A 72089-nucleotide genomic window follows, 5' to 3' on the forward strand; every position below is an offset into this window, starting at 1 on the left:
AGCATTTTTGTGTGACCGGGAAAACCACAGTCACAAGCCGAGCTGCAGTTCCATAGAAATTTCAGTTTTACGCTGAACTAAAAATGGGTAGAAAGTACTTTTTCTCCCTTCCTGTTAATGCCACAGACTTCCCCTTTACAGTGCACACTTTGTCTAATCCTCCCCGCTTCAGCCCAGAAATATTGAGCTTCAGATGTGATGTTAACGTTGAGTAAAAAAGTTGCTCGCAGCTGTTCTAGGAACACATTCTGAAATCGCGTATATCTTTGCTTCTACACATAGCAGTGTATTGTGCTTTGCTTTACACACTATTCTACCGTCAAGAGGAGAGAATTCATCAAGTTTAATAAGCACAAACACTGTATAAGTCGAATTTCAGCATTTTTGTTTGACCGGGAAAACCACAGTCACAAGCCGAGCTGCAGTTCCATAGAAATTTCAGTTTTACCGCTGAACTAAAAATGTGTAGAAAGTACTTTTTCTCCCTTCCTGTTAATGCCACAGACTTCCCCTTTACAGTGCACACTTTGTCTAATCTTCCCCGCTGCAGCCCAGAAATATTGAGCTTCAGATGTGTTGTTAACGTTGAGTAAAAAAGTTGCTCGCAGCTGTTCTAGGAACACATTCTGAAATCGCGTATATCTTTGCTTCTACACATAGCAATGTATTGTGCTTTGCTTTACACACTATTCTACCGTCAAGAGGAGAGAATTCATCAAGTTTAATAAGCACAAACACTGTATAAGTCGAATTGCAGCATTTTTGTGTGACCGGGAAAACCACAGTCACAAGCCGAGCTGCAGTTCCATAGAAATTTCAGTTTTACCGCTGAACTAGAAATGGGTAGAAAGTACTTTTTCTCCATTCCTGTTAATGCCACAGACTTCCCCTTTACAGTGCACACTTTGTCTAATCCTCCCCGCTTCAGCCCAGAAATATTAAGCTTCAGATGTGTTGTTAACGTTGAGTAAAAAAGTTGCTCGCAGCTGTTCTAGGAACACATTCTGAAATCGCGTATATCTTTGCTTCTACACATAGCAATGTATTGTGCTTTGCTTTACACACTATTCTACCGTCAAGAGGAGAGAATTCATCAAGTTTAATAAGCACAAACACTGTATAAGTCGAATTTCAGCATTTTTGTGTGACCGGGAAAACCACAGTCACAAGCCGAGCTGCAGTTCCATAGAAATTTCAGTTTTACCGCTGAACTAGAAATGGGTAGAAAGTACTTTTTCTCCATTCCTGTTAATGCCACAGACTTCCCCTTTACATTGCACACTTTGTCTAATCCTCCCCGCTTCAGCCCAGAAAAATTAAGCTTCAGATGTGTTGTTAACGTTGAGTAAAAAAGTTGCTCGCAGCTGTTCTAGGAACACATTCTGAAATCGCGTATATCTTTGCTTCTACACATAGCAATGTATTGTGCTTTGCTTTACACACTATTCTACCGTCAAGAGGAGAGAATTCATCAAGTTTAATAAGCACAAACACTGTATAAGTCGAATTTCAGCATTTTTGTGTGACCGGGAAAACCACAGTCACAAGCCGAGCTGCAGTTCCATAGAAATTTCAGTTTTACCGCTGAACTAGAAATGGGTAGAAAGTACTATTTCTCCCTTCCTGTTAATGCCACAGACTTCCCCTTTACAGTGCACACTTTGTCTAATCCTCCCCGCTTCAGCCCAGAAATATTGAGCTTCAGATGTGTTGTTAACGTTGAGTAAAAAAGTTGCTCGCAGCTGTTCTAGGAACACATTATGAAATCGTGTATATCTTTGCTTCTACACATAGCAATGTATTGTGCTTTGCTTTACACACTATTCTACCGTCAAGAGGAGAGAATTCATCAAGTTTAATAAGCACAAACACTGTATAAGTCGAATTTCAGCATTTTTGTTTGACCGGGAAAACCACAGTCACAAGCCGAGCTGCAGTTCCATAGAAATTTCAGTTTTACCGCTGAACTAAAAATGGGTAGAAAGTACTTTTTCTCCCTTCCTGTTAATGCCACAGACTTCCCCTTTACAGTGCACACTTTGTCTAATCTTCCCCGCTGCAGCCCAGAAATATTGAGCTTCAGATGTGTTGTTAACGTTGAGTAAAAAAGTTGCTCGCAGCTGTTCTAGGAACACATTCTGAAATCGCGTATATCTTTGCTTCTACACATAGCAATGTATTGTGCTTTGCTTTACACACTATTCTACCGTCAAGAGGAGAGAATTCATCAAGTTTAATAAGCACAAACACTGTATAAGTCGAATTGCAGCATTTTTGTGTGACCAGGAAAACCACAGTCACAAGCCGAGCTGCAGTTCCATAGAAATTTCAGTTTTACCGCTGAACTAGAAATGGGTAGAAAGTACTTTTTCTCCATTCCTGTTAATGCCACAGACTTCCCCTTTACAGTGCACACTTTGTCTAATCCTCCCCGCTTCAGCCCAGAAATATTAAGCTTCAGATGTGTTGTTAACGTTGAGTAAAAAAGTTGCTCGCAGCTGTTCTAGGAACACATTCTGAAATCGCGTATATCTTTGCTTCTACACATAGCAATGTATTGTGCTTTGCTTTACACACTATTCTACCGTCAAGAGGAGAGAATTCATCAAGTTTAATAAGCACAAACACTGTATAAGTCGAATTTCAGCATTTTTGTGTGACCGGGAAAACCACAGTCACAAGCCGAGCTGCAGTTCCATAGAAATTTCAGTTTTACCGCTGAACTAGAAATGGGTAGAAAGTACTATTTCTCCCTTCCTGTTAATGCCACAGACTTCCCCTTTACAGTGCACACTTTGTCTAATCCTCCCCGCTTCAGCCCAGAAATATTGAGCTTCAGATGTGTTGTTAACGTTGAGTAAAAAAGTTGCTCGCAGCTGTTCTAGGAACACATTATGAAATCGTGTATATCTTTGCTTCTACACATAGCAATGTATTGTGCTTTGCTTTACACACTATTCTACCGTCAAGAGGAGAGAATTCATCAAGTTTAATAAGCACAAACACTGTATAAGTCGAATTTCAGCATTTTTGTGTGACCGGGAAAACCACAGTCACAAGCCGAGCTGCAGTTCCATAGAAATTTCAATTTTACCGCTGAACTAAAAATGGGTAGAAAGTACTATTTCTCTCTTCCTGTTAATGCCACAGACTTCCCCTTTACAGTGCACACTTTGTCTAATCCTCCCCGCTTCAGCCCAGAAATATTGAGCTTCAGATGTGTTGTTAACGTTGAGTAAAAAAGTTGCTCGCAGCTGTTCTAGGAACACATTATGAAATCGTGTATATCTTTGCTTCTACACATAGCAATGTATTGTGCTTTGCTTTACACACTATTCTACCGTCAAGAGGAGAGAATTCATCAAGTTTAATAAGCACAAACACTGTATAAGTCGAATTTCAGCATTTTTGTTTGACCGGGAAAACCACAGTCACAAGCCGAGCTGCAGTTCCATAGAAATTTCAGTTTTACCGCTGAACTAAAAATGGGTAGAAAGTACTTTTTCTCCCTTCCTGTTAATGCCACAGACTTCCCCTTTACAGTGCACACTTTGTCTAATCTTCCCCGCTTCAGCCCAGAAATATTGAGCTTCAGATGTGTTGTTAACGTTGAGTAAAAAAGTTGCTCGCAGCTGTTCTAGGAACACATTCTGAAATCGCGTATATCTTTGCTTCTACACATAGCAATGTATTGTGCTTTGCTTTACACACTATTCTACCGTCAAGAGGAGAGAATTCATCAAGTTTAATAAGCACAAACACTGTATAAGTCGAATTTCAGCATTTTTGTTTGACCGGGAAAACCACAGTCACAAGCCGAGCTGCAGTTCCATAGAAATTTCAGTTTTACCGCTGAACTAGAAATGGGTAGAAAGTACTTTTTCTCCCTTCCTGTTAATGCCACAGACTTCCCCTTTACAGTGCACACTTTGTCTAATCCTCCCCGCTTCAGCCCAGAAATATTAAGCTTCAGATGTGTTGTTAACGTTGAGTAAAAAAGTTGCTCGCAGCTGTTCTAGGAACACATTCTGAAATCGCGTATATCTTTGCTTCTACACATAGCAATGTATTGTGCTTTGCTTTACACACTATTCTACCGTCAAGAGGAGAGAATTCATCAAGTTTAATAAGCACAAACACTGTATAAGTCGAATTTCAGCATTTTTGTGTGACCGGGAAAACCACAGTCACAAGCCGAGCTGCAGTTCCATAGAAATTTCATTTTTACCGCTGAACTAAAAATGGGTAGAAAGTACTTTTTCTCCCTTCCTGTTAATGCCACAGACTTCCCCTTTACAGTGCACACTTTGTCTAATCCTCCCCGCTTCAGGCCAGAAATATTGAGCTTCAGATGTGTTGTTAACGTTGAGTAAAAAAGTTGCTCGCAGCTGTTCTAGGAACACATTATGAAATCGCGTATATCTTTGCTTCTACACATAGCAATGTATTGTGCTTTGCTTTACACACTATTCTACCGTCAAGAGGAGAGAATTCATCAAGTTTAATAAGCACAAACACTGTATAAGTCGAATTTCAGCATTTTTGTGTGACCGGGAAAACCACAGTCACAAGCCGAGCTGCAGTTCCATAGAAATTTCAGTTTTACCGCTGAACTAGAAATGGGTAGAAAGTACTTTTTCTCCCTTCCTGTTAATGCCACAGACTTCCCCTTTACAGTGCACACTTTGTCTAATCCTCCCCGCTTCAGCCCAGAAATATTGAGCTTCAGATGTGTTGTTAACGTTGAGTAAAAAAGTTGCTCGCAGCTGTTCTAGGAACACATTCTGAAATCGCGTATATCTTTGCTTCTACACATAGCAATGTATTGTGCTTTGCTTTACACACTATTCTACCGTCAAGAGGAGAGAATTCATCAAGTTTAATAAGCACAAACACTGTATAAGTCGAATTTCAGCATTTTTGTGTGACCGGGAAAACCACAGTCACAAGCCGAGCTGCAGTTCCATAGAAATTTCAGTTTTACCGCTGAACTAGAAATGGGTAGAAAGTACTTTTTCTCCCTTCCTGTTAATGCCACAGACTTCCCCTTTACAGTGCACACTTTGACTAATCCTCCCCGCTTCAGCCCAGAAATATTAAGCTTCAGATGTGTTGTTAACGTTGAGTAAAAAAGTTGCTCGCAGCTGTTCTAGGAACACATTCTGAAATCGCGTATATCTTTGCTTCTACACATAGCAATGTATTGTGCTTTGCTTTACACACTATTCTACCGTCAAGAGGAGAGAATTCATCAAGTTTAATAAGCACAAACACGGTATAAGTCGAATTTCAGCATTTTTGTGTGACCGGGAAAACCACAGTCACAAGCCGAGCTGCAGTTCCATAGAAATTTCATTTTTACCGCTGAACTAAAAATGGGTAGAAAGTACTTTTTCTCCCTTCCTGTTAATGCCACAGACTTCCCCTTTACAGTGCACACTTTGTCTAATCCTCCCCGCTTCAGGCCAGAAATATTGAGCTTCAGATGTGTTGTTAACGTTGAGTAAAAAAGTTGCTCGCAGCTGTTCTAGGAACACATTCTGAAATCGCGTATATCTTTGCTTCTACACATAGCAATGTATTGTGCTTTGCTTTACACACTATTCTACCGTCAAGAGGAGAGAATTCATCAAGTTTAATAAGCACAAACACTGTATAAGTCGAATTTCAGCATTTTTGTGTGACCGGGAAAACCACAGTCACAAGCCGAGCTGCAGTTCCATAGAAATTTCAGTTTTACCGCTGAACTAAAAATGGGTAGAAAGTACTATTTCTCCCTTCCTGTTAATGCCACAGACTTCCCCTTTACAGTGCACACTTTGTCTAATCCTCCCCGCTTCAGCCCAGAAATATTGAGCTTCAGATGTGTTGTTAACGTTGAGTAAAAAAGTTGCTCGCAGCTGTTCTAGGAACACATTCTGAAATCGCGTATATCTTTGCTTCTACACATAGCAATGTATTGTGCTTTGCTTTACACACTATTCTACCGTCAAGAGGAGAGAATTCATCAAGTTTAATAAGCACAAACACTGTATAAGTCGAATTTCAGCATTTTTGTGTGACCGGGAAAACCACAGTCACAAGCCGAGCTGCAGTACCATAGAAATTTCAGTTTTACCGCTGAACTAGAAATGGGTAGAAAGTACTTTTTCTCCCTTCCTGTTAATGCCACAGACTTCCCCTTTACAGTGCACACTTTGTCTAATCCTCCCCGCTTCAGCCCAGAAATATTGAGCTTCAGATGTGTTGTTAACGTTGAGTAAAAAAGTTGCTCGCAGCTGTTCAAGGAACACATTCTGAAATCGCGTATATCTTTGCTTCTACACATAGCAATGTATTGTGCTTTGCTTTACACACTATTCTACCGTCAAGAGGAGAGAATTCATCAAGTTTAATAAGCACAAACACTGTATAAGTCGAATTTCAGCATTTTTGTGTGACCGGGAAAACCAGAGTCACAAGCCGAGCTGCAGTTCCATAGAAACTTCAGTTTTACCGCTGAACTAAAAATGGGTAGAAAGTACTTTTTCTCCCTTCCTGTTAATGCCACAGACTTCCCCTTTACAGTGCACACTTTGTCTAATCCTCCCCGCTTCAGCCCAGAAATATTGAGCTTCAGATGTGTTGTTAACGTTGAGTAAAAAAGTTGCTCGCAGCTGTTCTAGGAACACATTCTGAAATCGCGTATATCTTTGCTTCTACACATAGCAATGTATTGTGCTTTGCTTTACACACTATTCTACCGTGAAGAGGAGAGAATTCATCAAGTTTAATAAGCACAAACACTGTATAAGTCGAATTTCAGCATTTTTGTGTGACCGGGAAAACCACAGTCACAAGCCGAGCTGCAGTTCCATAGAAATTTCAGTTTTACCGCTGAACTAAAAATGGTTAGAAAGTACCTTTTCTCCCTTCCTGTTAATGCCACAGACTTCCCCTTTACAGTGCACACTTTGTCTAATCCTCCCCGCTTCAGCCCAGAAATATTGAGCTTCAGATGTGTTGTTAACGTTGAGTAAAAAAGTTGCTCGCAGCTGTTCTAGGAACACATTATGAAATCGCGTATATCTTTGCTTCTACACATAGCAATGTATTGTGCTTTGCTTTACACACTATTCTACCGTCAAGAGGAGAGAATTCATCAAGTTTAATAAGCACAAACACTGTATAAGTCGAATTTCAGCATTTTTGTGTGACCGGGAAAACCACAGTCACAAGCCGAGCTGCAGTTCCATAGAAATTTCAGTTTTACCGCTGAACTAAAAATGGGTAGAAAGTACTTTTTCTCCCTTCCTGTTAATGCCACAGACTTCCCCTTTACAGTAAAAAGCAGGATTTTCAGCGCTCGTGCTGCAGTTGTTTCGTTAGGAATAATCCCTGTGCTGCTCGTGCATGGAGCGTCTCCCCAGAGGCTCCCACTTCAGAGGTGATCCCCCCACGAAGGGGGGGAGGACACCCTGAGAAACAGAGAAGAAATAAATGCACAAAAGCGCACAAGGGACAGGATTAGTATTAATTTATTAAAACAAACACATAAACAGCTGAGGGGATCCAACCCCTCCTCAGCTCAATGAATTAACTGCCCAGAAATGTAAACCATATATATGGTCTCTAAACATAGAAAGCTCTAACACAGTAAAACATACACAACAAAAACACAATCAATGTAAAAATAATAAACAGAGAGAGTACTAACAGCCCAAGGGAGTTAAGATAAAAACCGCCATAGAGAGCTATAATACTGCTGACAGGGGGAAGCGAACACTCACACTGAGGCAGAGAAGGGGGACCTCTGATGACCGTACAGGATCCGGATCACGGCATCAAAGGAAGATGGAAACAACCGCCTCTGGAGCCTCAGGCAAGCTCCGTTTCAGCCTCTCAGCAAACACGCGCAGGATGACCTGTCGTGACCTCTACGCGTTTCGCACCACGTGCTTCGTCAGGAGGTCACGTACAGCGTCATCTGCGCATATTTGTAGGGAGAAGGGAATCAGTTAGGACGGCCCCCTTCCGACGCCAGACCCAATGCCCTTTGAATGCCAGTAGTATGTTTAAAGTGATGCTACCTCTTTCCCTTGAAATGTCACGTATTGCAGCGGTCACGTGTTGCCGGTTTAACAGACATAGATACGAATCCAAACCTGCAATACTTACATATAACATAACTTGAGATCATCAACTTATATACATACACTGAATTAGAGCAGAAACAGATATACATTTTACATATTAATTACACATGATGAGACTGTAATTCATCTTTAAAATACCCAGTTAAAACTAAATACATATAGTGCTTTAATAAAAACATATAATGCTAATACATATACCATAAAAATGAGAGACAAATATAGTATTAAATAATTAATGAAAGTAAAAATAAATATAAATAAAAATAAAATTTAAACAGACATTGAGCCAAATATATTATCTCAAAAATGGAGTGAGCTCAATAAGTTCATTAAAACCAGTCGGATGTCTAGTTTGCATTTCATATATCCAATACTGTTCACATTTTAATAAATGATTATCTCTATTGCCTTGTCTGCTGTTCATTTGGATATGTTCAAGCCCTTTAAATGTGATGCATGTGGGGTCATTGTTATGGATCTCTTTAAAGTGTTTTAGTAGTGGTGTAAGCGGCATACCTTTAGCAATAAATTTCGGTATGTTTTTTACGTTTCTCAAATGTTCTAACATACGCATTTTTAGTGGCCTTTTTGTCTTGCCTATGTACTGTAAATTACAGTTACACTGCAAGACATAAACCACATGCGTAGTCTGACAGTTAATGAAACTTTTTGTGTTGTAACTCCGCTTAGTGGCACAAGACGTGACTGTAGTTCCTTTACAAATATGTTTGCACGCCTTGCACCTCCCACATTTATATGTGCCTTTAATGCCCAAGCGATCTTTAATGTCACCAGATGCAATGACTTTTCTGGTGATTTGGCTAGGGGCCAGCATGTTTTTTATATTTGGCGCACGTTTAAACACTATCCCAGGTTGTGAATTTAACTGAGGGCCCAATATAGGGTCCATTTTCAGTATTCCCCAGTGTTTTTTTAAGATTTTCCTGACCCCATTATGCATATCACTGAACTGAGTTATAAAAGCAGGGATTTTTGTATTTTTACTTTTGTCCCTCTTATTTTTATTATATTTCATCAGTGATTTCCTTTCTATTTTTTCCAGTTTCTTTATTGAGGAATCTATCAGTTCCTCATTATAATTCTTATCGAGAAATCTTGTTTTGAGGAACTTAGATTGTATATCGAATTCCTCGACCTTAGAATCATTTCTCTTTAGTCTTAGAAACTGGTTAAAGGGAATATTTTGAACCCATCTTTTGTCATGACAGCTAAGAGGGTCAAGATAAGAATTAACGTTAGTAGCTTTAAAGTGTGTTTTGGTCTGAACTGTATTGGATTCAATATATATTTCCAAATCGAGGAAATTAATGCTAACTGAACTGTTAACACCACTAAATTTTAGATTGAATTGATTTGCATTTAGTTGATCAACAAATCCAAGATAGGATTCCTCAGTTCCCTCCCACACAATGATGATGTCATCGATATATCTCCTCCACAGCCTAAGCTGTGGAGGAGAACATCGAAATACCTCAAGCGACTCCCACAGTCCCATATATAAATTGGCGAACGATGGGGCAAACGTAGTCCCCATCGCCGTCCCCAGTATTTGTTAAAAATAAAGAGAATCAAACATAAAATAATTGTGACCCAAAATGAATTCAATTGATGTGAGAATAAAATCAATTTGGGTTATAGGTAATAATTGTGGGTTCATAAGAAAATACCTAGTAGCCTCTATGCCTTTTTGGTGGGGGATACTCGTGTATAGTGCTTGCACATCTAAAGTGGCTAATCTACAACTATCATTCCAGACAAAATTATCCAAAACCTGTAAAACCATAGTGGTGTCTTTAAGGTGAGACGGAAGTGATGTGACAAGTGATTGCAGGTAAAAATCAATATATGTAGACAAATTAGAAGTGATAGAATCGATTCCTGAAATAATAGGGCGTCCAGGTGGGGAAGTGAGGGATTTGTGAATCTTGGGGATGTAGTAAAAAATAGGGACTGTGGGTGTCTCAACGAGTATATATTCATATTCTGGTTTAGACAAAATCCCAATTGCAAGAGCATCAGTCAAATGCTTTTTGATGAGTCCCAAATATTCTCGAGTTGGATCTCTCCCCAAAGGAACATAAGTGGTTTTGTCCTCCAAAATGCGATAAGCCTCTTTAAAATAGTCCTCTTTATCCAAGAGGACTATTCCACCCCCTTTGTCAGCTGACCTCAAGACAATATCTGGGTTGGCTTTCAAGGTGTTTATACTTTTACGTTCCTCCCAAGTGAGGTTGGAATGATATTTAGAGGATCTTTTTAGACACATTTCTTTAAAGTCTCTCTCCACCATTTTACCAAATAGGTCAATATTATGTCCTCTAGAGGCATATGGGTAGAAGACTGAATTGGGCTTAAATCCTGAGTGAAGGTAACTACCAAAATTGACAAAATCTGGGTCACTTTCTCTTAAAAGGGCTTCAAGGTCCTCAATTAATGCTATATCTTCAATATCATGCTCTATAGGTTTTTTAATTTGAGTGTTAGCTAGTTTGTCACTAGAGCTACTAAAATGACGCTGTAATGTCATTTTCCTCAAATATTTTTGAAGGTCAATGTATAGATCAAACTCTTTCGCATCCCTTGTAGGTGCAAAGGTGAGCCCCTTCTTTAGCACCTGAAAGAGATGGTGATCTATAGTAAGCGAAGATAAATTAAATATCCCGCTAGAGATTAATGTTAGTGACTCAGGGATCCCCTCTTTGTAGGCGGGCTTTCTCCCTCCTCTCTTACCTCGTCTGAGTATCCCCTTTTGCGATTCACTTTTGTCAGGGGATTTGAGGGAGGGTTGTCTAGATCCCAGCTCGGTCTTTTGAGCTTGTTTTTTGTTGTTTTCTGAAAAAAACAGTCATTACTATCATCATTTTCACTGACACTTCCTTTGCCTCTTAGTTTTGAGAATTTGTTAGAAACCGGGATATCAAATTCTAAACGTTTGTCTTCCTTAGGAGTATATTGTTCTCTCCTTGGGTGTTTATATTTATGTTTGATATCATTTGGCTTCCCATTTTTGCCCACTGTTGACCAATTATCACTATGGCTTCTCTCTCTATATTTATATTGTTGGTAAGGCCTTTCCTTAGAGTGATCTTTCTTATTCTCATAGTGTGGTCTCTTTGAATTTTTATTCATTTGGTTGGCTTTCTCATTTTTCTGAGGATTTTTTAGAGATTTATTGATTTTTGGAATGGCACCGGACAAATTTTGATCCTTTTTCATTGGTTCTTTTTTAGATGGATTAGTGCTTACTGACTTTTGTGGAGTCTGATCATGTAAGGTTATATCTTTATTAACACTTTTGACTGTTTTGTCTTTCCAATCTTTTTGCCTATTCTCTAGATAATCAATTTTATCTATTAGGAATTTTTTATTTTTCCTCAACATGATCCCTTTCTCATGTTTTTTCAGTTTCCCCACCATATCTTCTACCAATTTTGGCAGCCCCTCTAGTGTTGGCAAACTGATAATGTCCGTCTTAACCTTGTCAATTTTGACGGACAGTTCTTGTAGTTCCTTTTTCCTCTCTCCCATAAGGAGTTTAACGAGGTTAATGGAACTTATTTCAAGAATTTCTTCCCAAATGGCTAAAAAAGCTGGATTTTCATTGCCATACGTGGGTTTAATTAACAGTCGCAGCCCTCTAGGGATCCTTTTATGCTTAATATATTCTTCAAAGGATACAAGTTCCCAAAATGCCTTAGTTTCTTGCTCCAACAATTTAGTAAGGGCAAGTACTAATGAGGGTAAATCGGTGGAATCATCTTCCAAATTGACATCATCACAAAACATTTGACCTACTAACGCACTTCTATTGTTCCTATTATTCAAACTAGACAAAAATAGGGTGGTGAAATCAAGTGGTGCAGCCATCCTAATGTCTAAATAATATCAAAATACAGTTGATAAAAAAGCCCCTCAGTAAAAAGTCTCTCAATTGTAATTTAAAATAAATGCACTTATACACAATTAATTAATAATTATTATAGCGCAGAAAACAGTCTTATCTATGCAGCTAAAAATCCAGGGGAGAAATAAGGTAACCAATGTCCCAAGTCCAACTAATTGAATCTGGAAACAGTTCTTTATCTTGAAAGCAAAAAGCAGGATTTTCAGCGCTCGTGCTGCAGTTGTTTCGTTAGGAATAATCCCTGTGCTGCTCGTGCATGGAGCGTCTCCCCAGAGGCTCCCACTTCAGAGGTGATCCCCCCTCGAAGGGGGGGAGGACACCCTGAGAAACAGAGAAGAAATAAATGCACAAAAGCGCACAAGGGACAGGATTAGTATTAATTTATTAAAACAAACACATAAACAGCTGAGGGGATCCAACCCCTCCTCAGCTCAATGAATTAACTGCCCAGAAATGTAAACCATATATATGGTCTCTAAACATAGAAAGCTCTAACACAGTAAAACATACACAACAAAAACACAATCAATGTAAAAATAATAAACAGAGAGAGTACTAACAGCCCAAGGGAGTTAAGATAAAAACCGCCATAGAGAGCTATAATACTGCTGACAGGGGGAAGCGAACACTCACACTGAGGCAGAGAAGGGGGACCTCTGATGACCGTACAGGATCCGGATCACGGCATCAAAGGAAGATGGAAACAACCGCCTCTGGAGCCTCAGGCAAGCTCCGTTTCAGCCTCTCAGCAAACACGCGCAGGATGACCTGTCGTGACCTCTACGCGTTTCGCACCACGTGCTTCATCAGGAGGTCACGTACAGCGTCATCTGCGCATATTTGTAGGGAGAAGGGAATCAGTTAGGACGGCCCCCTTCCGACGCCAGACCCAATGCCCTTTGAATGCCAGTAGTATGTTTAAAGTGATGCTACCTCTTTCCCTTGAAATGTCACGTATTGCAGCGGTCACGTGTTGCCGGTTTAACAGACATAGATACGAATCCAAACCTGCAATACTTACATATAACATAACTTGAGATCATCAACTTATATACATACACTGAATTAGAGCAGAAACAGATATACATTTTACATATTAATTACACATGATGAGACTGTAATTCATCTTTACAATACCCAGTTAAAACTAAATACATATAGTGCTTTAATAAAAACATATAATGCTAATACATATACCATAAAAATGAGAGACAAATATAGTATTAAATAATTAATGAAAGTAAAAATAAATATAAATAAAAATAAAATTTAAACAGACATTGAGCCAAATATATTATCTCAAAAATGGAGTGAGCTCAATAAGTTCATTAAAACCTGTCGGATGTCTAGTTTGCATTTCATATATCCAATACTGTTCACGTTTTAATAAATGATTATCTCTATTGCCTTGTCTGCTGTTCATTTGGATATGTTCAAGCCCTTTAAATGTGATGCATGTGGGGTCATTGTTATGGATCTCTTTAAAGTGTTTTAGTAGTGGTGTAAGCGGCATACCTTTAGCAATAAATTTCGGTATGTTTTTTACGTTTCTCAAATGTTCTAACATACGCATTTTTAGTGGCCTTTTTGTCTTGCCTATGTACTGTAAATTACAGTTACACTGCAAGACATAAACCACATGCGTAGTCTGACAGTTAATGAAACTTTTTGTGTTGTAACTCCGCTTAGTGGCACAAGACGTGACTGTAGTTCCTTTACAAATATGTTTGCACGCCTTGCACCTCCCACATTTATATGTGCCTTTAATGCCCAAGCGATCTTTAATGTCACCAGATGCAATGACTTTTCTGGTGATTTGGCTAGGGGCCAGCATGTGCATTTATTATTTTTGTGCATTTATTATTATTGTGCATTTATTTCTTCTTTGTTTCTCAGGGTGTCCTCCCCCCCTTCGAGGGGGGATCACCTCTGAAGTGGGAGCCTCTGGGGAGACGCTCCATGCACGAGCAGCACAGGGATTATTCCTAACGAAACAACTGCAGCACGAGCGCTGAAAATCCTGCTTTTTGCTTTCAAGATAAAGAACTGTTTCTAGATTCAATTAGTTGGACTTGGGACATTGGTTACCTTATTTCTCCCCTGGATTTTTAGCTGCATAGATAAGACTGTTTTCTGCGCTATAATAATTATTAATTAATTGTGTATAAGTGCATTTATTTTAAATTACAATTGAGAGACTTTTTACTGAGGGGCTTTTTTATCAACTGTATTTTGATATTATTTAGACAATAGGATGGCTGCACCACTTGATTTCACCACCCTATTTTTGTCTAGTTTGAATAATAGGAACAATAGAAGTGCGTTAGTAGGTCTAATGTTTTGTGATGATGTCAATTTGGAAGATGATTCCACCGATTTACCCTCATTAGTACTTGCCCTTACTAAATTGTTGGAGCAAGAAACTAAGGCATTTTGGGAACTTGTATCCTTTGAAGAATATATTAAGCATAAAAGGATCCCTAGAGGGCTGCGACTGTTAATTAAACCCACGTATGGCAATGAAAATCCAGCTTTTTTAGCCATTTGGGAAGAAATTCTTGAAATAAGTTCCATTAACCTCGTTAAACTCCTTATGGGAGAGAGGAAAAAGGAACTACAAGAACTGTCCGTCAAAATTGACAAGGTTAAGACGGACATTATCAGTTTGCCAACACTAGAGGGGCTGCCAAAATTGGTAGAAGATATGGTGGGGAAACTGAAAAAACATGAGAAAGGGATCATGTTGAGGAAAAATAAAAAATTCCTAAGAGATAAAATTGATTATCTAGAGAATAGGCAAAAAGATTGGAAAGACAAAACAGTCAAAAGTGTTAATAAAGATATAACCTTACATGATCAGACTCCACAAAAGTCAGTAAGCACTAATCCATCTAAAAAAGAACCAATGAAAAAGGATCAAAATTTGTCCGGTGCCATTCCAAAAATCAATAAATCTCTAAAAAATCCTCAGAAAAATGAGAAAGCCAACCAAATGAATAAAAATTCAAAGAGACCACACTATGAGAATAAGAAAGATCACTCTAAGGAAAGGCCTTACCAACAATATAAATATAGAGAGAGAAGCCATAGTGATAATTGGTCAACAGTGGGCAAAAATGGGAAGCCAAATGATATCAAACATAAATATAAACACCCAAGGAGAGAACAATATACTCCTAAGGAAGACAAACGTTTAGAATTTGATATCCCGGTTTCTAACAAATTCTCAAAACTAAGAGGCAAAGGAAGTGTCAGTGAAAATGATGATAGTAATGACTGTTTTTTTCAGAAAACAACAAAAAACAAGCTCAAAAGACCGAGCTGGGATCTAGACAACCCTCCCTCAAATCCCCTGACAAAAGTGAATCGCAAAAGGGGATACTCAGACGAGGTAAGAGAGGAGGGAGAAAGCCCGCCTACAAAGAGGGGATCCCTGAGTCACTAACATTAATCTCTAGCGGGATATTTAATTTATCTTCGCTTACTATAGATCACCATCTCTTTCAGGTGCTAAAGAAGGGGCTCACCTTTGCACCTACAAGGGATGCGAAAGAGTTTGATCTATACATTGACCTTCAAAAATATTTGAGGAAAATGACATTACAGCGTCATTTTAGTAGCTCTAGTGACAAACTAGCTAACACTCAAATTAAAAAACCTATAGAGCATGATATTGAAGATATAGCATTAATTGAGGACCTTGAAGCCCTTTTAAGAGAAAGTGACCCAGATTTTGTCAATTTTGGTAGTTACCTTCACTCAGGATTTAAGCCCAATTCAGTCTTCTACCCATATGCCTCTAGAGGACATAATATTGACCTATTTGGTAAAATGGTGGAGAGAGACTTTAAAGAAATGTGTCTAAAAAGATCCTCTAAATATCATTCCAACCTCACTTGGGAGGAACGTAAAAGTATAAACACCTTGAAAGCCAACCCAGATATTGTCTTGAGGTCAGCTGACAAAGGGGGTGGAATAGTCCTCTTGGATAAAGAGGACTATTTTAAAGAGGCTTATCGCATTTTGGAGGACAAAACCACTTATGTTCCTTTGGGGAGAGATCCAACTCGAGAATATTTGGGACTCATCAAAAAGCATTTGACTGATGCTCTTGCAATTGGGATTTTGTCTAAGCCAGAATATGAATATATACTCGTTGAGACACCCACAGTCCCTATTTTTTACTACATCCCCAAGATTCACAAATCCCTCACTTCCCCACCTGGACGCCCTATTATTTCAGGAATCGATTCTATCACTTCTAATTTGTCTACATATATTGATTTTTACCTGCAATCACTTGTCACATCACTTCCGTCTCACCTTAAAGACACCACTATGGTTTTACAGGTTTTGGATAATTTTGTCTGGAATGATAGTTGTAGATTAGCCACTTTAGATGTGCAAGCACTATACACGAGTATCCCCCACCAAAAAGGCATAGAGGCTACTAGGTATTTTCTTATGAACCCACAATTATTACCTATAACCCAAATTGATTTTATTCTCACATCAATTGAATTCATTTTGGGTCACAATTATTTTATGTTTGATTCTCTTTATTTTTAACAAATACTGGGGACGGCGATGGGGACTACGTTTGCCCCATCGTTCGCCAATTTATATATGGGACTGTGGGAGTCGCTTGAGGTATTTCGATGTTCTCCTCCACAGCTTAGGCTGTGGAGGAGATATATCGATGACATCATCATTGTGTGGGAGGGAACTGAGGAATCCTATCTTGGATTTGTTGATCAACTAAATGCAAATCAATTCAATCTAAAATTTAGTGGTGTTAACAGTTCAGTTAGCATTAATTTCCTCGATTTGGAAATATATATTGAATCCAATACAGTTCAGACCAAAACACACTTTAAAGCTACTAACGTTAATTCTTATCTTGACCCTCTTAGCTGTCATGACAAAAGATGGGTTCAAAATATTCCCTTTAACCAGTTTCTAAGACTAAAGAGAAATGATTCTAAGGTCGAGGAATTCGATATACAATCTAAGTTCCTCAAAACAAGATTTCTCGATAAGAATTATAATGAGGAACTGATAGATTCCTCAATAAAGAAACTGGAAAAAATAGAAAGGAAATCACTGATGAAATATAATAAAAATAAGAGGGACAAAAGTAAAAATACAAAAATCCCTGCTTTTATAACTCAGTTCAGTGATATGCATAATGGGGTCAGGAAAATCTTAAAAAAACACTGGGGAATACTGAAAATGGACCCTATATTGGGCCCTCAGTTAAATTCACAACCTGGGATAGTGTTTAAACGTGCGCCAAATATAAAAAACATGCTGGCCCCTAGCCAAATCACCAGAAAAGTCATTGCATCTGGTGACATTAAAGATCGCTTGGGCATTAAAGGCACATATAAATGTGGGAGGTGCAAGGCGTGCAAACATATTTGTAAAGGAACTACAGTCACGTCTTGTGCCACTAAGCGGAGTTACAACACAAAAAGTTTCATTAACTGTCAGACTACGCATGTGGTTTATGTCTTGCAGTGTAACTGTAATTTACAGTACATAGGCAAGACAAAAAGGCCACTAAAAATGCGTATGTTAGAACATTTGAGAAACGTAAAAAACATACCGAAATTTATTGCTAAAGGTATGCCGCTTACACCACTACTAAAACACTTTAAAGAGATCCATAACAATGACCCCACATGCATCACATTTAAAGGGCTTGAACATATCCAAATGAACAGCAGACAAGGCAATAGAGATAATCATTTATTAAAACGTGAACAGTATTGGATATATGAAATGCAAACTAGACATCCGACAGGTTTTAATGAACTTATTGAGCTCACTCCATTTTTGAGATAATATATTTGGCTCAATGTCTGTTTAAATTTTATTTTTATTTATATTTATTTTTACTTTCATTAATTATTTAATACTATATTTGTCTCTCATTTTTATGGTATATGTATTAGCATTATATGTTTTTATTAAAGCACTATATGTATTTAGTTTTAACTGGGTATTTTAAAGATGAATTACAGTCTCATCATGTGTAATTAATATGTAAAATGTATATCTGTTTCTGCTCTAATTCAGTGTATGTATATAAGTTGATGATCTCAAGTTATGTTATATGTAAGTATTGCAGGTTTGGATTCGTATCTATGTCTGTTAAACCGGCAACACGTGACCGCTGCAATACGTGACATTTCAAGGGAAAGAGGTAGCATCACTTTAAACATACTACTGGCATTCAAAGGGCATTGGGTCTGGCGTCGGAAGGGGGCCGTCCTAACTGATTCCCTTCTCCCTACAAATATGCGCAGATGACGCTGTACGTGACCTCCTGACGAAGCACGTGGTGCGAAACGCGTAGAGGTCACGACAGGTCATCCTGCGCGTGTTTGCTGAGAGGCTGAAACGGAGCTTGCCTGAGGCTCCAGAGGCGGTTGTTTCCATCTTCCTTTGATGCCGTGATCCGGATCCTGTACGGTCATCAGAGGTCCCCCTTCTCTGCCTCAGTGTGAGTGTTCGCTTCCCCCTGTCAGCAGTATTATAGCTCTCTATGGCGGTTTTTATCTTAACTCCCTTGGGCTGTTAGTACTCTCTCTGTTTATTATTTTTACATTGATTGTGTTTTTGTTGTGTATGTTTTACTGTGTTAGAGCTTTCTATGTTTAGAGACCATATATATGGTTTACATTTCTGGGCAGTTAATTCATTGAGCTGAGGAGGGGTTGGATCCCCTCAGCTGTTTATGTGTTTGTTTTAATAAATTAATACTAATCCTGTCCCTTGTGCGCTTTTGTGCATTTATTTCTTCTCTGTTTCTCAGGGTGTCCTCCCCCCCTTCGAGGGGGGATCACCTCTGAAGTGGGAGCCTCTGGGGAGACGCTCCATGCACGAGCAGCACAGGGATTATTCCTAACGAAACAACTGCAGCACGAGCGCTGAAAATCCTGCTTTTTGCTTTCAAGATAAAGAACTGTTTCCAGATTCAATTAGTTGGACTTGGGACATTGGTTACCTTATTTCTCCCCTGGATTTTTAGCTGCATAGATAAGACTGTTTTCTGCGCTATAATAATTATTAATTAATTGTGTATAAGTGCATTTATTTTAAATTACAATTGAGAGACTTTTTACTGAGGGGCTTTTTTATCAACTGTATTTTGATATTATTTAGACATTAGGATGGCTGCACCACTTGATTTCACCACCCTATTTTTGTCTAGTTTGAATAATAGGAACAATAGAAGTGCGTTAGTAGGTCAAATGTTTTGTGATGATGTCAATTTGGAAGATGATTCCACCGATTTACCCTCATTAGTACTTGCCCTTACTAAATTGTTGGAGCAAGAAACTAAGGCATTTTGGGAACTTGTATCCTTTGAAGAATATATTAAGCATAAAAGGATCCCTAGAGGGCTGCGACTGTTAATTAAACCCACGTATGGCAATGAAAATCCAGCTTTTTTAGCCATTTGGGAAGAAATTCTTGAAATAAGTTCCATTAACCTCGTTAAACTCCTTATGGGAGAGAGGAAAAAGGAACTACAAGAACTGTCCGTCAAAATTGACAAGGTTAAGACGGACATTATCAGTTTGCCAACACTAGAGGGGCTACCAAAATTGGTAGAAGATATGGTGGGGAAACTGAAAAAACATGAGAAAGGGATCATGTTGAGGAAAAATAAAAAATTCCTAAGAGATAAAATTGATTATCTAGAGAATAGGCAAAAAGATTGGAAAGACAAAACAGTCAAAAGTGTTAATAAAGATATAACCTTACATGATCAGACTCCACAAAAGTCAGTAAGCACTAATCCATCTAAAAAAGAACCAATGAAAAAGGATCAAAATTTGTCCGGTGCCATTCCAAAAATCAATAAATCTCTAAAAAATCCTCAGAAAAATGAGAAAGCCAACCAAATGAATAAAAATTCAAAGAGACCACACTATGAGAATAAGAAAGATCACTCTAAGGAAAGGCCTTACCAACAATATAAATATAGAGAGAGAAGCCATAGTGATAATTGGTCAACAGTGGGCAAAAATGGGAAGCCAAATGATATCAAACATAAATATAAACACCCAAGGAGAGAACAATATACTCCTAAGGAAGACAAACGTTTAGAATTTGATATCCCGGTTTCTAACAAATTCTCAAAACTAAGAGGCAAAGGAAGTGTCAGTGAAAATGATGATAGTAATGACTGTTTTTTTCAGAAAACAACAAAAAACAAGCTCAAAAGACCGAGCTGGGATCTAGACAACCCTCCCTCAAATCCCCTGACAAAAGTGAATCGCAAAAGGGGATACTCAGACGAGGTAAGAGAGGAGGGAGAAAGCCCGCCTACAAAGAGGGGATCCCTGAGTCACTAACATTAATCTCTAGCGGGATATTTAATTTATCTTCGCTTACTATAGATCACCATCTCTTTCAGGTGCTAAAGAAGGGGCTCACCTTTGCACCTACAAGGGATGCGAAAGAGTTTGATCTATACATTGACCTTCAAAAATATTTGAGGAAAATGACATTACAGCGTCATTTTAGTAGCTCTAGTGACAAACTAGCTAACACTCAAATTAAAAAACCTATAGAGCATGATATTGAAGATATAGCATTAATTGAGGACCTTGAAGCCCTTTTAAGAGAAAGTGACCCAGATTTTGTCAATTTTGGTAGTTACCTTCACTCAGGATTTAAGCCCAATTCAGTCTTCTACCCATATGCCTCTAGAGGACATAATATTGACCTATTTGGTAAAATGGTGGAGAGAGACTTTAAAGAAATGTGTCTAAAAAGATCCTCTAAATATCATTCCAACCTCACTTGGGAGGAACGTAAAAGTATAAACACCTTGAAAGCCAACCCAGATATTGTCTTGAGGTCAGCTGACAAAGGGGGTGGAATAGTCCTCTTGGATAAAGAGGACTATTTTAAAGAGGCTTATCGCATTTTGGAGGACAAAACCACTTATGTTCCTTTGGGGAGAGATCCAACTCGAGAATATTTGGGACTCATCAAAAAGCATTTGACTGATGCTCTTGCAATTGGGATTTTGTCTAAGCCAGAATATGAATATATACTCGTTGAGACACCCACAGTCCCTATTTTTTACTACATCCCCAAGATTCACAAATCCCTCACTTCCCCACCTGGACGCCCTATTATTTCAGGAATCGATTCTATCACTTCTAATTTGTCTACATATATTGATTTTTACCTGCAATCACTTGTCACATCACTTCCGTCTCACCTTAAAGACACCACTATGGTTTTACAGGTTTTGGATAATTTTGTCTGGAATGATAGTTGTAGATTAGCCACTTTAGATGTGCAAGCACTATACACGAGTATCCCCCACCAAAAAGGCATAGAGGCTACTAGGTATTTTCTTATGAACCCACAATTATTACCTATAACCCAAATTGATTTTATTCTCACATCAATTGAATTCATTTTGGGTCACAATTATTTTATGTTTGATTCTCTTTATTTTTAACAAATACTGGGGACAGCGATGGGGACTACGTTTGCCCCATCGTTCGCCAATTTATATATGGGACTGTGGGAGTCGCTTGAGGTATTTCGATGTTCTCCTCCACAGCTTAGGCTGTGGAGGAGATATATCGATGACATCATCATTGTGTGGGAGGGAACTGAGGAATCCTATCTTGGATTTGTTGATCAACTAAATGCAAATCAATTCAATCTAAAATTTAGTGGTGTTAACAGTTCAGTTAGCATTAATTTCCTCGATTTGGAAATATATATTGAATCCAATACAGTTCAGACCAAAACACACTTTAAAGCTACTAACGTTAATTCTTATCTTGACCCTCTTAGCTGTCATGACAAAAGATGGGTTCAAAATATTCCCTTTAACCAGTTTCTAAGACTAAAGAGAAATGATTCTAAGGTCGAGGAATTCGATATACAATCTAAGTTCCTCAAAACAAGATTTCTCGATAAGAATTATAATGAGGAACTGATAGATTCCTCAATAAAGAAACTGGAAAAAATAGAAAGGAAATCACTGATGAAATATAATAAAAATAAGAGGGACAAAAGTAAAAATACAAAAATCCCTGCTTTTATAACTCAGTTCAGTGATATGCATAATGGGGTCAGGAAAATCTTAAAAAAACACTGGGGAATACTGAAAATGGACCCTATATTGGGCCCTCAGTTAAATTCACAACCTGGGATAGTGTTTAAACGTGCGCCAAATATAAAAAACATGCTGGCCCCTAGCCAAATCACCAGAAAAGTCATTGCATCTGGTGACATTAAAGATCGCTTGGGCATTAAAGGCACATATAAATGTGGGAGGTGCAAGGCGTGCAAACATATTTGTAAAGGAACTACAGTCACGTCTTGTGCCACTAAGCGGAGTTACAACACAAAAAGTTTCATTAACTGTCAGACTACGCATGTGGTTTATGTCTTGCAGTGTAACTGTAATTTACAGTACATAGGCAAGACAAAAAGGCCACTAAAAATGCGTATGTTAGAACATTTGAGAAACGTAAAAAACATACCGAAATTTATTGCTAAAGGTATGCCGCTTACACCACTACTAAAACACTTTAAAGAGATCCATAACAATGACCCCACATGCATCACATTTAAAGGGCTTGAACATATCCAAATGAACAGCAGACAAGGCAATAGAGATAATCATTTATTAAAACGTGAACAGTATTGGATATATGAAATGCAAACTAGACATCCGACAGGTTTTAATGAACTTATTGAGCTCACTCCATTTTTGAGATAATATATTTGGCTCAATGTCTGTTTAAATTTTATTTTTATTTATATTTATTTTTACTTTCATTAATTATTTAATACTATATTTGTCTCTCATTTTTATGGTATATGTATTAGCATTATATGTTTTTATTAAAGCACTATATGTATTTAGTTTTAACTGGGTATTTTAAAGATGAATTACAGTCTCATCATGTGTAATTAATATGTAAAATGTATATCTGTTTCTGCTCTAATTCAGTGTATGTATATAAGTTGATGATCTCAAGTTATGTTATATGTAAGTATTGCAGGTTTGGATTCGTATCTATGTCTGTTAAACCGGCAACACGTGACCGCTGCAATACGTGACATTTCAAGGGAAAGAGGTAGCATCACTTTAAACATACTACTGGCATTCAAAGGGCATTGGGTCTGGCGTCGGAAGGGGGCCGTCCTAACTGATTCCCTTCTCCCTACAAATATGCGCAGATGACGCTGTACGTGACCTCCTGACGAAGCACGTGGTGCGAAACGCGTAGAGGTCACGACAGGTCATCCTGCGCGTGTTTGCTGAGAGGCTGAAACGGAGCTTGCCTGAGGCTCCAGAGGCGGTTGTTTCCATCTTCCTTTGATGCCGTGATCCGGATCCTGTACGGTCATCAGAGGTCCCCCTTCTCTGCCTCAGTGTGAGTGTTCGCTTCCCCCTGTCAGCAGTATTATAGCTCTCTATGGCGGTTTTTATCTTAACTCCCTTGGGCTGTTAGTACTCTCTCTGTTTATTATTTTTACATTGATTGTGTTTTTGTTGTGTATGTTTTACTGTGTTAGAGCTTTCTATGTTTAGAGACCATATATATGGTTTACATTTCTGGGCAGTTAATTCATTGAGCTGAGGAGGGGTTGGATCCCCTCAGCTGTTTATGTGTTTGTTTTAATAAATTAATACTAATCCTGTCCCTTGTGCGCTTTTGTGCATTTATTTCTTCTCTGTTTCTCAGGGTGTCCTCCCCCCCTTCGAGGGGGGATCACCTCTGAAGTGGGAGCCTCTGGGGAGACGCTCCATGCACGAGCAGCACAGGGATTATTCCTAACGAAACAACTGCAGCACGAGCGCTGAAAATCCTGCTTTTTGCTTTCAAGATAAAGAACTGTTTCCAGATTCAATTAGTTGGACTTGGGACATTGGTTACCTTATTTCTCCCCTGGATTTTTAGCTGCATACAGTAGATAAGACTGTTTTCTGCGCTATAATAATTATTAATTAATTGTGTATAAGTGCATTTATTTTAAATTACAATTGAGAGACTTTTTACTGAGGGGCTTTTTTATCAACTGTATTTTGATATTATTTAGACATTAGGATGGCTGCACCACTTGATTTCACCACCCTATTTTTGTCTAGTTTGAATAATAGGAACAATAGAAGTGCGTTAGTAGGTCAAATGTTTTGTGATGATGTCAATTTGGAAGATGATTCCACCGATTTACCCTCATTAGTACTTGCCCTTACTAAATTGTTGGAGCAAGAAACTAAGGCATTTTGGGAACTTGTATCCTTTGAAGAATATATTAAGCATAAAAGGATCCCTAGAGGGCTGCGACTGTTAATTAAACCCACGTATGGCAATGAAAATCCAGCTTTTTTAGCCATTTGGGAAGAAATTCTTGAAATAAGTTCCATTAACCTCGTTAAACTCCTTATGGGAGAGAGGAAAAAGGAACTACAAGAACTGTCCGTCAAAATTGACAAGGTTAAGACGGACATTATCAGTTTGCCAACACTAGAGGGGCTGCCAAAATTGGTAGAAGATATGGTGGGGAAACTGAAAAAACATGAGAAAGGGATCATGTTGAGGAAAAATAAAAAATTCCTAAGAGATAAAATTGATTATCTAGAGAATAGGCAAAAAGATTGGAAAGACAAAACAGTCAAAAGTGTTAATAAAGATATAACCTTACATGATCAGACTCCACAAAAGTCAGTAAGCACTAATCCATCTAAAAAAGAACCAATGAAAAAGGATCAAAATTTGTCCGGTGCCATTCCAAAAATCAATAAATCTCTAAAAAATCCTCAGAAAAATGAGAAAGCCAACCAAATGAATAAAAATTCAAAGAGACCACACTATGAGAATAAGAAAGATCACTCTAAGGAAAGGCCTTACCAACAATATAAATATAGAGAGAGAAGCCATAGTGATAATTGGTCAACAGTGGGCAAAAATGGGAAGCCAAATGATATCAAACATAAATATAAACACCCAAGGAGAGAACAATATACTCCTAAGGAAGACAAACGTTTAGAATTTGATATCCCGGTTTCTAACAAATTCTCAAAACTAAGAGGCAAAGGAAGTGTCAGTGAAAATGATGATAGTAATGACTGTTTTTTTCAGAAAACAACAAAAAACAAGCTCAAAAGACCGAGCTGGGATCTAGACAACCCTCCCTCAAATCCCCTGACAAAAGTGAATCGCAAAAGGGGATACTCAGACGAGGTAAGAGAGGAGGGAGAAAGCCCGCCTACAAAGAGGGGATCCCTGAGTCACTAACATTAATCTCTAGCGGGATATTTAATTTATCTTCGCTTACTATAGATCACCATCTCTTTCAGGTGCTAAAGAAGGGGCTCACCTTTGCACCTACAAGGGATGCGAAAGAGTTTGATCTATACATTGACCTTCAAAAATATTTGAGGAAAATGACATTACAGCGTCATTTTAGTAGCTCTAGTGACAAACTAGCTAACACTCAAATTAAAAAACCTATAGAGCATGATATTGAAGATATAGCATTAATTGAGGACCTTGAAGCCCTTTTAAGAGAAAGTGACCCAGATTTTGTCAATTTTGGTAGTTACCTTCACTCAGGATTTAAGCCCAATTCAGTCTTCTACCCATATGCCTCTAGAGGACATAATATTGACCTATTTGGTAAAATGGTGGAGAGAGACTTTAAAGAAATGTGTCTAAAAAGATCCTCTAAATATCATTCCAACCTCACTTGGGAGGAACGTAAAAGTATAAACACCTTGAAAGCCAACCCAGATATTGTCTTGAGGTCAGCTGACAAAGGGGGTGGAATAGTCCTCTTGGATAAAGAGGACTATTTTAAAGAGGCTTATCGCATTTTGGAGGACAAAACCACTTATGTTCCTTTGGGGAGAGATCCAACTCGAGAATATTTGGGACTCATCAAAAAGCATTTGACTGATGCTCTTGCAATTGGGATTTTGTCTAAGCCAGAATATGAATATATACTCGTTGAGACACCCACAGTCCCTATTTTTTACTACATCCCCAAGATTCACAAATCCCTCACTTCCCCACCTGGACGCCCTATTATTTCAGGAATCGATTCTATCACTTCTAATTTGTCTACATATATTGATTTTTACCTGCAATCACTTGTCACATCACTTCCGTCTCACCTTAAAGACACCACTATGGTTTTACAGGTTTTGGATAATTTTGTCTGGAATGATAGTTGTAGATTAGCCACTTTAGATGTGCAAGCACTATACACGAGTATCCCCCACCAAAAAGGCATAGAGGCTACTAGGTATTTTCTTATGAACCCACAATTATTACCTATAACCCAAATTGATTTTATTCTCACATCAATTGAATTCATTTTGGGTCACAATTATTTTATGTTTGATTCTCTTTATTTTTAACAAATACTGGGGACGGCGATGGGGACTACGTTTGCCCCATCGTTCGCCAATTTATATATGGGACTGTGGGAGTCGCTTGAGGTATTTCGATGTTCTCCTCCACAGCTTAGGCTGTGGAGGAGATATATCGATGACATCATCATTGTGTGGGAGGGAACTGAGGAATCCTATCTTGGATTTGTTGATCAACTAAATGCAAATCAATTCAATCTAAAATTTAGTGGTGTTAACAGTTCAGTTAGCATTAATTTCCTCGATTTGGAAATATATATTGAATCCAATACAGTTCAGACCAAAACACACTTTAAAGCTACTAACGTTAATTCTTATCTTGACCCTCTTAGCTGTCATGACAAAAGATGGGTTCAAAATATTCCCTTTAACCAGTTTCTAAGACTAAAGAGAAATGATTCTAAGGTCGAGGAATTCGATATACAATCTAAGTTCCTCAAAACAAGATTTCTCGATAAGAATTATAATGAGGAACTGATAGATTCCTCAATAAAGAAACTGGAAAAAATAGAAAGGAAATCACTGATGAAATATAATAAAAATAAGAGGGACAAAAGTAAAAATACAAAAATCCCTGCTTTTATAACTCAGTTCAGTGATATGCATAATGGGGTCAGGAAAATCTTAAAAAAACACTGGGGAATACTGAAAATGGACCCTATATTGGGCCCTCAGTTAAATTCACAACCTGGGATAGTGTTTAAACGTGCGCCAAATATAAAAAACATGCTGGCCCCTAGCCAAATCACCAGAAAAGTCATTGCATCTGGTGACATTAAAGATCGCTTGGGCATTAAAGGCACATATAAATGTGGGAGGTGCAAGGCGTGCAAACATATTTGTAAAGGAACTACAGTCACGTCTTGTGCCACTAAGCGGAGTTACAACACAAAAAGTTTCATTAACTGTCAGACTACGCATGTGGTTTATGTCTTGCAGTGTAACTGTAATTTACAGTACATAGGCAAGACAAAAAGGCCACTAAAAATGCGTATGTTAGAACATTTGAGAAACGTAAAAAACATACCGAAATTTATTGCTAAAGGTATGCCGCTTACACCACTACTAAAACACTTTAAAGAGATCCATAACAATGACCCCACATGCATCACATTTAAAGGGCTTGAACATATCCAAATGAACAGCAGACAAGGCAATAGAGATAATCATTTATTAAAACGTGAACAGTATTGGATATATGAAATGCAAACTAGACATCCGACAGGTTTTAATGAACTTATTGAGCTCACTCCATTTTTGAGATAATATATTTGGCTCAATGTCTGTTTAAATTTTATTTTTATTTATATTTATTTTTACTTTCATTAATTATTTAATACTATATTTGTCTCTCATTTTTATGGTATATGTATTAGCATTATATGTTTTTATTAAAGCACTATATGTATTTAGTTTTAACTGGGTATTTTAAAGATGAATTACAGTCTCATCATGTGTAATTAATATGTAAAATGTATATCTGTTTCTGCTCTAATTCAGTGTATGTATATAAGTTGATGATCTCAAGTTATGTTATATGTAAGTATTGCAGGTTTGGATTCGTATCTATGTCTGTTAAACCGGCAACACGTGACCGCTGCAATACGTGACATTTCAAGGGAAAGAGGTAGCATCACTTTAAACATACTACTGGCATTCAAAGGGCATTGGGTCTGGCGTCGGAAGGGGGCCGTCCTAACTGATTCCCTTCTCCCTACAAATATGCGCAGATGACGCTGTACGTGACCTCCTGACGAAGCACGTGGTGCGAAACGCGTAGAGGTCACGACAGGTCATCCTGCGCGTGTTTGCTGAGAGGCTGAAACGGAGCTTGCCTGAGGCTCCAGAGGCGGTTGTTTCCATCTTCCTTTGATGCCGTGATCCGGATCCTGTACGGTCATCAGAGGTCCCCCTTCTCTGCCTCAGTGTGAGTGTTCGCTTCCCCCTGTCAGCAGTATTATAGCTCTCTATGGCGGTTTTTATCTTAACTCCCTTGGGCTGTTAGTACTCTCTCTGTTTATTATTTTTACATTGATTGTGTTTTTGTTGTGTATGTTTTACTGTGTTAGAGCTTTCTATGTTTAGAGACCATATATATGGTTTACATTTCTGGGCAGTTAATTCATTGAGCTGAGGAGGGGTTGGATCCCCTCAGCTGTTTATGTGTTTGTTTTAATAAATTAATACTAATCCTGTCCCTTGTGCGCTTTTGTGCATTTATTTCTTCTCTGTTTCTCAGGGTGTCCTCCCCCCCTTCGAGGGGGGATCACCTCTGAAGTGGGAGCCTCTGGGGAGACGCTCCATGCACGAGCAGCACAGGGATTATTCCTAACGAAACAACTGCAGCACGAGCGCTGAAAATCCTGCTTTTTGCTTTCAAGATAAAGAACTGTTTCCAGATTCAATTAGTTGGACTTGGGACATTGGTTACCTTATTTCTCCCCTGGATTTTTAGCTGCATAGATAAGACTGTTTTCTGCGCTATAATAATTATTAATTAATTGTGTATAAGTGCATTTATTTTAAATTACAATTGAGAGACTTTTTACTGAGGGGCTTTTTTATCAACTGTATTTTGATATTATTTAGACATTAGGATGGCTGCACCACTTGATTTCACCACCCTATTTTTGTCTAGTTTGAATAATAGGAACAATAGAAGTGCGTTAGTAGGTCAAATGTTTTGTGATGATGTCAATTTGGAAGATGATTCCACCGATTTACCCTCATTAGTACTTGCCCTTACTAAATTGTTGGAGCAAGAAACTAAGGCATTTTGGGAACTTGTATCCTTTGAAGAATATATTAAGCATAAAAGGATCCCTAGAGGGCTGCGACTGTTAATTAAACCCACGTATGGCAATGAAAATCCAGCTTTTTTAGCCATTTGGGAAGAAATTCTTGAAATAAGTTCCATTAACCTCGTTAAACTCCTTATGGGAGAGAGGAAAAAGGAACTACAAGAACTGTCCGTCAAAATTGACAAGGTTAAGACGGACATTATCAGTTTGCCAACACTAGAGGGGCTACCAAAATTGGTAGAAGATATGGTGGGGAAACTGAAAAAACATGAGAAAGGGATCATGTTGAGGAAAAATAAAAAATTCCTAAGAGATAAAATTGATTATCTAGAGAATAGGCAAAAAGATTGGAAAGACAAAACAGTCAAAAGTGTTAATAAAGATATAACCTTACATGATCAGACTCCACAAAAGTCAGTAAGCACTAATCCATCTAAAAAAGAACCAATGAAAAAGGATCAAAATTTGTCCGGTGCCATTCCAAAAATCAATAAATCTCTAAAAAATCCTCAGAAAAATGAGAAAGCCAACCAAATGAATAAAAATTCAAAGAGACCACACTATGAGAATAAGAAAGATCACTCTAAGGAAAGGCCTTACCAACAATATAAATATAGAGAGAGAAGCCATAGTGATAATTGGTCAACAGTGGGCAAAAATGGGAAGCCAAATGATATCAAACATAAATATAAACACCCAAGGAGAGAACAATATACTCCTAAGGAAGACAAACGTTTAGAATTTGATATCCCGGTTTCTAACAAATTCTCAAAACTAAGAGGCAAAGGAAGTGTCAGTGAAAATGATGATAGTAATGACTGTTTTTTTCAGAAAACAACAAAAAACAAGCTCAAAAGACCGAGCTGGGATCTAGACAACCCTCCCTCAAATCCCCTGACAAAAGTGAATCGCAAAAGGGGATACTCAGACGAGGTAAGAGAGGAGGGAGAAAGCCCGCCTACAAAGAGGGGATCCCTGAGTCACTAACATTAATCTCTAGCGGGATATTTAATTTATCTTCGCTTACTATAGATCACCATCTCTTTCAGGTGCTAAAGAAGGGGCTCACCTTTGCACCTACAAGGGATGCGAAAGAGTTTGATCTATACATTGACCTTCAAAAATATTTGAGGAAAATGACATTACAGCGTCATTTTAGTAGCTCTAGTGACAAACTAGCTAACACTCAAATTAAAAAACCTATAGAGCATGATATTGAAGATATAGCATTAATTGAGGACCTTGAAGCCCTTTTAAGAGAAAGTGACCCAGATTTTGTCAATTTTGGTAGTTACCTTCACTCAGGATTTAAGCCCAATTCAGTCTTCTACCCATATGCCTCTAGAGGACATAATATTGACCTATTTGGTAAAATGGTGGAGAGAGACTTTAAAGAAATGTGTCTAAAAAGATCCTCTAAATATCATTCCAACCTCACTTGGGAGGAACGTAAAAGTATAAACACCTTGAAAGCCAACCCAGATATTGTCTTGAGGTCAGCTGACAAAGGGGGTGGAATAGTCCTCTTGGATAAAGAGGACTATTTTAAAGAGGCTTATCGCATTTTGGAGGACAAAACCACTTATGTTCCTTTGGGGAGAGATCCAACTCGAGAATATTTGGGACTCATCAAAAAGCATTTGACTGATGCTCTTGCAATTGGGATTTTGTCTAAGCCAGAATATGAATATATACTCGTTGAGACACCCACAGTCCCTATTTTTTACTACATCCCCAAGATTCACAAATCCCTCACTTCCCCACCTGGACGCCCTATTATTTCAGGAATCGATTCTATCACTTCTAATTTGTCTACATATATTGATTTTTACCTGCAATCACTTGTCACATCACTTCCGTCTCACCTTAAAGACACCACTATGGTTTTACAGGTTTTGGATAATTTTGTCTGGAATGATAGTTGTAGATTAGCCACTTTAGATGTGCAAGCACTATACACGAGTATCCCCCACCAAAAAGGCATAGAGGCTACTAGGTATTTTCTTATGAACCCACAATTATTACCTATAACCCAAATTGATTTTATTCTCACATCAATTGAATTCATTTTGGGTCACAATTATTTTATGTTTGATTCTCTTTATTTTTTACAAATACTGGGGACGGCGATGGGGACTACGTTTGCCCCATCGTTCGCCAATTTATATATGGGACTGTGGGAGTCGCTTGAGGTATTTCGATGTTCTCCTCCACAGCTTAGGCTGTGGAGGAGATATATCGATGACATCATCATTGTGTGGGAGGGAACTGAGGAATCCTATCTTGGATTTGTTGATCAACTAAATGCAAATCAATTCAATCTAAAATTTAGTGGTGTTAACAGTTCAGTTAGCATTAATTTCCTCGATTTGGAAATATATATTGAATCCAATACAGTTCAGACCAAAACACACTTTAAAGCTACTAACGTTAATTCTTATCTTGACCCTCTTAGCTGTCATGACAAAAGATGGGTTCAAAATATTCCCTTTAACCAGTTTCTAAGACTAAAGAGAAATGATTCTAAGGTCGAGGAATTCGATATACAATCTAAGTTCCTCAAAACAAGATTTCTCGATAAGAATTATAATGAGGAACTGATAGATTCCTCAATAAAGAAACTGGAAAAAATAGAAAGGAAATCACTGATGAAATATAATAAAAATAAGAGGGACAAAAGTAAAAATACAAAAATCCCTGCTTTTATAACTCAGTTCAGTGATATGCATAATGGGGTCAGGAAAATCTTAAAAAAACACTGGGGAATACTGAAAATGGACCCTATATTGGGCCCTCAGTTAAATTCACAACCTGGGATAGTGTTTAAACGTGCGCCAAATATAAAAAACATGCTGGCCCCTAGCCAAATCACCAGAAAAGTCATTGCATCTGGTGACATTAAAGATCGCTTGGGCATTAAAGGCACATATAAATGTGGGAGGTGCAAGGCGTGCAAACATATTTGTAAAGGAACTACAGTCACGTCTTGTGCCACTAAGCGGAGTTACAACACAAAAAGTTTCATTAACTGTCAGACTACGCATGTGGTTTATGTCTTGCAGTGTAACTGTAATTTACAGTACATAGGCAAGACAAAAAGGCCACTAAAAATGCGTATGTTAGAACATTTGAGAAACGTAAAAAACATACCGAAATTTATTGCTAAAGGTATGCCGCTTACACCACTACTAAAACACTTTAAAGAGATCCATAACAATGACCCCACATGCATCACATTTAAAGGGCTTGAACATATCCAAATGAACAGCAGACAAGGCAATAGAGATAATCATTTATTAAAACGTGAACAGTATTGGATATATGAAATGCAAACTAGACATCCGACTGGTTTTAATGAACTTATTGAGCTCACTCCATTTTTGAGATAATATATTTGGCTCAATGTCTGTTTAAATTTTATTTTTATTTATATTTATTTTTACTTTCATTAATTATTTAATACTATATTTGTCTCTCATTTTTATGGTATATGTATTAGCATTATATGTTTTTATTAAAGCACTATATGTATTTAGTTTTAACTGGGTATTGTAAAGATGAATGTGTAATTAATATGTAAAATGTATATCTGTTTCTGCTCTAATTCAGTGTATGTATATAAGTTGATGATCTCAAGTTATGTTATATGTAAGTATTGCAGGTTTGGATTCGTATCTATGTCTGTTAAACCGGCAACACGTGACCGCTGCAATACGTGACATTTCAAGGGAAAGAGGTAGCATCACTTTAAACATACTACTGGCATTCTAAGGGCATTGGGTCTGGCGTCGGAAGGGGGCCGTCCTAACTGATTCCCTTCTCCCTACAAATATGCGCAGATGACGCTGTACGTGACTTCCTGACGAAGCACGTGGTGCGAAACGCGTAGAGGTCACGACAGGTCATCCTGCGCGTGTTTGCTGAGAGGCTGAAACGGAGCTTGCCTGAGGCTCCAGAGGCGGTTGTTTCCATTCTTCTAAGTCCCTCGGGAAGAGTGAAAGACGCGCACGTTCATTTTCAGAGCTCCTAGACCTTCCTATAAGAAGTTAGCCAAAAGGTAGCTTCGAAAAACGCTTAGGTTAAGTTTCAGAGTTGCTTCTAATGTACCAAAGCTGGACTTAGACATAATTTCACTCTCACAACATTATGGCTGGTTGGAGACAGTTCGAACCACAAGTACCGGGTCCATGGTTCTGGCCGCATACTGGGGGGACGTGGACGACTCCCATTAACCCCTGACTATACCGGGGATACGCTTATCACAATGCCTTTCTGGTCTGTGCTGAAGCAGGGCATTCTGGCAGCCAAGTGGCTTGACCTTTATTAGTGAGCCTGGTTACCCCCTCTCGGAACCACAGACTTAGAAATCGCCAGCTCATATATACAGTGCATAAAATATATTTATATATATACCCTTATACACCATTTTAATAAAAAATATCACAAAATTCTTCTAAGTCCCTAGGGAAGAGTGAAAGACGCGCACGTTCATTTTCAGAGCTCCTAGACCTTCCTATAAGAAGTTAGCCAAAAGGTAGCTTCGAAAAACGCTTAGGTTAAGTTTCAGAGTTGCTTCTAATGTACCGAAGCTGGACTTAGACATAATTTCACTCTCACAACATTATGGCTGTTTGGAGACAGTCCGAACCACAAATACCGGGTCCATGGTTCTGGGCATATACTTGGGGGGATGGGGACGACTCCCATTAACCCCTGACTATACCGGGGATACGCGTATCACAATGCCTTACTGGTCTGTGCTGAAGCAGGGCATTCTGGCAGCCAAGTGGCTTGACCTTCATTAGTGAGCCTGGTTACCCCCTCTCGGAACCACAGATTTAGAAATCGTCAGCTCATATACAGTACATAAAATATATTTATATATATACCCTTATACACCATTTTAATAAAAAATATCACCAAATACTTCTAAGTCCCTCGGGAAGATTGAAAGACGCGCACGTTCATTTTAAGAGCTCCTAGACCTTCCTATAAGAAGTTAGCTAAAAAGTAGCTTCGAAAAACGCTTACAGTAGGTTAAGTTTCAGATTTGCTTCTAATGTACCGAAGCAGACTTAGACATAATTTCACTCTCACAACATTATGGCTGGTTCGAGACAGTCCGAACCACAAATACCGGGTCCATGGTTCTGGGCATATACTTGGGGGGATGGGGACGACTCCCATTAACCCCTGACTATACCGGGGATACGCTTATCACAATGCCTTTCTGGTCTGTGCTGAAGCAGGGCATTCTGGCAGCCAAGTGGCTTGACCTTTATTAGTGAGCCTGGTTACCCCCTCTCGGAACCACAGACTTAGAAATCGCCAGCTCATATACAGTGCATAAAATATATTTATATATATACCCTTATACACCATTTTAATAAAAAATATCACAAAATTCTTCTAAGTCCCTCGGGAAGAGTGAAAGACGCGCACGTTCATTTTCAGAGCTCCTAGACCTTCCTATAAGAAGTTAGCCAAAAAGTAGCTTCGAAAAACGCTTAGGTTAAGTTTCAGAGTTGCTTCTAATGTACCAAAGCTGGACTTAGACATAATTTCACTCTCACAACATTATGGCTGGTTGGAGACAGTCCGAACCACAAGTACCGGGTCCATGGTTCTGGCCGTATACTGGGGGGACGGGGACGACTCCCATTAACCCCTGACTATACCGGGGATATGCTTATCACAATGCCTTTCTGGTCTGTGCTGAAGCAGGGCATTCTGGCAGCCAAGTGGCTTGAACTTTATTAGTGAGCCTGGTTACCCCCTCTCGGAACCACAGACTTAGAAATCGCCAGCTCATATACAGTGCATAAAATATATTTATATATACTGTATACCCTTATACACCATTTTAATAAAAAATATCACAAAATTCTTCTAAGTCCCTCGGGAAGAGTGAAAGACGCGCACGTTCATTTTCAGAGCTCCTAGACCTTCCTATAAGAAGTTAGCCAAAAGGTAGCTTCGAAAAACGCTTAGGTTAAGTTTCAGAGTTGCTTCTAATGTACCAAAGCTGTACTTAGACATAATTTCACTCTCACAACATTATGGCTGGTTGGAGACAGTCCGAACCACAAGTACCGGGTCCATGGTTCTGGCCGTATACTGGGGGGATGGGGACGACTCCCATTAACCCCTGACTATACCGGGGATACGCTTATCACAATGCCTTTCTGGTCTGTGCTGAAGCAGGGCATTCTGGCAGCCAAGTGGCTTGACCTTTATTAGTGAGCCTGGTTACCCCCTCTCGGAACCACAGACTTAGAAATCGCCAGCTCATATATACAGTGCATAAAATATATTTATATATATACCCTTATACACCATTTTAATAAAAAATATCACAAAATTCTTCTAAGTCCCTCGGGAAGAGTGAAAGACGCGCACGTTCATTTTCAGAGCTCCTAGACCTTCCTATAAGAAGTTAGCCAAAAGGTAGCTTCGAAAAACGCTTAGGTTAAGTTTCAGAGTTGCTTCTAATGTACCGAAGCTGGACTTAGACATAATTTCACTCTCACAACATTATGGCTGGTTGGAGACAGTCCGAACCACAAATACCGGGTCCATGGTTCTGGGCATATACTTGGGGGGATGGGGACGACTCCCATTAACCCCTGACTATACCGGGGATACGCGTATCACAATGCCTTACTGGTCTGTGCTGAAGCAGGGCATTCTGGCACCAAGTGGCTTGACCTTCATTAGTGAGCCTGGTTACCCCCTCTCGGAACCACAGATTTAGAAATCGTCAGCTCATATACAGTACATAAAATATATTTATATATATACCCTTATACACCATTTTAATAAAAAATATCACAAAATACTTCTAAGTCCCTCGGGAAGAGTGAAAGACGCGCACGTTCATTTTCAGAGCTCCTAGACCTTCCTATAAGAAGTTAGCTAAAAAGTAGCTTCGAAAAACGCTTAGGTTAAGTTTCAGATTTGCTTCTAATGTACCGAAGCAGACTTAGACATAATTTCACTCTCACAACATTATGGCTGGTTCGAGACAGTCCGAACCACAAATACCGGGTCCATGGTTCTGGCCGTATACTGGGGGGACGGGGACGACTCCCATTAACCCCTGACTATACCGGGGATACGCTTATCACAATGCCTTTCTGGTCTGTGCTGAAGCAGGGCATTCTGGCAGCCAAGTGGCTTGACCTTTATTAGTGAGCCTGGTTACCCCCTCTCGGAACCACAGATTAAAAATCGCCAGCTCATATACAGTGCATAAAATATATTTATATATATACCCTTATACACCATTTTAATAAAAAATATCACAAAATTCTTCTAAGTCCCTCGGGAAGAGTGAAAGACGCGCACGTTCATTTTCAGAGCTCCTAGACCTTCCTATAAGAAGTAAGCCAAAAAGTAGCTTCGAAAAACGCTTAGGTTAAGTTTCAGAGTTGCTTCTAATGTACCAAAGCTGGACTTAGACATAATTTCACTCTCACAACATTATGGCTGGTTGGAGACAGTCCGAACCACAAGTACCGGGTCCATGGTTCTGGCCGTATACTGGGGGGACGGGGACGACTCCCATTAACCCCTGACTATACCGGGGATATGCTTATCACAATGCCTTTCTGGTCTGTGCTGAAGCAGGGCATTCTGGCAGCCAAGTGGCTTGAACTTTATTAGTGAGCCTGGTTACCCCCTCTCGGAACCACAGACTTAGAAATCGCCAGCTCATATACAGTGCATAAAATATATTTATATATATACCCTTATACACCATTTTAATAAAAAATATCACAAAATTCTTCTAAGTCCCTCGGGAAGAGTGAAAGACGCGCACGTTCATTTTCAGAGCTCCTAGACCTTCCTATAAGAAGTTAGCCAAAAGGTAGCTTCGAAAAACGCTTAGGTTAAGTTTCAGAGTTGCTTCTAATGTACCAAAGCTGTACTTAGACATAATTTCACTCTCACAACATTATGGCTGGTTGGAGACAGTCCGAACCACAAGTACCGGGTCCATGGTTCTGGCCGTATACTGGGGGGATGGGGACGACTCCCATTAACCCCTGACTATACCGGGGATACGCTTATCACAATGCCTTTCTGGTCTGTGCTGAAGCAGGGCATTCTGGCAGCCAAGTGGCTTGACATTTATTAGTGAGCCTGGTTACCCCCTCTCGGAACCACAGACTTAGAAATCGCCAGCTCATATATACAGTGCATAAAATATATTTATATATATACCCTTATACACCATTTTAATAAAAAATATCACAAAATTCTTCTAAGTCCCTCGGGAAGAGTGAAAGACGCGCACGTTCATTTTCAGAGCTCCTAGACCTTCCTATAAGAAGTTAGCCAAAAAGTAGCTTCGAAAAACGCTTAGGTTAAGTTTCAGAGTTGCTTCTAACGTACCAAAGCTGGACTTAGACATAATTTCACTCTCACAACATTATGGCTGGTTGGAGACAGTCCGAACCACAAGTACCGGGTCCATGGTTCTGGCCGTATACTGGGGGGACGGGGACGACTCCCATTAACCCCTGACTACACCGGGGATACGCTTATGACAATGCCTTTCTGGTCTGTGCTGAAGCAGGGCATTCTGGCAGCCAAGTGGCTTGACCTTTATTAGTGAGCCTGGTTACCCCCTCTCGGAACCACAGACTTAGAAATCGCCAGCTCATATACAGTGCATAAAATATATTTATATATATACCCTTATACTCCATTTTAATAAAAAATATCACAAAATTCTTCTAAGTCCCTCGGGCAGAGTGAAAGACGCGCACGTTCATTTTCAGAGCTCCTAGACCTTCCTATAAGAAGTTAGCCAAAAAGTAGCTTCGAAAAACGCTTAGGTTAAGTTTCAGAGTTGCTTCTAATGTACCAAAGCTGGACTTAGACATAATTTCACTCTCACAACATTATGGCTGGTTGGAGACAGTCCGAACCACAAGTACCGGGTCCATGGTTCTGGCCGTATACTGGGGGGACGGGGACGACTCCCATTAACCCCTGACTATACCGGGGATACGCTTATCACAATGCCTTTCTGGTCTGTGCTGAAGCAGGGCATTCTGGCAGCCAAGTGGCTTGACCTTTATTAGTGAGCCTGGTTACCCCCTCTCGGAACCACAGACTTAGAAATCGCCAGCTCATATACAGTGCATAAAATATATTTATATATATACCCTTATACACCATTTTAATAAAAAATATCACAAAATTCTTCTAAGTCCCTCGGGAAGAGTGAAAGACGCGCACGTTCATTTTCAGAGCTCCTAGACCTTCCTATAAGAAGTTAGCCAAAAAGTAGCTTCGAAAAACGCTTAGGTTAAGTTTCAGAGTTGCTTCTAATGTACCAAAGCTGGACTTAGACATAATTTCACTCTCACAACATTATGGCTGGTTGGAGACAGTCCGAACCACAAGTACCGGGTCCATGGTTCTGGCCGTATACTGGGGGGACGGGGACGACTCCCATTAACCCCTGACTATACCGGGGATACGCTTATCACAATGCCTTTCTGGTCTGTGCTGAAGCAGGGCATTCTGGCAGCCAAGTGGCTTGACCTTTATTAGTGAGCCTGGTTACCCCCTCTCGGAACCACAGACTTAGAAATCGCCAGCTCATATACAGTGCATAAAATATATTTATATATATACCCTTATACTCCATTTTAATAAAAAATATCACAAAATTCTTCTAAGTTCCTTAGGGCAGAGTGAAAGACGCGCACGTTCATTTTCAGAGCTCCTAGACCTTCCTATAAGAAGTTAGCCAAAAAGTAGCTTCGAAAAACGCTTAGGTTAAGTTTCAGAGTTGCTTCTAATGTACCAAAGCTGGACTTAGACATAATTTCACTCTCACAACATTATGGCTGGTTGGAGACAGTCCGAACCACAAGTACCGGGTCCATGGTTCTGGCCGTATACTGGGGGGACGGGGACGACTCCCATTAACCCCTGACTATACCGGGGATACGCTTATCACAATGCCTTTCTGGTCTGTGCTGAAGCAGGGCATTCTGGCAGCCAAGTGGCTTGACCTTTATTAGTGAGCCTGGTTACCCCCTCTCGGAACCACAGAATTAGAAATCGCCAGCTCATATACAGTGCATAAAATATATTTATATATATACCCTTATACACCATTTTAATAAAAAATATCACAAAATTCTTCTAAGTCCCTCGGGAAGAGTGAAAGACGCGCACGTTCATTTTCAGAGCTCCTAGACCTTCCTATAAGAAGTTAGCCAAAAGGTAGCTTCGAAAAACGCTTAGGTTAAGTTTCAGAGTTGCTTCTAATGTACCAAAGCTGGACTTAGACATAATTTCACTCTCACAACATTATGGCTGGTTGGAGACAGTCTGAACCACAAGTACCGGGTCCATGGTTCTGGCCGTATACTGGGGGGACGGGGACGACTCCCATTAACCCCTGACTATACCGGGGATACGCTTATCACAATGCCTTTCTGGTCTGTGCTGAAGCAGGGCATTCTGGCAGCCAAGTGGCTTGACCTTTATTAGTGAGCCTGGTTACCCCCTCTCGGAACCACAGACTTAGAAATCGCCAGCTCATATACAGTGCATAAAATATATTTATATATATACCCTTATACACCATTTTAATAAAAAATATCACAAAATTCTTCTAAGTCCCTCGGGAAGAGTGAAAGACGCGCACGTTCATTTTCAGAGCTCCTAGACCTTCCTATAAGAAGTTAGCCAAAAGGTAGCTTCGAAAAACGCTTAAGTTAAGTTTCAGAGTTGCTTCTAATGTACCAAAGCTGGACTTAGACATAATTTCACTCTCACAACATTATGGCTGGTTGGAGACAGTCTGAACCATAAGTACCGGGTCCATGGTTCTGGCCGTATACTGGGGGGACGGGGACGACTCCCATTAACCCCTGACTATACCGGGGATACGCTTATCACAATGCCTTTCTGGTCTGTGCTGAAGCAGGGCATTCTGGCAGCCAAGTGGCTTGACCTTTATTAGTGAGCCTGGTTACCCCCTCTCGGAACCACAGACTTAGAAATCGCCAGCTCATATATACAGTGCATAAAATATATTTATATATATACCCTTATACACCATTTTAATAAAAAATATCACAAAATTCTTCTAAGTCCCTCGGGAAGAGTGAAAGACGCGCACGTTCATTTTCAGAGCTCCTAGACCTTCCTATAAGAAGTTAGCCAAAAAGTAGCTTCGAAAAACGCTTAGGTTAAGTTTCAGAGTTGCTTCTAACGTACCAAAGCTGGACTTAGACATAATTTCACTCTCACAACATTATGGCTGGTTGGAGACAGTCCGAACCACAAGTACCGGGTCCATGGTTCTGGCCGTATACTGGGGGGACGGGGACGACTCCCATTAACCCCTGACTATACCGGGGATACGCTTATCACAATGCCTTTCTGGTCTGTGCTGAAGCAGGGCATTCTGGCAGCCAAGTGGCTTGACCTTTATTAGTGAGCCTGGTTACCCCCTCTCGGAACCACAGACTTAGAAATCGCCAGCTCATATATACAGTGCATAAAATATATTTATATATATACCCTTATACACCATTTTAATAAAAAATATCACAAAATTCTTCTAAGTCCCTCGGGAAGAGTGAAAGACGCGCACGTTCATTTTCAGAGCTCCTAGACCTTCCTATAAGAAGTTAGCCAAAAAGTAGCTTCGAAAAACGCTTAGGTTAATTTTCAGAGTTGCTTCTAACGTACCAAAGCTGGACTTAGACATAATTTCACTCTCACAACATTATGGCTGGTTGGAGACAGTCCGAACCACAAGTACCGGGTCCATGGTTCTGGCCGTATACTGGGGGGACGGGGACGACTCCCATTAACCCCTGACTATACCGGGGATACGCTTATCACAATGCCTTTCTGGTCTGTGCTGAAGCAGGGCATTCTGGCAGCCAAGTGGCTTGACCTTTATTAGTGAGCCTGGTTACCCCCTCTCGGAACCACAGACTTAGAAATCGCCAGCTCATATACAGTGCATAAAATATATTTATATATATACCCTTATACTCCATTTTAATAAAAAATATCACAAAATTCTTCTAAGTCCCTCGGGCAGAGTGAAAGACGCGCACGTTCATTTTCAGAGCTCCTAGACCTTCCTATAAGAAGTTAGCCAAAAAGTAGCTTCGAAAAACGCTTAGGTTAAGTTTCAGAGTTGCTTCTAATGTACCAAAGCTGGACTTAGACATAATTTCACTCTCACAACATTATGGCTGGTTGGAGACAGTCCGAACCACAAGTACCGGGTCCATGGTTCTGGCCGTATACTGGGGGGACGGGGACGACTCCCATTAACCCCTGACTATACCGGGGATACGCTTATCACAATGCCTTTCTGGTCTGTGCTGAAGCAGGGCATTCTGGCAGCCAAGTGGCTTGACCTTTATTAGTGAGCCTGGTTACCCCCTCTCGGAACCACAGACTTAGAAATCGCCAGCTCATATACAGTGCATAAAATATATTTATATATATACCCTTATACACCATTTTAATAAAAAATATCACAAAATTCTTCTAAGTCCCTCGGGAAGAGTGAAAGACGCGCACGTTCATTTTCAGAGCTCCTAGACCTTCCTATAAGAAGTTAGCCAAAAGGTAGCTTCGAAAAACGCTTAGGTTAAGTTTCAGAGTTGCTTCTAATGTACCAAAGCTGGACTTAGACATAATTTCACTCTCACAACATTATGGCTGGTTGGAGACAGTCTGAACCACAAGTACCGGGTCCATGGTTCTGGCCGTATACTGGGGGGACGGGGACGACTCCCATTAACCCCTGACTATACCGGGGATACGCTTATCACAATGCCTTTCTGGTCTGTGCTGAAGCAGGGCATTCTGGCAGCCAAGTGGCTTGACCTTTATTAGTGAGCCTGGTTACCCCCTCTCGGAACCACAGACTTAGAAATCGCCAGCTCATATACAGTGCATAAAATATATTTATATATATACCCTTATACACCATTTTAATAAAAAATATCACAAAATTCTTCTAAGTCCCTCGGGAAGAGTGAAAGACGCGCACGTTCATTTTCAGAGCTCCTAGACCTTCCTATAAGAAGTTAGCCAAAAAGGTAGCTTCGAAAAACGCTTAGGTTAAGTTTCAGAGTTGCTTCTAATGTACCAAAGCTGGACTTAGACATAATTTCACTCTCACAACATTATGGCTGGTTGGAGACAGTCCGAACCACAAGTACCGGGTCCATGGTTCTGGCCGTATACTGGGGGGACGGGGACGACTCCCATTAACCCCTGACTATACCGGGGATACGCTTATCACAATGCCTTTCTGGTCTGTGCTGAAGCAGGGCATTCTGGCAGCCAAGTGGCTTGACCTTTATTAGTGAGCCTGGTTACCCCCTCTCGGAACCACAGACTTAGAAATCGCCAGCTCATATACAGTGCATAAAATATATTTATATATATACCCTTATACTCCATTTTAATAAAAAATATCACAAAATTCTTCTAAGTCCCTCGGGCAGAGTGAAAGACGCGCACGTTCATTTTCAGAGCTCCTAGACCTTCCTATAAGAAGTTAGCCAAAAAGTAGCTTCGAAAAACGCTTAGGTTAAGTTTCAGAGTTGCTTCTAATGTACCAAAGCTGGACTTAGACATAATTTCACTCTCACAACATTATGGCTGGTTGGAGACAGTCCGAACCACAAGTACCGGGTCCATGGTTCTGGCCGTATACTGGGGGGACGGGGACGACTCCCATTAACCCCTGACTATACCGGGGATACGCTTATCACAATGCCTCTCTGGTCTGTGCTGAAGCAGGGCATTCTGGCAGCCAAGTGGCTTGACCTTTATTAGTGAGCCTGGTTACCCCCTCTCGGAACCACAGACTTAGAAATCGCCAGCTCATATACAGTGCATAAAATATATTTATATATATACCCTTATACTCCATTTTAATAAAAAATATCACAAAATTCTTCTAAGTCCCTCGGGCAGAGTGAAAGACGCGCACGTTCATTTTCAGAGCTCCTAGACCTTCCTATAAGAAGTTAGCCAAAAAGTAGCTTCGAAAAACGCTTAGGTTAAGTTTCAGAGTTGCTTCTAATGTACCAAAGCTGGACTTAGACATAATTTCACTCTCACAACATTATGGCTGGTTGGAGACAGTCCGAACCACAAGTACCGGGTCCATGGTTCTGGCCGTATACTGGGGGGACGGGGACGACTCCCATTAACCCCTGACTATACCGGGGATACGCTTATCACAATGCCTTTCTGGTCTGTGCTGAAGCAGGGCATTCTGGCAGCCAAGTGGCTTGACCTTTATTAGTGAGCCTGGTTACCCCCTCTCGGAACCACAGACTTAGAAATCGCCAGCTCATATACAGTGCATAAAATATATTTATATATATACCCTTATACACCATTTTAATAAAAAATATCACAAAATTCTTCTAAGTCCCTCGGGAAGAGTGAAAGACGCGCACGTTCATTTTCAGAGCTCCTAGACCTTCCTATAAGAAGTTAGCCAAAAGGTAGCTTCGAAAAACGCTTAGGTTAAGTTTCAGAGTTGCTTCTAATGTACCAAAGCTGGACTTAGACATAATTTCACTCTCACAACATTATGGCTGGTTGGAGACAGTCTGAACCACAAGTACCGGGTCCATGGTTCTGGCCGTATACTGGGGGGACGGGGACGACTCCCATTAACCCCTGACTATACCGGGGATACGCTTATCACAATGCCTTTCTGGTCTGTGCTGAAGCAGGGCATTCTGGCAGCCAAGTGGCTTGACCTTTATTAGTGAGCCTGGTTACCCCCTCTCGGAACCACAGACTTAGAAATCGCCAGCTCATATATACAGTGCATAAAATATATTTATATATATACCCTTATACACCATTTTAATAAAAAATATCACAAAATTCTTCTAAGTCCCTCGGGAAGAGTGAAAGACGCGCACGTTCATTTTCAGAGCTCCTAGACCTTCCTATAAGAAGTTAGCCAAAAAGTAGCTTCGAAAAACGCTTAGGTTAAGTTTCAGAGTTGCTTCTAACGTACCAAAGCTGGACTTAGACATAATTTCACTCTCACAACATTATGGCTGGTTGGAGACAGTCCGAACCACAAGTACCGGGTCCATGGTTCTGGCCGTATACTGGGGGGACGGGGACGACTCCCATTAACCCCTGACTATACCGGGGATACGCTTATCACAATGCCTTTCTGGTCTGTGCTGAAGCAGGGCATTCTGGCAGCCAAGTGGCTTGACCTTTATTAGTGAGCCTGGTTACCCCCTCTCGGAACCACAGACTTAGAAATCGCCAGCTCATATACAGTGCATAAAATATATTTATATATATACCCTTATACACCATTTTAATAAAAAATATCACAAAATTCTTCTAAGTCCCTCGGGAAGAGTGAAAGACGCGCACGTTCATTTTCAGAGCTCCTAGACCTTCCTATAAGAAGTTAGCCAAAAAGGTAGCTTCGAAAAACGCTTAGGTTAAGTTTCAGAGTTGCTTCTAATGTACCAAAGCTGGACTTAGACATAATTTCACTCTCACAACATTATGGCTGGTTGGAGACAGTCCGAACCACAAGTACCGGGTCCATGGTTCTGGCCGTATACTGGGGGGACGGGGACGACTCCCATTAACCCCTGACTATACCGGGGATACGCTTATCACAATGCCTTTCTGGTCTGTGCTGAAGCAGGGCATTCTGGCAGCCAAGTGGCTTGACCTTTATTAGTGAGCCTGGTTACCCCCTCTCGGAACCACAGACTTAGAAATCGCCAGCTCATATACAGTGCATAAAATATATTTATATATATACCCTTATACTCCATTTTAATAAAAAATATCACAAAATTCTTCTAAGTCCCTCGGGCAGAGTGAAAGACGCGCACGTTCATTTTCAGAGCTCCTAGACCTTCCTATAAGAAGTTAGCCAAAAAGTAGCTTCGAAAAACGCTTAGGTTAAGTTTCAGAGTTGCTTCTAATGTACCAAAGCTGGACTTAGACATAATTTCACTCTCACAACATTATGGCTGGTTGGAGACAGTCCGAACCACAAGTACCGGGTCCATGGTTCTGGCCGTATACTGGGGGGACGGGGACGACTCCCATTAACCCCTGACTATACCGGGGATACGCTTATCACAATGCCTTTCTGGTCTGTGCTGAAGCAGGGCATTCTGGCAGCCAAGTGGCTTGACCTTTATTAGTGAGCCTGGTTACCCCCTCTCGGAACCACAGACTTAGAAATCGCCAGCTCATATATACAGTGCATAAAATATATTTATATATATACCCTTATACACCATTTTAATAAAAAATATCACAAAATTCTTCTAAGTCCCTCGGGAAGAGTGAAAGACGCGCACGTTCATTTTCAGAGCTCCTAGACCTTCCTATAAGAAGTTAGCCAAAAAGTAGCTTCGAAAAACGCTTAGGTTAAGTTTCAGAGTTGCTTCTAACGTACCAAAGCTGGACTTAGACATAATTTCACTCTCACAACATTATGGCTGGTTGGAGACAGTCCGAACCACAAGTACCGGGTCCATGGTTCTGGCCGTATACTGGGGGGACGGGGACGACTCCCATTAACCCCTGACTATACCGGGGATACGCTTATCACAATGCCTTTCTGGTCTGTGCTGAAGCAGGGCATTCTGGCAGCCAAGTGGCTTGACCTTTATTAGTGAGCCTGGTTACCCCCTCTCGGAACCACAGACTTAGAAATCGCCAGCTCATATACAGTGCATAAAATATATTTATATATATACCCTTATACACCATTTTAATAAAAAATATCACAAAATTCTTCTAAGTCCCTCGGGAAGAGTGAAAGACGCGCACGTTCATTTTCAGAGCTCCTAGACCTTCCTATAAGAAGTTAGCCAAAAAGTAGCTTCGAAAAACGCTTAGGTTAAGTTTCAGAGTTGCTTCTAACGTACCAAAGCTGGACTTAGACATAATTTCACTCTCACAACATTATGGCTGGTTGGAGACAGTCCGAACCACAAGTACCGGGTCCATGGTTCTGGCCGTATACTGGGGGGACGGGGACGACTCCCATTAACCCCTGACTATACCGGGGATACGCTTATCACAATGCCTTTCTGGTCTGTGCTGAAGCAGGGCATTCTGGCAGCCAAGTGGCTTGACCTTTATTAGTGAGCCTGGTTACCCCCTCTCGGAACCACAGACTTAGAAATCGCCAGCTCATATACAGTGCATAAAATATATTTATATATATACCCTTATACACCATTTTAATAAAAAATATCACAAAATTCTTCTAAGTCCCTCGGGAAGAGTGAAAGACGCGCACGTTCATTTTCAGAGCTCCTAGACCTTCCTATAAGAAGTTAGCCAAAAAGTAGCTTCGAAAAACGCTTAGGTTAAGTTTCAGAGTTGCTTCTAATGTACCAAAGCTGGACTTAGACATAATTTCACTCTCACAACATTATGGCTGGTTGGAGACAGTCCGAACCACAAGTACCGGGTCCATGGTTCTGGCCGTATACTGGGGGGACGGGGACGACTCCCATTAACCCCTGACTATACCGGGGATACGCTTATCACAATGCCTTTCTGGTCTGTGCTGAAGCAGGGCATTCTGGCAGCCAAGTGGCTTGACCTTTATTAGTGAGCCTGGTTACCCCCTCTCGGAACCACAGACTTAGAAATCGCCAGCTCATATATACAGTGCATAAAATATATTTATATATATACCCTTATACACCATTTTAATAAAAAATATCACAAAATTCTTCTAAGTCCCTCGGGAAGAGTGAAAGACGCGCACGTTCATTTTCAGAGCTCCTAGACCTTCCTATAAGAAGTTAGCCAAAAAGTAGCTTCGAAAAACGCTTAGGTTAAGTTTCAGAGTTGCTTCTAACGTACCAAAGCTGGACTTAGACATAATTTCACTCTCACAACATTATGGCTGGTTGGAGACAGTCCGAACCACAAGTACCGGGTCCATGGTTCTGGCCGTATACTGGGGGGACGGGGACGACTCCCATTAACCCCTGACTATACCGGGGATACGCTTATCACAATGCCTTTCTGGTCTGTGCTGAAGCAGGGCATTCTGGCAGCCAAGTGGCTTGACCTTTATTAGTGAGCCTGGTTACCCCCTCTCGGAACCACAGACTTAGAAATCGCCAGCTCATATACAGTGCATAAAATATATTTATATATATACCCTTATACTCCATTTTAATAAAAAATATCACAAAATTCTTCTAAGTCCCTCGGGCAGAGTGAAAGACGCGCACGTTCATTTTCAGAGCTCCTAGACCTTCCTATAAGAAGTTAGCCAAAAAGTAGCTTCGAAAAACGCTTAGGTTAAGTTTCAGAGTTGCTTCTAATGTACCAAAGCTGGACTTAGACATAATTTCACTCTCACAACATTATGGCTGGTTGGAGACAGTCCGAACCACAAGTACCGGGTCCATGGTTCTGGCCGTATACTGGGGGGACGGGGACGACTCCCATTAACCCCTGACTATACCGGGGATACGCTTATCACAATGCCTTTCTGGTCTGTGCTGAAGCAGGGCATTCTGGCAGCCAAGTGGCTTGACCTTTATTAGTGAGCCTGGTTACCCCCTCTCGGAACCACAGACTTAGAAATCGCCAGCTCATATACAGTGCATAAAATATATTTATATATATACCCTTATACACCATTTTAATAAAAAATATCACAAAATTCTTCTAAGTCCCTCGGGAAGAGTGAAAGACGCGCACGTTCATTTTCAGAGCTCCTAGACCTTCCTATAAGAAGTTAGCCAAAAAGTAGCTTCGAAAAACGCTTAGGTTAAGTTTCAGAGTTGCTTCTAACGTACCAAAGCTGGACTTAGACATAATTTCACTCTCACAACATTATGGCTGGTTGGAGACAGTCCGAACCACAAGTACCGGGTCCATGGTTCTGGCCGTATACTGGGGGGACGGGGACGACTCCCATTAACCCCTGACTATACCGGGGATACGCTTATCACAATGCCTTTCTGGTCTGTGCTGAAGCAGGGCATTCTGGCAGCCAAGTGGCTTGACCTTTATTAGTGAGCCTGGTTACCCCCTCTCGGAACCACAGACTTAGAAATCGCCAGCTCATATACAGTGCATAAAATATATTTATATATATACCCTTATACTCCATTTTAATAAAAAATATCACAAAATTCTTCTAAGTCCCTCGGGCAGAGTGAAAGACGCGCACGTTCATTTTCAGAGCTCCTAGACCTTCCTATAAGAAGTTAGCCAAAAAGTAGCTTCGAAAAACGCTTAGGTTAAGTTTCAGAGTTGCTTCTAATGTACCAAAGCTGGACTTAGACATAATTTCACTCTCACAACATTATGGCTGGTTGGAGACAGTCCGAACCACAAGTACCGGGTCCATGGTTCTGGCCGTATACTGGGGGGACGGGGACGACTCCCATTAACCCCTGACTATACCGGGGATACGCTTATCACAATGCCTTTCTGGTCTGTGCTGAAGCAGGGCATTCTGGCAGCCAAGTGGCTTGACCTTTATTAGTGAGCCTGGTTACCCCCTCTCGGAACCACAGACTTAGAAATCGCCAGCTCATATACAGTGCATAAAATATATTTATATATATACCCTTATACACCATTTTAATAAAAAATATCACAAAATTCTTCTAAGTCCCTCGGGAAGAGTGAAAGACGCGCACGTTCATTTTCAGAGCTCCTAGACCTTCCTATAAGAAGTTAGCCAAAAAGTAGCTTCGAAAAACGCTTAGGTTAAGTTTCAGAGTTGCTTCTAACGTACCAAAGCTGGACTTAGACATAATTTCACTCTCACAACATTATGGCTGGTTGGAGACAGTCCGAACCACAAGTACCGGGTCCATGGTTCTGGCCGTATACTGGGGGGACGGGGACGACTCCCATTAACCCCTGACTATACCGGGGATACGCTTATCACAATGCCTTTCTGGTCTGTGCTGAAGCAGGGCATTCTGGCAGCCAAGTGGCTTGACCTTTATTAGTGAGCCTGGTTACCCCCTCTCGGAACCACAGACTTAGAAATCGCCAGCTCATATACAGTGCATAAAATATATTTATATATATACCCTTATACACCATTTTAATAAAAAATATCACAAAATTCTTCTAAGTCCCTCGGGAAGAGTGAAAGACGCGCACGTTCATTTTCAGAGCTCCTAGACCTTCCTATAAGAAGTTAGCCAAAAAGTAGCTTCGAAAAACGCTTAGGTTAAGTTTCAGAGTTGCTTCTAATGTACCAAAGCTGGACTTAGACATAATTTCACTCTCACAACATTATGGCTGGTTGGAGACAGTCCGAACCACAAGTACCGGGTCCATGGTTCTGGCCGTATACTGGGGGGACGGGGACGACTCCCATTAACCCCTGACTATACCGGGGATACGCTTATCACAATGCCTTTCTGGTCTGTGCTGAAGCAGGGCATTCTGGCAGCCAAGTGGCTTGACCTTTATTAGTGAGCCTGGTTACCCCCTCTCGGAACCACAGACTTAGAAATCGCCAGCTCATATATACAGTGCATAAAATATATTTATATATATACCCTTATACACCATTTTAATAAAAAATATCACAAAATTCTTCTAAGTCCCTCGGGAAGAGTGAAAGACGCGCACGTTCATTTTCAGAGCTCCTAGACCTTCCTATAAGAAGTTAGCCAAAAAGTAGCTTCGAAAAACGCTTAGGTTAAGTTTCAGAGTTGCTTCTAACGTACCAAAGCTGGACTTAGACATAATTTCACTCTCACAACATTATGGCTGGTTGGAGACAGTCCGAACCACAAGTACCGGGTCCATGGTTCTGGCCGTATACTGGGGGGACGGGGACGACTCCCATTAACCCCTGACTATACCGGGGATACGCTTATCACAATGCCTTTCTGGTCTGTGCTGAAGCAGGGCATTCTGGCAGCCAAGTGGCTTGACCTTTATTAGTGAGCCTGGTTACCCCCTCTCGGAACCACAGACTTAGAAATCGCCAGCTCATATACAGTGCATAAAATATATTTATATATATACCCTTATACTCCATTTTAATAAAAAATATCACAAAATTCTTCTAAGTCCCTCGGGCAGAGTGAAAGACGCGCACGTTCATTTTCAGAGCTCCTAGACCTTCCTATAAGAAGTTAGCCAAAAAGTAGCTTCGAAAAACGCTTAGGTTAAGTTTCAGAGTTGCTTCTAATGTACCAAAGCTGGACTTAGACATAATTTCACTCTCACAACATTATGGCTGGTTGGAGACAGTCCGAACCACAAGTACCGGGTCCATGGTTCTGGCCGTATACTGGGGGGACGGGGACGACTCCCATTAACCCCTGACTATACCGGGGATACGCTTATCACAATGCCTTTCTGGTCTGTGCTGAAGCAGGGCATTCTGGCAGCCAAGTGGCTTGACCTTTATTAGTGAGCCTGGTTACCCCCTCTCGGAACCACAGACTTAGAAATCGCCAGCTCATATACAGTGCATAAAATATATTTATATATATACCCTTATACACCATTTTAATAAAAAATATCACAAAATTCTTCTAAGTCCCTCGGGAAGAGTGAAAGACGCGCACGTTCATTTTCAGAGCTCCTAGACCTTCCTATAAGAAGTTAGCCAAAAAGTAGCTTCGAAAAACGCTTAGGTTAAGTTTCAGAGTTGCTTCTAATGTACCAAAGCTGGACTTAGACATAATTTCACTCTCACAACATTATGGCTGGTTGGAGACAGTCCGAACCACAAGTACCGGGTCCATGGTTCTGGCCGTATACTGGGGGGACGGGGACGACTCCCATTAACCCCTGACTATACCGGGGATACGCTTATCACAATGCCTTTCTGGTCTGTGCTGAAGCAGGGCATTCTGGCAGCCAAGTGGCTTGACCTTTATTAGTGAGCCTGGTTACCCCCTCTCGGAACCACAGACTTAGAAATCGCCAGCTCATATACAGTGCATAAAATATATTTATATATATACCCTTATACTCCATTTTAATAAAAAATATCACAAAATTCTTCTAAGTCCCTCGGGCAGAGTGAAAGACGCGCACGTTCATTTTCAGAGCTCCTAGACCTTCCTATAAGAAGTTAGCCAAAAAGTAGCTTCGAAAAACGCTTAGGTTAAGTTTCAGAGTTGCTTCTAATGTACCAAAGCTGGACTTAGACATAATTTCACTCTCACAACATTATGGCTGGTTGGAGACAGTCCGAACCACAAGTACCGGGTCCATGGTTCTGGCCGTATACTGGGGGGACGGGGACGACTCCCATTAACCCCTGACTATACCGGGGATACGCTTATCACAATGCCTTTCTGGTCTGTGCTGAAGCAGGGCATTCTGGCAGCCAAGTGGCTTGACCTTTATTAGTGAGCCTGGTTACCCCCTCTCGGAACCACAGACTTAGAAATCGCCAGCTCATATACAGTGCATAAAATATATTTATATATATACCCTTATACTCCATTTTAATAAAAAATATCACAAAATTCTTCTAAGTCCCTCGGGCAGAGTGAAAGACGCGCACGTTCATTTTCAGAGCTCCTAGACCTTCCTATAAGAAGTTAGCCAAAAAGTAGCTTCGAAAAACGCTTAGGTTAAGTTTCAGAGTTGCTTCTAATGTACCAAAGCTGGACTTAGACATAATTTCACTCTCACAACATTATGGCTGGTTGGAGACAGTCCGAACCACAAGTACCGGGTCCATGGTTCTGGCCGTATACTGGGGGGACGGGGACGACTCCCATTAACCCCTGACTATACCGGGGATACGCTTATCACAATGCCTTTCTGGTCTGTGCTGAAGCAGGGCATTCTGGCAGCCAAGTGGCTTGACCTTTATTAGTGAGCCTGGTTACCCCCTCTCGGAACCACAGACTTAGAAATCGCCAGCTCATATACAGTGCATAAAATATATTTATATATATACCCTTATACTCCATTTTAATAAAAAATATCACAAAATTCTTCTAAGTCCCTCGGGCAGAGTGAAAGACGCGCACGTTCATTTTCAGAGCTCCTAGACCTTCCTATAAGAAGTTAGCCAAAAAGTAGCTTCGAAAAACGCTTAGGTTAAGTTTCAGAGTTGCTTCTAATGTACCAAAGCTGGACTTAGACATAATTTCACTCTCACAACATTATGGCTGGTTGGAGACAGTCCGAACCACAAGTACCGGGTCCATGGTTCTGGCCGTATACTGGGGGGACGGGGACGACTCCCATTAACCCCTGACTATACCGGGGATACGCTTATCACAATGCCTTTCTGGTCTGTGCTGAAGCAGGGCATTCTGGCAGCCAAGTGGCTTGACCTTTATTAGTGAGCCTGGTTACCCCCTCTCGGAACCACAGACTTAGAAATCGCCAGCTCATATACAGTGCATAAAATATATTTATATATATACCCTTATACACCATTTTAATAAAAAATATCACAAAATTCTTCTAAGTCCCTCGGGAAGAGTGAAAGACGCGCACGTTCATTTTCAGAGCTCCTAGACCTTCCTATAAGAAGTTAGCCAAAAAGTAGCTTCGAAAAACGCTTAGGTTAAGTTTCAGAGTTGCTTCTAACGTACCAAAGCTGGACTTAGACATAATTTCACTCTCACAACATTATGGCTGGTTGGAGACAGTCCGAACCACAAGTACCGGGTCCATGGTTCTGGCCGTATACTGGGGGGACGGGGACGACTCCCATTAACCCCTGACTATACCGGGGATACGCTTATCACAATGCCTTTCTGGTCTGTGCTGAAGCAGGGCATTCTGGCAGCCAAGTGGCTTGACCTTTATTAGTGAGCCTGGTTACCCCCTCTCGGAACCACAGACTTAGAAATCGCCAGCTCATATACAGTGCATAAAATATATTTATATATATACCCTTATACACCATTTTAATAAAAAATATCACAAAATTCTTCTAAGTCCCTCGGGAAGAGTGAAAGACGCGCACGTTCATTTTCAGAGCTCCTAGACCTTCCTATAAGAAGTTAGCCAAAAAGGTAGCTTCGAAAAACGCTTAGGTTAAGTTTCAGAGTTGCTTCTAATGTACCAAAGCTGGACTTAGACATAATTTCACTCTCACAACATTATGGCTGGTTGGAGACAGTCCGAACCACAAGTACCGGGTCCATGGTTCTGGCCGTATACTGGGGGGACGGGGACGACTCCCATTAACCCCTGACTATACCGGGGATACGCTTATCACAATGCCTTTCTGGTCTGTGCTGAAGCAGGGCATTCTGGCAGCCAAGTGGCTTGACCTTTATTAGTGAGCCTGGTTACCCCCTCTCGGAACCACAGACTTAGAAATCGCCAGCTCATATACAGTGCATAAAATATATTTATATATATACCCTTATACTCCATTTTAATAAAAAATATCACAAAATTCTTCTAAGTCCCTCGGGCAGAGTGAAAGACGCGCACGTTCATTTTCAGAGCTCCTAGACCTTCCTATAAGAAGTTAGCCAAAAAGTAGCTTCGAAAAACGCTTAGGTTAAGTTTCAGAGTTGCTTCTAATGTACCAAAGCTGGACTTAGACATAATTTCACTCTCACAACATTATGGCTGGTTGGAGACAGTCCGAACCACAAGTACCGGGTCCATGGTTCTGGCCGTATACTGGGGGGACGGGGACGACTCCCATTAACCCCTGACTATACCGGGGATACGCTTATCACAATGCCTTTCTGGTCTGTGCTGAAGCAGGGCATTCTGGCAGCCAAGTGGCTTGACCTTTATTAGTGAGCCTGGTTACCCCCTCTCGGAACCACAGACTTAGAAATCGCCAGCTCATATACAGTGCATAAAATATATTTATATATATACCCTTATACACCATTTTAATAAAAAATATCACAAAATTCTTCTAAGTCCCTCGGGAAGAGTGAAAGACGCGCACGTTCATTTTCAGAGCTCCTAGACCTTCCTATAAGAAGTTAGCCAAAAGGTAGCTTCGAAAAACGCTTAGGTTAAGTTTCAGAGTTGCTTCTAACGTACCAAAGCTGGACTTAGACATAATTTCACTCTCACAACATTATGGCTGGTTGGAGACAGTCCGAACCACAAGTACCGGGTCCATGGTTCTGGCCGTATACTGGGGGGACGGGGACGACTCCCATTAACCCCTGACTATACCGGGGATACGCTTATCACAATGCCTTTCTGGTCTGTGCTGAAGCAGGGCATTCTGGCAGCCAAGTGGCTTGACCTTTATTAGTGAGCCTGGTTACCCCCTCTCGGAACCACAGACTTAGAAATCGCCAGCTCATATACAGTGCATAAAATATATTTATATATATACCCTTATACACCATTTTAATAAAAAATATCACAAAATTCTTCTAAGTCCCTCGGGAAGAGTGAAAGACGCGCACGTTCATTTTCAGAGCTCCTAGACCTTCCTATAAGAAGTTAGCCAAAAAGGTAGCTTCGAAAAACGCTTAGGTTAAGTTTCAGAGTTGCTTCTAATGTACCAAAGCTGGACTTAGACATAATTTCACTCTCACAACATTATGGCTGGTTGGAGACAGTCCGAACCACAAGTACCGGGTCCATGGTTCTGGCCGTATACTGGGGGGACGGGGACGACTCCCATTAACCCCTGACTATACCGGGGATACGCTTATCACAATGCCTTTCTGGTCTGTGCTGAAGCAGGGCATTCTGGCAGCCAAGTGGCTTGACCTTTATTAGTGAGCCTGGTTACCCCCTCTCGGAACCACAGACTTAGAAATCGCCAGCTCATATACAGTGCATAAAATATATTTATATATATACCCTTATACTCCATTTTAATAAAAAATATCACAAAATTCTTCTAAGTCCCTCGGGCAGAGTGAAAGACGCGCACGTTCATTTTCAGAGCTCCTAGACCTTCCTATAAGAAGTTAGCCAAAAAGTAGCTTCGAAAAACGCTTAGGTTAAGTTTCAGAGTTGCTTCTAATGTACCAAAGCTGGACTTAGACATAATTTCACTCTCACAACATTATGGCTGGTTGGAGACAGTCCGAACCACAAGTACCGGGTCCATGGTTCTGGCCGTATACTGGGGGGACGGGGACGACTCCCATTAACCCCTGACTATACCGGGGATACGCTTATCACAATGCCTTTCTGGTCTGTGCTGAAGCAGGGCATTCTGGCAGCCAAGTGGCTTGACCTTTATTAGTGAGCCTGGTTACCCCCTCTCGGAACCACAGACTTAGAAATCGCCAGCTCATATACAGGGCATAAAATATATTTATATATATACCCTTATACACCATTTTAATAAAAAATATCACAAAATTATTCTAAGTCCCTCGGGAAGAGTGAAAGACGCGCACGTTCATTTTCAGAGCTCCTAGACCTTCCTATAAGAAGTTAGCCAAAAGGTAGCTTCGAAAAACGCTTAGGTTAAGTTTCAGAGTTGCTTCTAATGTACCAAAGCTGGACTTAGACATAATTTCACTCTCACAACATTATGGCTGGTTGGAGACAGTCTGAACCACAAGTACCGGGTCCATGGTTCTGGCCGTATACTGGGGGGACGGGGACGACTCCCATTAACCCCTGACTATACCGGGGATACGCTTATCACAATGCCTTTCTGGTCTGTGCTGAAGCAGGGCATTCTGGCAGCCAAGTGGCTTGACCTTTATTAGTGAGCCTGGTTACCCCCTCTCGGAACCACAGACTTAGAAATCGCCAGCTCATATATACAGTGCATAAAATATATTTATATATATACCCTTATACACCATTTTAATAAAAAATATCACAAAATTCTTCTAAGTCCCTCGGGAAGAGTGAAAGACGCGCACGTTCATTTTCAGAGCTCCTAGACCTTCCTATAAGAAGTTAGCCAAAAAGTAGCTTCGAAAAACGCTTAGGTTAAGTTTCAGAGTTGCTTCTAACGTACCAAAGCTGGACTTAGACATAATTTCACTCTCACAACATTATGGCTGGTTGGAGACAGTCCGAACCACAAGTACCGGGTCCATGGTTCTGGCCGTATACTGGGGGGACGGGGACGACTCCCATTAACCCCTGACTATACCGGGGATACGCTTATCACAATGCCTTTCTGGTCTGTGCTGAAGCAGGGCATTCTGGCAGCCAAGTGGCTTGACCTTTATTAGTGAGCCTGGTTACCCCCTCTCGGAACCACAGACTTAGAAATCGCCAGCTCATATACAGTGCATAAAATATATTTATATATATACCCTTATACACCATTTTAATAAAAAATATCACAAAATTCTTCTAAGTCCCTCGGGCAGAGTGAAAGACGCGCACGTTCATTTTCAGAGCTCCTAGACCTTCCTATAAGAAGTTAGCCAAAAAGTAGCTTCGAAAAACGCTTAGGTTAAGTTTCAGAGTTGCTTCTAATGTACCAAAGCTGGACTTAGACATAATTTCACTCTCACAACATTATGGCTGGTTGGAGACAGTCCGAACCACAAGTACCGGGTCCATGGTTCTGGCCGTATACTGGGGGGACGGGGACGACTCCCATTAACCCCTGACTATACCGGGGATACGCTTATCACAATGCCTTTCTGGTCTGTGCTGAAGCAGGGCATTCTGGCAGCCAAGTGGCTTGACCTTTATTAGTGAGCCTGGTTACCCCCTCTCGGAACCACAGACTTAGAAATCGCCAGCTCATATACAGGGCATAAAATATATTTATATATATACCCTTATACACCATTTTAATAAAAAATATCACAAAATTATTCTAAGTCCCTCGGGAAGAGTGAAAGACGCGCACGTTCATTTTCAGAGCTCCTAGACCTTCCTATAAGAAGTTAGCCAAAAGGTAGCTTCGAAAAACGCTTAGGTTAAGTTTCAGAGTTGCTTCTAATGTACCAAAGCTGGACTTAGACATAATTTCACTCTCACAACATTATGGCTGGTTGGAGACAGTCTGAACCACAAGTACCGGGTCCATGGTTCTGGCCGTATACTGGGGGGACGGGGACGACTCCCATTAACCCCTGACTATACCGGGGATACGCTTATCACAATGCCTTTCTGGTCTGTGCTGAAGCAGGGCATTCTGGCAGCCAAGTGGCTTGACCTTTATTAGTGAGCCTGGTTACCCCCTCTCGGAACCACAGACTTAGAAATCGCCAGCTCATATATACAGTGCATAAAATATATTTATATATATACCCTTATACACCATTTTAATAAAAAATATCACAAAATTCTTCTAAGTCCCTCGGGAAGAGTGAAAGACGCGCACGTTCATTTTCAGAGCTCCTAGACCTTCCTATAAGAAGTTAGCCAAAAAGTAGCTTCGAAAAACGCTTAGGTTAAGTTTCAGAGTTGCTTCTAACGTACCAAAGCTGGACTTAGACATAATTTCACTCTCACAACATTATGGCTGGTTGGAGACAGTCCGAACCACAAGTACCGGGTCCATGGTTCTGGCCGTATACTGGGGGGACGGGGACGACTCCCATTAACCCCTGACTATACCGGGGATACGCTTATCACAATGCCTTTCTGGTCTGTGCTGAAGCAGGGCATTCTGGCAGCCAAGTGGCTTGACCTTTATTAGTGAGCCTGGTTACCCCCTCTCGGAACCACAGACTTAGAAATCGCCAGCTCATATACAGTGCATAAAATATATTTATATATATACCCTTATACACCATTTTAATAAAAAATATCACAAAATTCTTCTAAGTCCCTCGGGAAGAGTGAAAGACGCGCACGTTCATTTTCAGAGCTCCTAGACCTTCCTATAAGAAGTTAGCCAAAAAGTAGTTTCGAAAAACGCTTAGGTTAAGTTTCAGAGTTGCTTCTAATGTACCAAAGCTGGACTTAGACATAATTTCACTCTCACAACATTATGGCTGGTTGGAGACAGTCCGAACCACAAGTACCGGGTCCATGGTTCTGGCCGTATACTGGGGGGACGGGGACGACTCCCATTAACCCCTGACTATACCGGGGATACGCTTATCACAATGCCTTTCTGGTCTGTGCTGAAGCAGGGCATTCTGGCAGCCAAGTGGCTTGACCTTTATTAGTGAGCCTGGTTACCCCCTCTCGGAACCACAGACTTAGAAATCGCCAGCTCATATATACAGTGCATAAAATATATTTATATATATACCCTTATACACCATTTTAATAAAAAATATCACAAAATTCTTCTAAGTCCCTCGGGAAGAGTGAAAGACGCGCACGTTCATTTTCAGAGCTCCTAGACCTTCCTATAAGAAGTTAACAAAAAAGTAGCTTCGAAAAACGCTTAGGTTAAGTTTCAGAGTTGCTTCTAACGTACCAAAGCTGGACTTAGACATAATTTCACTCTCACAACATTATGGCTGGTTGGAGACAGTCCGAACCACAAGTACCGGGTCCATGGTTCTGGCCGTATACTGGGGGGACGGGGACGACTCCCATTAACCCCTGACTATACCGGGGATACGCTTATCACAATGCCTTTCTGGTCTGTGCTGAAGCAGGGCATTCTGGCAGCCAAGTGGCTTGACCTTTATTAGTGAGCCTGGTTACCCCCTCTCGGAACCACAGACTTAGAAATCGCCAGCTCATATACAGTGCATAAAATATATTTATATATATACCCTTATACACCATTTTAATAAAAAATATCACAAAATTCTTCTAAGTCCCTCGGGAAGAGTGAAAGACGCGCACGTTCATTTTCAGAGCTCCTAGACCTTCCTATAAGAAGTTAGCCAAAAAGTAGCTTCGAAAAACGCTTAGGTTAAGTTTCAGAGTTGCTTCTAATGTACCAAAGCTGGACTTAGACATAATTTCACTCTCACAACATTATGGCTGGTTGGAGACAGTCCGAACCACAAGTACCGGGTCCATGGTTCTGGCCGTATACTGGGGGGACGGGGACGACTCCCATTAACCCCTGACTATACCGGGGATACGCTTATCACAATGCCTTTCTGGTCTGTGCTGAAGCAGGGCATTCTGGCAGCCAAGTGGCTTGACCTTTATTAGTGAGCCTGGTTACCCCCTCTCGGAACCACAGACTTAGAAATCGCCAGCTCATATACAGTGCATAAAATATATTTATATATATACCCTTATACACCATTTTAATAAAAAATATCACAAAATTCTTCTAAGTCCCTCGGGAAGAGTGAAAGACGCGCACGTTCATTTTCAGAGCTCCTAGACCTTCCTATAAGAAGTTAGCCAAAAGGTAGCTTCGAAAAACGCTTAGGTTAAGTTTCAGAGTTGCTTCTAATGTACCAAAGCTGGACTTAGACATAATTTCACTCTCACAACATTATGGCTGGTTGGAGACAGTCTGAACCACAAGTACCGGGTCCATGGTTCTGGCCGTATACTGGGGGGACGGGGACGACTCCCATTAACCCCTGACTATACCGGGGATACGCTTATCACAATGCCTTTCTGGTCTGTGCTGAAGCAGGGCATTCTGGCAGCCAAGTGGCTTGACCTTTATTAGTGAGCCTGGTTACCCCCTCTCGGAACCAGAGACTTAGAAATCGCCAGCTCATATACAGTGCATAAAATATATTTATATATATACCCTTATACACCATTTTAATAAAAAATATCACAAAATTCTTCTAAGTCCCTCGGGAAGAGTGAAAGACGCGCACGTTCATTTTCAGAGCTCCTAGACCTTCCTATAAGAAGTTAGCCAAAAGGTAGCTTCGAAAAACGCTTAGGTTAAGTTTCAGAGTTGCTTCTAATGTACCAAAGCTGGACTTAGACATAATTTCACTCTCACAACATTATGGCTGGTTGGAGACAGTCTGAACCACAAGTACCGGGTCCATGGTTCTGGCCGTATACTGGGGGGACGGGGACGACTCCCATTAACCCCTGACTATACCGGGGATACGCTTATCACAATGCCTTTCTGGTCTGTGCTGAAGCAGGGCATTCTGGCAGCCAAGTGGCTTGACCTTTATTAGTGAGCCTGGTTACCCCCTCTCGGAACCACAGACTTAGAAATCGCCAGCTCATATATACAGTGCATAAAATATATTTATATATATACCCTTATACACCATTTTAATAAAAAATATCACAAAATTCTTCTAAGTCCCTCGGGAAGAGTGAAAGACGCGCACGTTCATTTTCAGAGCTCCTAGACCTTCCTATAAGAAGTTAGCCAAAAGGTAGCTTCGAAAAACGCTTAGGTTAAGTTTCAGAGTTGCTTCTAATGTACCGAAGCTGGACTTAGACATAATTTCACTCTCACAACATTATGGCTGGTTGGAGACAGTCCGAACCACAAATACCGGGTCCATGGTTCTGGGCATATACTTGGGGGGATGGGGACGACTCCCATTAACCTTTGACTATACCGGGGATACGCGTATCACAATGCCTTACTGGTCTGTGCTGAAGCAGGGCATTCTGGCAGCCAAGTGGCTTGACCTTCATTAGTGAGCCTGGTTACCCCCTCTCGGAACCACAGATTTAGAAATCGTCAGCTCATATACAGTACATAAAATATATTTATATATATACCCTTATACACCATTTTAATAAAAAATATCACAAAATACTTCTAAGTCCCTCGGGAAGAGTGAAAGACGCGCACGTTCATTTTCAGAGCTCCTAGACCTTCCTATAAGAAGTTAGCCAAAAAGGTAGCTTCGAAAAACGCTTAGGTTAAGTTTCAGAGTTGCTTCTAATGTACCAAAGCTGGACTTAGACATAATTTCACTCTCACAACATTATGGCTGGTTGGAGACAGTCCGAACCACAAGTACCGGGTCCATGGTTCTGGCCGTATACTGGGGGGACGGGGACGACTCCCATTAACCCCTGACTATACCGGGGATACGCTTATCACAATGCCTTTCTGGTCTGTGCTGAAGCAGGGCATTCTGGCAGCCAAGTGGCTTGACCTTTATTAGTGAGCCTGGTTACCCCCTCTCGGAACCACAGACTTAGAAATCGCCAGCTCATATACAGTGCATAAAATATATTTATATATATACCCTTATACTCCATTTTAATAAAAAATATCACAAAATTCTTCTAAGTCCCTCGGGCAGAGTGAAAGACGCGCACGTTCATTTTCAGAGCTCCTAGACCTTCCTATAAGAAGTTAGCCAAAAAGTAGCTTCGAAAAACGCTTAGGTTAAGTTTCAGAGTTGCTTCTAATGTACCAAAGCTGGACTTAGACATAATTTCACTCTCACAACATTATGGCTGGTTGGAGACAGTCCGAACCACAAGTACCGGGTCCATGGTTCTGGCCGTATACTGGGGGGACGGGGACGACTCCCATTAACCCCTGACTATACCGGGGATACGCTTATCACAATGCCTTTCTGGTCTGTGCTGAAGCAGGGCATTCTGGCAGCCAAGTGGCTTGACCTTTATTAGTGAGCCTGGTTACCCCCTCTCGGAACCACAGACTTAGAAATCGCCAGCTCATATACAGTGCATAAAATATATTTATATATATACCCTTATACACCATTTTAATAAAAAATATCACAAAATTCTTCTAAGTCCCTCGGGAAGAGTGAAAGACGCGCACGTTCATTTTCAGAGCTCCTAGACCTTCCTATAAGAAGTTAGCCAAAAGGTAGCTTCGAAAAACGCTTAGGTTAAGTTTCAGAGTTGCTTCTAATGTACCAAAGCTGGACTTAGACATAATTTCACTCTCACAACATTATGGCTGGCTGGAGACAGTCTGAACCACAAGTACCGGGTCCATGGTTCTGGCCGTATACTGGGGGGACGGGGACGACTCCCATTAACCCCTGACTATACCGGGGATACGCTTATCACAATGCCTTTCTGGTCTGTGCTGAAGCAGGGCATTCTGGCAGCCAAGTGGCTTGACCTTTATTAGTGAGCCTGGTTACCCCCTCTCGGAACCACAGACTTAGAAATCGCCAGCTCATATATACAGTGCATAAAATATATTTATATATATACCCTTATACACCATTTTAATAAAAAATATCACAAAATTCTTCTAAGTCCCTCGGGAAGAGTGAAAGACGCGCACGTTCATTTTCAGAGCTCCTAGACCTTCCTATAAGAAGTTAGCCAAAAAGTAGCTTCGAAAAACGCTTAGGTTAAGTTTCAGAGTTGCTTCTAATGTACCAAAGCTGGACTTAGACATAATTTCACTCTCACAACATTATGGCTGGTTGGAGACAGTCCGAACCACAAGTACCGGGTCCATGGTTCTGGCCGTATACTGGGGGGACGGGGACGACTCCCATTAACCCCTGACTATACCGGGGATACGCTTATCACAATGCCTTTCTGGTCTGTGCTGAAGCAGGGCATTCTGGCAGCCAAGTGGCTTGACCTTTATTAGTGAGCCTGGTTACCCCCTCTCGGAACTACAGACTTAGAAATCGCCAGCTCATATATACAGTGCATAAAATATATTTATATATATACCCTTATACACCATTTTAATAAAAAATATCACAAAATTCTTCTAAGTCCCTCGGGAAGAGTGAAAGACGCGCACGTTCATTTTCAGAGCTCCTAGACCTTCCTATAAGAAGTTAGCCAAAAAGTAGCTTCGAAAAACGCTTAGGTTAAGTTTCAGAGTTGCTTCTAACGTACCAAAGCTGGACTTAGACATAATTTCACTCTCACAACATTATGGCTGGTTGGAGACAGTCCGAACCACAAGTACCGGGTCCATGGTTCTGGCCGTATACTGGGGGGACGGGGACGACTCCCATTAACCCCTGACTATACCGGGGATACGCTTATCACAATGCCTTTCTGGTCTGTGCTGAAGCAGGGCATTCTGGCAGCCAAGTGGCTTGACCTTTATTAGTGAGCCTGGTTACCCCCTCTCGGAACCACAGACTTAGAAATCGCCAGCTCATATACAGTGCATAAAATATATTTATATATATACCCTTATACACCATTTTAATAAAAAATATCACAAAATTCTTCTAAGTCCCTCGGGAAGAGTGAAAGACGCGCACGTTCATTTTCAGAGCTCCTAGACCTTCCTATAAGAAGTTAGCCAAAAAGGTAGCTTCGAAAAACGCTTAGGTTAAGTTTCAGAGTTGCTTCTAATGTACCAAAGCTGGACTTAGACATAATTTCACTCTCACAACATTATGGCTGGTTGGAGACAGTCCGAACCACAAGTACCGGGTCCATGGTTCTGGCCGTATACTGGGGGGACGGGGACGACTCCCATTAACCCCTGACTATACCGGGGATACGCTTATCACAATGCCTTTCTGGTCTGTGCTGAAGCAGGGCATTCTGGCAGCCAAGTGGCTTGACCTTTATTAGTGAGCCTGGTTACCCCCTCTCGGAACCACAGACTTAGAAATCGCCAGCTCATATACAGTGCATAAAATATATTTATATATATACCCTTATACTCCATTTTAATAAAAAATATCACAAAATTCTTCTAAGTCCCTCGGGCAGAGTGAAAGACGCGCACGTTCATTTTCAGAGCTCCTAGACCTTCCTATAAGAAGTTAGCCAAAAAGTAGCTTCGAAAAACGCTTAGGTTAAGTTTCAGAGTTGCTTCTAATGTACCAAAGCTGGACTTAGACATAATTTCACTCTCACAACATTATGGCTGGTTGGAGACAGTCCGAACCACAAGTACCGGGTCCATGGTTCTGGCCGTATACTGGGGGGACGGGGACGACTCCCATTAACCCCTGACTATACCGGGGATACGCTTATCACAATGCCTTTCTGGTCTGTGCTGAAGCAGGGCATTCTGGCAGCCAAGTGGCTTGACCTTTATTAGTGAGCCTGGTTACCCCCTCTCGGAACCACAGACTTAGAAATCGCCAGCTCATATACAGTGCATAAAATATATTTATATATATACCCTTATACACCATTTTAATAAAAAATATCACAAAATTCTTCTAAGTCCCTCGGGAAGAGTGAAAGACGCGCACGTTCATTTTCAGAGCTCCTAGACCTTCCTATAAGAAGTTAGCCAAAAGGTAGCTTCGAAAAACGCTTAGGTTAAGTTTCAGAGTTGCTTCTAATGTACCAAAGCTGGACTTAGACATAATTTCACTCTCACAACATTATGGCTGGCTGGAGACAGTCTGAACCACAAGTACCGGGTCCATGGTTCTGGCCGTATACTGGGGGGACGGGGACGACTCCCATTAACCCCTGACTATACCGGGGATACGCTTATCACAATGCCTTTCTGGTCTGTGCTGAAGCAGGGCATTCTGGCAGCCAAGTGGCTTGACCTTTATTAGTGAGCCTGGTTACCCCCTCTCGGAACCACAGACTTAGAAATCGCCAGCTCATATATACAGTGCATAAAATATATTTATATATATACCCTTATACACCATTTTAATAAAAAATATCACAAAATTCTTCTAAGTCCCTCGGGAAGAGTGAAAGACGCGCACGTTCATTTTCAGAGCTCCTAGACCTTCCTATAAGAAGTTAGCCAAAAAGTAGCTTCGAAAAACGCTTAGGTTAAGTTTCAGAGTTGCTTCTAATGTACCAAAGCTGGACTTAGACATAATTTCACTCTCACAACATTATGGCTGGTTGGAGACAGTCCGAACCACAAGTACCGGGTCCATGGTTCTGGCCGTATACTGGGGGGACGGGGACGACTCCCATTAACCCCTGACTATACCGGGGATACGCTTATCACAATGCCTTTCTGGTCTGTGCTGAAGCAGGGCATTCTGGCAGCCAAGTGGCTTGACCTTTATTAGTGAGCCTGGTTACCCCCTCTCGGAACTACAGACTTAGAAATCGCCAGCTCATATATACAGTGCATAAAATATATTTATATATATACCCTTATACACCATTTTAATAAAAAATATCACAAAATTCTTCTAAGTCCCTCGGGAAGAGTGAAAGACGCGCACGTTCATTTTCAGAGCTCCTAGACCTTCCTATAAGAAGTTAGCCAAAAAGTAGCTTCGAAAAACGCTTAGGTTAAGTTTCAGAGTTGCTTCTAACGTACCAAAGCTGGACTTAGACATAATTTCACTCTCACAACATTATGGCTGGTTGGAGACAGTCCGAACCACAAGTACCGGGTCCATGGTTCTGGCCGTATACTGGGGGGACGGGGACGACTCCCATTAACCCCTGACTATACCGGGGATACGCTTATCACAATGCCTTTCTGGTCTGTGCTGAAGCAGGGCATTCTGGCAGCCAAGTGGCTTGACCTTTATTAGTGAGCCTGGTTACCCCCTCTCGGAACCACAGACTTAGAAATCGCCAGCTCATATACAGTGCATAAAATATATTTATATATATACCCTTATACACCATTTTAATAAAAAATATCACAAAATTCTTCTAAGTCCCTCGGGAAGAGTGAAAGACGCGCACGTTCATTTTCAGAGCTCCTAGACCTTCCTATAAGAAGTTAGCCAAAAAGGTAGCTTCGAAAAACGCTTAGGTTAAGTTTCAGAGTTGCTTCTAATGTACCAAAGCTGGACTTAGACATAATTTCACTCTCACAACATTATGGCTGGTTGGAGACAGTCCGAACCACAAGTACCGGGTCCATGGTTCTGGCCGTATACTGGGGGGACGGGGACGACTCCCATTAACCCCTGACTATACCGGGGATACGCTTATCACAATGCCTTTCTGGTCTGTGCTGAAGCAGGGCATTCTGGCAGCCAAGTGGCTTGACCTTTATTAGTGAGCCTGGTTACCCCCTCTCGGAACCACAGACTTAGAAATCGCCAGCTCATATACAGTGCATAAAATATATTTATATATATACCCTTATACTCCATTTTAATAAAAAATATCACAAAATTCTTCTAAGTCCCTCGGGAAGAGTGAAAGACGCGCACGTTCATTTTCAGAGCTCCTAGACCTTCCAATAAGAAGTTAGCCAAAAAGTAGCTTCGAAAAACGCTTAGGTTAAGTTTCAGAGTTGCTTCTAATGTACCAAAGCTGGACTTAGACATAATTTCACTCTCACAACATTATGGCTGGTTGGAGACAGTCCGAACCACAAGTACCGGGTCCATGGTTCTGGCCGTATACTGGGGGGACGGGGACGACTCCCATTAACCCCTGACTATACCGGGGATACGCTTATCACAATGCCTTTCTGGTCTGTGCTGAAGCAGGGCATTCTGGCAGCCAAGTGGCTTGACCTTTATTAGTGAGCCTGGTTACCCCCTCTCGGAACCACAGACTTAGAAATCGCCAGCTCATATACAGTGCATAAAATATATTTATATATATACCCTTATACACCATTTTAATAAAAAATATCACAAAATTCTTCTAAGTCCCTCGGGAAGAGTGAAAGACGCGCACGTTCATTTTCAGAGCTCCTAGACCTTCCTATAAGAAGTTAGCCAAAAGGTAGCTTCGAAAAACGCTTAGGTTAAGTTTCAGAGTTGCTTCTAATGTACCAAAGCTGGACTTAGACATAATTTCACTCTCACAACATTATGGGCCTCATGCAGTAAGCGACGATTATGTGAAATCGGCAAGCTCATCGATTAGTCATGTTATTGGCGTTTTTCCCTCTCCGTATGCAGTAAGTGCCGAATACATTCAAAATCAACCAGAAAACAAATCCGCCCACTCTCACGATGATGAGCCGATCACACACAGGTGTATCGGCGTGCGTGGCGGGGTGCTGTTAGGTTGCACAATCACAAATCTTGCTGAATCAGGCGAAACAAGCATGTTTTTGATTGCGCGCCATATTTAAAGGCAACGTGTACTGCTAATCATTCTCTGTGTTGTTGGGAGTGAGAGAGAGAGAGAGACGCACAGAGCTGGACGATTGAAGATTTGCATATTGACTGAGAGACTTGTTGTGTATTGGGTGAGCTTTGTCCTTTGTTGTTTTGTTTACATCTTTGTCTTGTTTTATATGTGGAAGTGGGTCGTGTGATTGCCTGTACATTTCTTGTCTGTTTTTTGTGAGTGCTGGAAGTATGCCCGCAAAGCGTGGGAAGAGTGATGCTGGTGGGAGTGGGAGTGCTACTCGTGGGAGTACGCGTCGGAGTGAACGTTCTGTTCAGGGGAGTGATGTTGCTGGTGCACCGAGTGGTGTTGCTGGGAGTGGGAGTGCTGTTGTTGGGAGTGGGAGTGCTGGTGCTGCGAGTGGTGTTGCTGGGAGTGGGAGTGCTGTTGTTGGGAGTGGGAGTGCTGTTGTTGGGAGTGGGAGTGCTGTTGTTGGGAGTGGGAGTGCTGTTGCTGTGAGTGGGAGTGCTGGTGCTGGGAGTGGGAGTGCTGTTGCTGTGAGTGGGAGTGCTGGTGCTGGGAGTGCTGGTGCTAGGAGTGTGAGTGCTGGTGCTAGGAGTGTGAGTGCTGGTGCTAGGAGTGTGAGTGCTGGTGCTAGGAGTGTGAGTGCTGGTGCTGGGAGTGCTGCTGGTGGCGCTGTTGCTGATGGGGTGTCTGGTGGTGGCGTGCTTGCTGGTGGGCAGCTTTTGGAGGCTCTTCCATTGGAAGAAGGAGAGTCCAGTCAGCACCAGCCAAGCTCTGACCCTAAACCTGCTCGGAAAAAACGTGTGGAGAAGCCACGTAATCCTCGCTTCAATGACCAGGAAAATAGGGCTCTTGTCACTGGCATTCTGGAGCACTATGACTGTCTCTATGGACATTTAGTAGGTAAGTGTAACTTTACATTTATTATTCAAATACATGTGATCCTAGGTCATCTGAGTTTTGTTCATATGCAAATATGGGTACACAATATCTTTCTATGTTCATTAGTGTGGAAACACAGCTTTTTATCATGCCTTACAAGGACAAATAAACACAGGCGGTCAATTTGCCAGAACTGCATACAATATGAATGCAACCTTGCTTACATGTATAGGTTTAGTAGTGAATGCTCATGTGCTGCACATATTACACATAAAACAGCATGTTTGCTATCTCTTGGAACAGCTAGCAGTGTAGGAAACTGGTGCTTATATTATTATTAATTTACCTCATATCTTTTATATGTTTTTCAAGGGCGGACAAGTGCAGCAAGCAAAAAAGAAATGTGGGACACAATAGTCATTGGTGTCAATGCCTGTGGGAATAGTGTCAGGGACAAGTATCATTGTCGGAAAAGATTTGATGATATTAGGTCCAAATTGAAAAAGAAAATACAAGACCAATGCGTGCATGCTACTGGCACTGGAGGTGGGCCCACACCACAACGTCTCATATTGACTCCATTGGAGGAGCTGCTTCGGCCAAAATTACTTACCGTCGTCGTGGAAGGCTTGGCTGGTGACCGTGACATTGGAATTTATCCGTCACAATTTCCAGCAGGTGATAAATATTACTGTACTAGGCGTGTCGTTGCTTACAGTTATTTTGCATATTTACACTGCTTTTTATACTGTCTTCACAATATAAGCATACCTGCATCTATATATGTATATGTCTGATTCTGTATATATATATCTCAAAATAGACATATATGTAGTAGTCCTACTAAAAGCAGTAACTAATATAGCACGTGCCATTGCGTGCTCATTTACATGTGAATTCCCAAAATGCATAGCTGCAGTGGAAGCAATTGATGGTGGGCGAAGATGGGGAACAACAGGGTAGTACACATGTGTAACACATGTTCATGAGAAATTATTAGTAGCTACAGGTACAGAACAGAAATATGTATCATATTATTGTGTATTTTATTGATTTTACTCCGACAAACATGACATTACTGCCTATTTTAAGCATGCATCAAAGAAATTGCATGTAACGGCCTACAAACATCACTGGCACTAACACATCTATAGTTGCTTATGAAAAGGTCCATTTTTGCTTTATGTCATATACAGACAGCATAATGAGGCACACGTATCATATGTTATGTCATTGTTTTCATAACTTAAACACTGCAGATGACTACTTAGCTCATCTACCATTGTGTTAAAGCAGCTGCAATTAATATCTCATCACAGCATACACTTCAACAGAGGGGGTGGGGTTCAGCACACACACTAATTACAGCCTCATTTCACGGTCAACTTAGTTCACACCATTTGCACCTGTTTCAAGTCATTGAAAGGTGTGGCTGATTAGGCTTTTTGGGGAAGGGAATACCTTTCTTACAACATGAATAGCACAACTGAAGTTAATCACACTCATTTGAAAGCTTAACTCTAGCTACTAAATGCCCCAACAACTCATTACTTATCAAAGCGTACGTCACACATTAGTTCACTCATATCTATAGTTGAACTACTATGAAAGACACATTATCACACACTGCATGTGTTGTCTTGTTGAGTCACAGCCACATTCAGGTGTGCCACATCTTCGATTAATGTACCACACATATCCTCTACCAAAAACAACACTTTTTGCAATATGACCACCTTCATGATAACCATTGTGAATGGTCATCTCATGATAGTTATGTACATTATGATACTGATATCACTACACAACATATGATTTTTATGTACTCATTTAATCTATTTATCCTCACGCATTACTGCAGAAACATAGTATGTTGTATGTTAGGGAACTCAAAAATTCTAAGTACACAGGCATGTACAGTGTTATTACAACTATTTATGTTCACTTTCACACACATTTTCGGTTAAGGAACTGATGTTGTTAGTTAATCATAAATACAGAACATACAATAAGTGTTTGTTCAATATTTACACATGTAAATGTAAAACTTATGTTATTGTTATATATAGTTGCCCCTGGAGGACATGTGTCACCTGAGATGGAACAAGTGTCTTCACCTGGGTCAGCCAGCTCAACACTACTAGAAGGTGAGTGTATCATTTGCTGGCCATATAATATGTGCTCTTCTATATGTTATGTTGTCATGTGCATTATTTGTTTTGCACATCTTCTTTAAATAGGATTACTTAGTGTCAGTGAAAATTAAGTGTAAGGCAACATGTATTGTGTTAGTGATGTTAATTATCATGTAGGACTTCTGAGTTTAGAGCAACTTTTCATTCATTCATATTTCATACTGAGTCCAAACATTATTCGTAAGTCAAGGTAGTTTTTAATGAGGTTATAAAACGTATGCTAACATGTTAGGTGTTACTTAGGACACAGTACAATTACATAGTAACACAGCATACATTAACATGCCATTTAATAATGTGTACATTTCTTTTTAGAACATCATGGTGATGAGGATGATGAGTATGATGAGGATGACGCCACAGAAGAGACTGAAATACAATCATGTGACCATGAAGAGGTGCCAATAGAAACTGTTGTACCGCCAAATCGTCCATCAACTTCCACATACGATGCAATTGTAGCTTCAGAGGGAAAAATAGTGGACGCAGAAAATCGTCGCCATTCAGACATGATGACAGTGCTGGAAAGGATGATTGGACTGCAGGAAGAAACAGTATCACAATTGGCACATCTCCACAGAGTCTTCATTGAAGTGCCTAAACAGTTGCAAAAAATCAACACCTCATTCGAAGCATTAGTTGTTCAGCAAACACAAGCTAATTACTGGAGAATGACTAATGTACCACAATTCAACACCTCCCAGCCAGGATCTGTTCATGCAGGTCAGTTTTCACCACATTCATCTGATATTCATTCACCAGGCCCAAATGTTACCGGTCAAGTAGCAGACATTGCTGTGCAGGTTCCTGATGACATCCTACCGCTGCCATCTGTACAAATTCAGCAGCAGACACCTACAAAGGAGGCGACAAAAACAAAACAAGACACACATGAAACAGACCAACCATCACTTGTGCAGTGTCTACCAACTTGCTCACATGTGTCACTGGGCACAAGCCCTGTCCGTGAACAGTCACTACCCAAAAGCCCTGTAGGTGAGTCGCTGCCCAAAAGCCCTGTAGGTGAATCGCTGCCCAAAAGCCCTGTAGGTGAGTCGCTGCCCAAAAGCCCTGTAGGTGAATCGCTGCCCAAAAGCCCTGTAGGTGAATCGCTGCCCAAAAGCCCTGTAGGTGAATCACTGCCCAAAAGCCCTGTAGGTGAGTCACTGGCCACAAGCCCTGTAGGTGAGTCACTGGCCACAAGCCCCGTAGGTGAACAGTCACTGGCCACAAGCCCTGCCCGTGAAGTGCCAGAGGCCACTCAAAGTGGCTCTGTTGTGCCTAAAGTTGGTGGCAAAAGAAAAAGGAAAATTCAAGAGACAACAAGCAGGCCTGTTACTCGCTCGCAAAAGGAACAAAAAAAATAAATGTTATAATTCAGAAAATATGTCTTTGGCCTTGTTTTGTTGACTTCAGATTATCTAATTACTATTGTATGTATGCTGAAGACTGTGTTGTTTCCAAACTTTCAACTATGTTCTTGTACACGTGAAGTTTTGGAAATGTTAACACTCATAATTAATTGTGTTATAAATATTTATGTTGTAATCGTCTGTTCAGTAATGGTCCACCAGGAGCCAGTTGCTAAGTTTAGAGAAGCTGCCATTGACTTTGCAGCAAAACATTGCATTTGGGTGTGTTAATTGATGTAAGAATTGCATATGCATATTAGTCACATGCAATTATTAAAACACCTAAGTAAGTGCAAACATCTTTCTTGTACGTGTACAGCAGGATTATGTGTAAATTATTACTTACCTTTGCCTTGCTTGGCCATTGTAATTTTGTCCTTTAATCAGTTGTGTGTTCGTTTCTATAACATCTCAGAATGTATAATAATATATATACACACACACACACACACACACACACACTGAGTGAGTGTGAGTGTGAGTGTGTGAGTGTGTATATATATATATGTATATGTGTATATATATATGTATATATGTGTATATATATATGTATATATGTGTATATATATGTATATATGTGTATATATAT

Source organism: Ascaphus truei, unplaced genomic scaffold (genome assembly GCF_040206685.1).
Source record: "Ascaphus truei isolate aAscTru1 unplaced genomic scaffold, aAscTru1.hap1 HAP1_SCAFFOLD_81, whole genome shotgun sequence".
Taxonomy (NCBI): domain Eukaryota; kingdom Metazoa; phylum Chordata; class Amphibia; order Anura; family Ascaphidae; genus Ascaphus; species Ascaphus truei.